The sequence below is a fragment of the Olea europaea genome, chromosome 5 (assembly GCF_002742605.1).
Source record: "Olea europaea var. sylvestris chromosome 5, O_europaea_v1, whole genome shotgun sequence".
In the NCBI taxonomy this organism is placed as follows: Eukaryota; Viridiplantae; Streptophyta; class Magnoliopsida; order Lamiales; family Oleaceae; genus Olea; species Olea europaea.
This window is the reverse complement of record NC_036241.1, coordinates 6,814,223-6,886,311: the sequence shown is the minus strand read 5'-3', so window position 1 is coordinate 6,886,311 and position 72,089 is coordinate 6,814,223. Positions and strand designations below refer to the sequence as shown.

The window sequence follows — 72,089 nt, the reverse complement described above, 5'->3', positions numbered from 1 at the left end:
GTTTTAAGTTTTTTGTAGGCAATTGCTCCCATTTTGCCATCAAAAAATCGTAAAAAAATACTCATACTTAACCTCAAGCAAGTTTATATTTTTAATAGGTTACAAATCACCCAAAAGAACTAAAGAAAAACTTCAAAATCGTAATTTAAACTCACCTCCTCAAATTGCAATTGCAACTTCTTTTTTTTCTTATTCCTTTTTGCTTCCTTTACTTTCACGTCCACTTGGGATCACTTGGGATTATCTTTCAGAGTTAAATCTCTTATTTAGGAGCTATTTAAGGAGTCTAAAGGATTGGGGTAGTGAGTGATACTTAAAAGTGATGGAATTTGTGCTTACAATACAAGTATTTCCCAAGCATGAGGTGTCCAAGCAGGATGTGGCTTCTTGAAGCCAACTTTGACTTCTCCCTTGCACTATATGGAGCCTTATGTGACTTATAAGAGTTGTATCTATCTTTTGTAAAGTGCTAAGGACTTATAAGACGTGTTGGAGGCTTAAGGTTGAAGGAATTAGAGGTTAAAGTAACAAGTCGTCACATGTTAAGTAGGTATTGTCTCCTTTTGATCAAATTTTGATTTCCTACTTATCCTTGGAGGGTTTTTATGAAATTTAGGGATAATATACCACATATAAGAAGTCCTAAAGGAGTGGTAGACGTGAATAATGCTTAGGAGTGAAGGAATTGACCATTACAAAGATAAATGAATAGGCATGACGTGTACTACGCATCAAGAGGTTCCTTATAGCAAAATTCGATTTTACATCTATCATTGCAGGTATAAATCAAGTGTCCTTGGCTTTTTTTAATGTCTTAAAAAATCCATCTTACTTACCCTTATATCTCAAAATATATCATAGGGTCAATTCCTTAACTGTTCATTTGATTACTTACCCGATTGACACTTGATTCTCGATTGATTTCAACAATTCCCACCTCCATATTTATAACATCATATAAGACATATATTATTACGTCGTGACCATGTCACTTCATACCTCATGTCCCAAATATGGCAGTTATCTATCTAGGGTTTAAAGTGACCTCGATCAGCCGAATGGAAAGCTTGAACTTTAGTCGATGCTAATTTTCGGCCTTTTCGATATTACATTACTTACAAAGCAAATCTCCAACATTTAGTTAACCTAATTTTCTATTATATCTCAATACAAAATTCACCGCCTAGGTCGAGGAGTCGAAGGTTATTACCATGTAAAAATTATAAAGCCTTAATGATCGAATGTATCGTTTTAAGAGAAAGCAATTAGGAAATTGATGCAAATGACAATGTAATTAGCATGAAATACATGAATCATATTGGTCAAATATATAACATAAAGTTCGGGGTTTTATAGGCATGATGCTATTTGGGTGATTGTGGATGGATTGACAAAATCAGCTTACTTCCTTCTAGTACGAATGAACTATCGTATGGATCAATTTACCCACTTATATGTCAAGAAAATTATTAGGCTGCATGGAGTCCCAACTTCTATCATCTCAGACTGAGATCCAAGGTTCACTTCCAAATTTTGGAAAAGCATGCAAGGGGCTATGGAAATAAAGTTAAATTTCAGTACTGCCTATCATTCCCGTCAGATGGATAATCAGAAAGGAATATTCAGACTAGAAGATATGCTTCGAGCATATGTCTTGAATTTTGGAGGTAGTTGGGAGTTATTTCTACCATTAGTAGAGTTTGCATACAATAATGGCTTTCAGGCTACTACTGGCATGGCTCCTTACGAAGCTCTCTTTAATAGAAGATGTAGGTCATCGATTCATTGGGATGAAGTCAGAGAAAATAGAATTTTGTGTCTAGAAATTATTGCAAAAACAGTGCAAGCAATTGATAAAATTAGAGATAGAATAAAGTCAGTCAAGTTAGACAGAAAAGCTATGTAGACCTGAAAAGAAAGTCGGTTGAGTTTGAAGTCAGAGAGAAAATATTTCTGAAAATAGCGCTAATAAAAGGAGTTCTGAAATTTGGAAAGAAGGGAAAGTTGAAACCTCAATTTATGAGTTCTTTTGAAATTCTAGAAAGAATTGGAAATATGGCGTACCGTTTAGCATTTCCACTTAGATTATCGGCAGTACATAACGTATTCCACTTGTTAATGTTTAGAAAGTATGTGCATAATCCTAAGTATGTGATAAGCTATGACTCACAAGAAGTGTAGAAAGATTGACTTATGAAGAGGTTCTCGTGGAAATTATTGAGAGGAACGTGCATGCTTTGAGGAACAAGTAAGTTGCCTTGGTTAAAATTCGATGGAGAAATCATGGAGTCAAAGAAGTTACTTGGGAGAATGAAGAAGAGATAAAAGCCAAATATCCAGAGTTTTACATCTAGAAAAGGTAATGTCGAGGACGAAATTATTTTAAGGGGGAAGGGATGTAACATTCCAAAATTTATTTAGGTCTTAAAATTTTTTAATTCAACTTTGATCATTAGCAAATTAATTGGTCCATGCCTAACCTTATCATTATAATAAAGTTCATTAATTAAAATGATAATACAATATATATGAAAAAAAAAAAGAGAAATATTTCCTAATTATGCATTTTTCTTTTTTCTTCTAAATATTATGTGTGCCCAATAATTGGGTATAGTAGATGTTGACAAAAATATATGAATATGGGTCTCGTTTTGTAGATCGTGTTAAATTACGCAAATCAGGTTCAAGAGAAACTTATTTTGAATGCATTTTGTCAAGTTATTGTGGTCGAAACGAAATTTATGGAAACATTTAATATAATATTACTTATTATGTTCCTTTGCATTGATTTGTTGGCGAATGTGTGAGAATTCACGTGTGATAAAGAAATAACCAATCTTATCCTTTTGTTTGCTTTGATATCTTTTAGTGATATACGTGTGTGTGTGTGTGTGAAAGTTATGAGATCATGTGGTGGTTTTTCTCAAATACTTGGTCATTTTATTTTACCTACCCACCAATCACATTTATTTAATACTTACACACATGGGTAGTTCATACATACAAAGTTTTAAACTCCATATACTTGGTTGTTCTTCAAGTTAAGGCAAACAGGGGAATCCATTTTCAAGTTCTTAGCAAATTCAGATTTTTAAGGTAAGATACATAAGTGCAATAGTTAAATTTTTATTCTCCGTGATATCCGTATTATGATTTCATTCAATGCCTTAAGACTTCAAGGAATGATCTTTTTATGTTAAATCCTTCGAGATAAACCGTTAGGTCCAATTATTTTAGTATCCTACAGGATGTGGGAATTCTAAAGAAATTTCTTGAACCATCCGTTATCGTGATCTGTGGTTCTAAATCTATGAATGTCAGGTATGAATGTTTCATTTATATTTATGTTATGTTGAATAAAAATTTGCATGTATCTTACTGAGTGTTTCGTTTATAACACTCACTCTTACAAAAATTTCAGATTAATACGAGTCATACTGGATGCGTGGAAGATTGGGCGAGTTAATGCTTCTGGGTTGCCAAGTAAAAAATAAATAAAATGATTTTAAGTATATCCATAACTAGACTTTTATTTTACATGTTCACGTTTAGTATATGCACATTTATTTCATAGTTCCGACATTTATGTTTGTGCATTTCGTTTGAATTTTGCTGAATGATTTTAATTAAATTTAAATGTTGGTTGGCTTCTCTTTTGTACTCATAGGGTTGATTTATCAAATTTTCTTTAAAGTTCCAAAAGTATATTTTATTTTCTCAAAATTAAGAATTTTGGTAATATATATATATATATGCAAATGTATGCTACAACTTTAAGATTGCAAACCCAAATGCAGGTTGTCTCAAGTAGTAAACTCGGAAGAGTGAGGTCGAACCACGGGGAATTGGAAGGAAATAAACTATTCTGTGAGTGGTAAATGATTGGTGGAAATACAGAACGCTAGAGCGTTAGGAATTCACTTCGGATAAATGAGTAGAAATTATTCTTGATATTTTATTTAACTCACATGAAAATCAACTAGGGAGTGATCTCATATGGAAGATAAAACATTGATCGCAACTAAAAGATAGTTCTTGATAATTGTTTGAGAGAATATATCAAAATAAGTTGTTGAAATGTAGATATTATCTAAAAATTTACTGTCTCAAAATTTGTCAATAATAAATCAAAGTTTTCAACAAATCAAAATCATTTGTAGAACATATAATTCAACCAAGTAAGAAGATGAACTTTGAAGAATAAAGTGAAAGATCAAAGACAATACTACACATTTACAAAAGTTTCACCCATAACTCTAGCTAATGGTTTAAAAATACAAAATGAAATGTTACAAAAAAAAAATGAAGGAAACTAGAATATGATGAAAAGGAATTGATGCTCTCAAAAACTTGGTCAAGGTTACCTTTTATAGGCAAAGAAACATTCAAAATGTAAGGGGACAATAGAACTTGTTTCTGTCCAGTTTCAAGACAGTTGGAATATAATGCCAATTTTCAGATACTTTGTACAGTAAATTTGGACTTATGATCAACGGATAAATTGTTGCTACTTGAGTTGACTTTCCATTGGTGCAAATATCAGGTCTATTGAATCTTTATAACTCCAGATATGACCAAAAAAATGAGTGCTGCTTTACAGGTAGAACAGATGTATCCGATAAGTAACAAGCTGGACATTGCACGGTAATTCTGCCTATCTTATGATGCGAATCTGACTTATTGATAAACATGAAATTGTAGACACATACCTTATCTTTCCAGCCCAACTTGAATCACCTTGTTTAGATATCCACAACTGGAGTTATGGCAATTTTACCAAGATAGCTGCATCTTTACTGGAGACAACTAATCATTCTTGACTTTTAAACATTTTTCTCCATTTGCTCCACTTGTTCTACCTTGGAAATACATGTGAAATACATCAAATAAATATTCTTTCCAAAGTATAACACTCATGATGACATGTATTTAAATACGTATATCGATTAATTGTATTTTTAACCATGTATTTATGGTATTGAATTTACGGCAAGAGAATTGAAATTAGAAACTAACATTAATGAATTTAAACAAAGTGAATGTAAAATGCCTTGTAAATGTTATATCTTTGAAATACCTTTAGACACTAATCAATACACAGACTTTACAACCTCAAAAAGAAAATGGCTAAAAACAGGGACAAAATGGATATATAGTCTTTAGAATTTAGGTCACCATATTGAGCCAAGAAATATAGTAATTGGGCCACCAACAAAGACTACAACCAACCAAGGCCAAAATAACAACCACAACTCGGCCCAACACAAAGTCTCATACTCAAGTGAATTAGGCAATGAGCAACAATGTTTTAATATCATTGTTCGAATTTATTGGGTGTCGATATAATTATCCCAACAACATTTTAATATCATTGTCTAAATTTATTGAGTATCAAAATCCAACAACCATACTTCCTTTGATTTAAAAATATGCCTTTTGGTGAACAAGCCACTACGATGCCAAAAAATAAAGTACCCAAATCTTTCATGCAAAATTGATGCTGCGAGTTTTTTTTTTTTTTTTTTTTCAAAATAACTTGTAGACTCAGAATGGTTGCTTGTGACGATTATATCATTGATATAAAGAAAAACCATCATAAAGTGTGAGCCATGTATATGAGTGAACAAAACAAGTATCAAAATATAAGTCTCTATTTGTCTCCATTTTTGAAGAGCTTTGGGGAGAAAAAGATTTTTTGAATAGTGATTTTTTGGAGAATGTATGGTTAAAAAGTAAGAAAAATTTTGAATTTACGTACAAAAAAAAAAAAAAATATATATATATATATATATATATATATTTGTATGAATTTATAATTGAAAATAAATATGAGAAAAAAATTTAAAAAAGGGAGACGGACAAGGATTAAGTGAGAATCTTTAATTTGTTTAAGAACTGAGGAGAACTTCTCAAACAAATTATGAGAAGCTTATTTGAGATCATAAACTGACTCATTTAATCCCAAAAATCAAGATAACCCCGTCTTGTAATGATCACGATGTTTTATGTGTGTGCATGTTTGTTTCTAATTCGCATTTCCTTTTTCTTTTTATCGTCATATTTATGTGTGAATTCTTTTATTGCACTTGTATTTTTTTTTTGGTAATAATCGGGTGGCTCGACTAAAACATTATATGAAGTTGGGTAGTTATGGTGAATCAAAAAGCAATTTGGATTTATACGATGACACTAAATATAAAGTATAGTGATCACGATAAATCAAAATCAATTTGGGTGACCAAGATAATACTAAATATAAAGTACAGTGATTATGGGTGGATTAATCCAAACTCTAGGTTGTAAATTCATATAGATTTCTTCATGCAAGTCGATATGAAGAAATGCATCGTGCATATTTAACTAGAGCAAATCCCATTCATGCATCTAAGCTATGGCTAAAACACATCTCACAGTCACAAGCTTGACAGCTGGTTTCATTATAGTCTAACCCTTGTGTTATTTTTATCCTTTGACAAGTAGACATGCCTTGTAAATTGTACCTCTCAAACGGTTTCAACTTTTTTTTTTTTTTTTTTTTTTTTTGTGTAAATAAATTTGTATTGATCAAAATTGAGTACATCTACACTAGTGATGGCAATGGGCCGAGCCGGCTTAACCGCTTGCGAGTTCGTTTTTTTTTTTTTTTAAATTTTTGGCACATTTTTGGCACCTTTTTTTTTTTTAAATTTTCATATTTTTGGATGAGCCCACGAGCCTCGTCAAAACGGCTCGTGGGCTCGACGAGTCGAGCAGGCTCGGTTCATGCGATTGAGCCCCCTGCTCGGCTCGAGCTCGTCAGCCGTCCAGCCGCTCGACCCGTTTGACATCCCTAATCTACACTGGGCATTCAAAGTAAAACATTACAAAAATCCAATGATCTAATAATCTAAAGCTAGTTAAGAAATATAATCAAAACATTTCAAACTTGATTAATCTGACGAGTCCGAGCCGTCCAGTCGCTCAGCCCGTTTGACATCCCTAATCTACACTGGGCATTCAAAGTAAAACATTACAAAAATCCAATGATCTAATAATCTAAAGCTAGTTAAGAAATATAATCAAAACATTTCAAACTTGATCAATCTAGAACACAAAGTGTCAAACTATTTACGGTATCAAATCCTCTTGGATGAAAACCTGAAGTTGCCACTTGACTTTCAAAAAGAAGGCAGCTGGATATAATGCATTCAGCTTGACGAAACAGGCTGCCTTGAAGACCTTTGTCTGGAATTCAAACCTTGATCGCAAAATGGATAAGCAGGCTGCCTTCAAAACCTTGACAGCTGGACAAGACAGGCCTCATATGCTACTAGCATAATTCAAGCAGTTGGACAGGTAGGCTGCTTGAAACATTAATAAAACTGTAATGGCCGACAGATTGAGCCATTAAACCAATAACCAAGGCAGCTAGATGACAAGCTGCCAACAAGATGAATTCAATAAGTTGGTTGCATGTGGGACTAAATCACTGCCAAATTTTTGCAAAAATAATGTAGGAAAATATTTTGAAAATTTGGCCAGCCAAGTACAAAATTTGAAAAAGAATTTCCAATTTGGGAAACCAAATACTACACAAAGCAGATAACATTGCTGAATTACTGTGTGGTCAATTTACTAATTCAAATTTTCAAAAGAAATTTGGGAAAAAATTGCACGTTCAGGTAATAAACAGCTTGGCCAAAACTTAGGAATTCAAAAGCGGATTAAAACTTGCAGGAAGGTGTCAATATGCCAAGAACACCTTGAATTATGAAAAACAATACCAACAATATGCTGGCCGGATTGTAATGTCTCAAGTCCATTACTCTTTTATTTTATATAAAATAAAATAAAATCAAACCAAAAAAAAAAAAAACATAGACTTGAAATATTACCAAACATCTCCTCCATCTTATTGAGGAAACTTGCCTTTTTGTTTCTTACTTGATTTGATCGATAATTTGATAAAGATAATCTAACAATTTAAATAAAATTTTGCATATAAATCAACATATTAAACTACTACAAATTTTAAAAACAAAAACTCAAATTTAAAATAAGTTGTCCAAAGTTTGAATACAAAAGTACTAAAAATAACGTGCACATAATTAAAATAGGATGTCTTGACAATAAAATTTGATAGTAGTTATTTTTAAAATCTTTACTTGTCGACCCCGTAAACACCACTCGGTCAGTCTGCCACACGTCCATCCGACCCATTTTAATCTAAAAATTTTAGTAAGAGTGAGTATTTAAAAAAAACACCCAGTAAGAAATACGTGCATATTCTTATAATATGATATAAATATAAAATGACAAGGCATACTGACATTTCTTAGATTTACAGCAAATTGGTCGCGATATCCAATAACTCAAGGAATTTCATAAGAATTCTCACATCCTGCAGGAATTACATGTTTGACTTAACGGTCCACCTCGAAGGATTTAACATATTCGACTTAACGGTCCATCCCGAAAGATTTAACACAGAAATCGACCAAAAGGACTTAACATATTTCATTCTAAAATCTATAAAATATCATGAAAATAAGAATCTAACACTTGCACAAAGTATTCTTAACTCAAATGATATCAAAAATTCTGAGATATTCATTTGAGACAATAATTAAAAATGGACAGAATGTTTGTAAGGGAATAAGAACCCAACTTGTGAAATTTTGAATGTGGCTGGTAGATAAAATAACACTCTTTTCCAACAAATATATGTGTTAATGTGTGAAAATCATATGCATGGTAAAGGAATGAAATTCTCGAATATATATCAACATGTTTGGGAGGGATTTTTTAATCAAAAAATTGATTTTTTTATCGTTATTTCACTATTTCAGCCGTAATTTTTGACTTTTTCTATTACAGGTGAACTCCACTTTTTTCCTATCGATCAAAAAATTAATTCTCAAAATTCCTCCCAAACAGGGCCTATAGTATCTACTTGTATAATTACAATTCACATAAAATGTCTATAACTTTTAGAATGTATAAAAAGTTCAGTATGAAAATCAATTGGTCAATTAATATCTTTTTTATTTCCAATCAATCACGTCGGTTTGGTGGTGGAATTCAAAATAATAATAATAATAATAATAATAATAATAATAATAATAATAATAATTTATTATATAATTTAATGAACAAAGCATCATTTCAAATTCCTAGAAAATTGTTCCAGCAGTGAAGTTTTCTTATATATATAACTTTAATATGATTAGTCTAAAATTATTTTTTTTGAGCCAATTTATGTTATTCAACACGAGTTACATAATGAGTATAATATCGATATATTATTATTAACTTTTAAAATATTTAACTATTCGACCCAACTAACTTACGATAAAATTTTAAAAGTATATGTAAGCAAATAAATCATTTATACAAATAAGTAGGTCAAGTTTGTCACTTCAACTTTTGAACTTTAGTGTGATAACAATAATAGACATGGACTATTTCATGTGCTAGATGATCATTATTAAATTTAGTTCATATAATTGATATTCGGGGTGTTACTGTAACGCCCCAAATTTTTTTTTATAAAATAGGTATAGGCCGTTACCAAAAACTTACTTTTATTTATTTTAAATACCAAACGGTAAGAATAAAATTCTTAAATAAACAAGATACTAGAACATTCATAAATTAAATTTAAATCATGGAAATATACGCAATCAACAAACAAATCAAATAACATGTTTTTATACACAACCAACTAGTAAATTTAAAGGCTGTTGAAGAGAAACACAAAATAGCCTAACGAAATTGTTTTTGAATGATTTCTTGAAAAACAATTTCTTTACTTGGCAACCCACGCATCGCTCAGCCACCTCCACGTTGACCCTACTGATCTGAAATGTTGAAATTAAAGGAGTAAGTAATTACACTCAGTAGGATACGTGCGTCCGAACAATATGATAACTTTTAAAACATGAATTCATGACATTCCATACCATCATTTCATCAAAAGCAATCATTAATAAATCGAAAGCTCTATCACATTTGAGAAGACCCAAAGGCGATCTCACATTTCATTCCATAGGGAGCCGCAGGTCAATTAGCATTTCATGAAATAAATCACGTAAGAAAAATTACAATATTGAATAGACGGGACAACTTGCACATAGTATCCTACCTCTTTTGACAATAAAATTATTGGAAGTAGGAAATTCACATTCCCAAAAACTTTCGCCGTTGCCGAGTCTACATGCCGAGAAAATTGTCGAAAATATATTTTATGATAAATCATGAGTTGATTGATGATTGCAAAGCAAAAATCAAGATTTTGCATACTGTGAGGGTGTGAACGTGTAGCTGATCAAAGTGGGTGTAATCCAACGCAAAATTAAATATGCATAGGAAAACATTATTTTAAACAGATACGTATCATAAGTATAATTGGTGCTAATCACTTAGCAAGGCCCCTTTTTATACTATTAAATCATTTAAAAGGCAGTGGTCAATCTAGGTAAACAGTCTTCATTTTCGACCTAATGATGATAGATAATTAGGCACAATTTATGCTAATTAATTTTTAACATACAAATTTACCTCATTTACTTAATTAACACTTTAAATTAGTATTTACCAATTACAAGATTATAATGTTCTCCACATGCTATTTTTACATTAAATGACACAAAATACAGGTATTGAGAAGCGACAATATTTTAACATGATTTTTAAGTTGAATCCTAAAGCGAGACGAATTGTGAGCACGTAATAACTTAATTACTATAATAAAGTTATAAACATATTGTAATTAAATTAATAGGCACGTCGATCATTCTTCCAAGATACGTTTAACTGTAAAAATATAATTAGTCACGAGAAAATAATTATATCAAATAAATAACGGATGCAACCTAGCCAACAGAATCACGTCAATTAGTTCCATTAATCAGTCCAATTACAAAACTACTTGTTTGGATATCAATCAAATTAAATTAATTAGAATCTATTTAATATAAGAATAATCAAGTTTGCCTCAATTTACGTAAAATGACAGGTTATCATAATAACATAACATTATATAAAATGAAATAAATAATTATATAATGTATTATAAGTTTAATTGGACTATATACCCCAAATAATTAACTTTGATGGGGATGTAGAATAATTTGTCAGAGGCCCAAATTGTGTCTTACCATTAGTCTAGCAATTTGTGAGAAATTTACTTAATATGAAAGAAGATATTTAAGGGCATTGTTAATTACAAACTACCCAGTTGTAAATGTAAAAATATTACAAGTCACATGTATATGCAAATTAAATTGATATTTCCAGGTAATGATCCCCAAAGTTTTTATAATTATTGATTAACTGTAATATTTATTATAGGAGGGTTGAATGAAATTCTTGCACTAAGGCAAGTTTTGCTCCCTTAAAATACATGTGCATGATTTATCAAATGAGGTGGACGTCAAGATAATTAAATCCCTCAAACCTTATACTTGAACTAAGACACGTAATCCCCTCCCCAAAGCCAAGACAATAATGATTAATCATAAATAAAATAAAATTTTCGGAGCATTACAGTTACAGCCCTTCCTTTAAAATAATTTTGTCCCCAATATTACCTTATTTAGCCAAAAAGCTCTAGATACTTAGCTTTTATTTTTTCTTCTTTCTTCCAAGTAACTTCTTTGACTCCATGATTTTTCCATCGAACTTTAATCAAGGCAATTTTTTTATTCCTTAATGCATGTATTTTCCTTTTGATAATTTTTAAAAGAGTCTCTTCATACGTTAGATCCTTCTGTACTTTCAATGATTCATAGCTTATCACATGTCCAGGATCATGTACGTACTTTCTAAGCATGGACACATGGAATACATTATGTAATGTCGATAGTCTAGGTGGGAATGTTAGACAGTACGCTACAATTTTAATTCTATCTAGAATTTCAAAAGAGCCTATAAATTGATGTCTCAACTTTTCCTTCTTGCCAAAGTAAGAACCCCTTTTATTGGTGCCACTTTTAGAAACACTTTCTCATCGACTTCAAATCTATCGATTTTCTCCATTGATCTGCATAACTTTTCTGTCTATTTTGTCTCTAATTTTATCAATTACTTGCACTGTCCTTGCAATATTCTTTGGACCCGAAATTCATTTTTCTCTGATTTCATACCAATGAACTAAAAATCTACATTTTCTACCATAGAGAGCTTCATAAGGAGTCATACCAATAGTAGCCTGAAAGCTATTATTGAATGAAAACTCTTCTAATGGTAGGTGTGATTCCCAACTACCTCCCAAATCCAAGACATATGCTCGGAGCATGTCTTTTAAGATCTGTATTGTTCATTTAGATCGTCCATCAGATTGAGGATGATAAGCAGTGTTGAAATTTAACTTTGTCCTCATAACTCCTTGCATGCTTTATCAAAATTTAGAAGTAAACCTTGGATCTCGATCTAAGACAATGGATGCTTGAACTCTATGTAGCTTAACAATTTCCTTAACATATAATTGAGCAAATTGATCCATACTATAGTTCATTCTTACTGAAAGAAAATGACCTGTCTTTGTCAACCTTTCTACAATTACCCAGATGGCATCGTGTCCTTTCGTTGACCTCGGAAAACCCACCACAAAATCCATAGCTATTTGCTCTAATTTTCACTCTAGAATTTCCAATGGATTTAATGGTCATGCTAGCCTTTGATGTTCTATTTTAACTTGTTGACATACAACACACTTCTCAACAAAGAGACCAATCTCCCTTTTCATATTCCTCCACCAAAAGGTGTCGCGAAGATCTCGATACATTTTAGTACCAATGGGATGTACAGCATACGAGGCATAGTGAGCTTCCTCTAAGATTTCCTTTCTTATCCCTTCATCTTTTGATACACATAATCTTCCCTCGAACATCAAAGCATTATCATCTGTTATTGCAAAACATTTTCTTTTACTTGTACCAACTTTCGCCTTGATTTTCCTCAAAAATAAATTGCTGTCTTGAACATCCTTGATTCGATCCCTAAGAGTAAGTCGAATCTTTAATGTTGCAATCTTTTCAGTAACTTGAGTTGGTGGAATGACAACTTCCACTTTCAATTTATCAAACTCCTTTATCAACTGTATTTGAGTTGTGGGTAAGACCGCTAGTCGTCCCACTGTCTTCCTGCTAAGAGCATCTGAGACTACATTATCTTTACCCAGATGGTAATAGATAGTGTAGTCATAATCTTTAACTAACTTCAACCACCTTCTCTACCTCATATTCAAATCCTTTTGAGTCAAGAAGTATTTCAAACTCTTATGATCCATATAAACATCACACTTCCCTCCGTAAAGGTAGTGACACCATATCTTTAGAACGTGTACTACCCCTGCCAACTTTAGATCATGTGTAGGGTAGTTTTGCTTATATTGTTTTAATTGTCTTGAGGTGTATGCAATCACCTTCCCAAACTGCATCAGTACACATCCTAAACCCTATTTTGATGTATCACTGTATATATCGAATCCATCTGAACCCTTTGGTAACCAATTTCTGTTTCTGTTCTTGAAAACTTTCATCACACTTCTCAGTCCATTGAAATTTTACGCCTTTCCTAGTTAGTTGGGTCATTGGACCAGCTATTTTGAAGAATCTCTCAATGAATCTGCGATAATGATCGGCTAGTCCCAAGAAACTACTAACTTCGCTTACATTCGTTGGTCTGGACCAGTTGGTTACCGTTTCAACTTTATTAGGATCTACTTCAATTCCTTGTGACGTAACCACATGACCAAGAAAAACTATACGATCAAGCCAAAATTCTCATTTCTTGAATTTGGCGTCGTAGTGTCTTCGACACTATCTTGAGTTGTTCTTCACATTGATCCTTAATCCTTGAATACACCAAAACGTCATTAATGAAGACAATGACAGATTGATCTAAATACTGATGAAATACTCTATTCATCAATTCTATAAATATTGCAAAAGCATTTGTTAATTTAAAGGGCATTATCTTGAACTCATAATGACCATAGCTGGTTCTAAATGCTGTCTTTAGAATGTCATCTGCCTTCACCTTCAATTGATGATAGCCTGACCTCAAATTAATTTTGGAAAATACTATTGCACTCTTTAACTAATTAAAGAGATCTTCAATCCGAGGAAGGAGATATTTGTTTTTGACAGTCAACTGTTTCAGTTCCTTATAATCAATTCACAACATCATTGATCCATTTTTTTCACAAACAAAATCGGTGCACCCAAAGGAAATGTACTTGGTTGAATGAAACCTTTATCCAACAATTCCTGCTACTGTATCTTTAATTCTTGTGGTTCTTTTGGCGCCATCCTATATGGAGCTTTACATACTGGAGTTGCCCCATGTACAAGGCCAATTGTAAACTCTAATTGCCTATCAGGTGGTGTGTTAGGCAAGTTATCAGCGTACAATCAACACATTATCAATAGTAAGCTCTAATTGCTGAGTTCCATGTATACGTACTAGAAATCCATGGCAAGATCTTTTCTTTAACATTTTTTCTACCTTAATGGCCGATACGAGTCATGGTAAAAACTTAACTCGTACAACGAAAAATCGAAACTTTTCCTCTCTAGGCTTCTAAAAAATTAATTCCTTTTTAAAACATTGAATGGTTACGTGATTGCTCCCCAACCAGTCAATTCCTAGAATAACTTCAAAGTCTTTCATATCTAGGAGATTTAGATCAGCTACAAATTCTTTTCCTTCCAATTCTAATTGTGTTGCCCTAGCAATCTAAATGGTATTCAAAATTCTATCGGATGGGATGGAAATTTATAGAACACCATCTGATTTTTCACACACAATACATGATTTAGCAATGAATGCGACGGAAATAAATTGGCAACATGAAACTATAATTATTTTGTCAAATATAAATTTCAAATGGGACAAAACCAGACTTATTTGTTTACCATGAAACTATAATTATTTCGTCAAAGATAAATTTCAAATGGGACAAAATCAAACTTATTCGTTATCATGAAACTATAATTATTTCGTCAACATGATCCGATAAATTACGAGATATGGATGTGCTTCAATCTCGACTATTGATTATATTTTCATCACACTCTTAAGTCAATATTAGTTGAAATTTCTTTTCGACTTATAAACACACGTTGGCCAAAAATTTCGTTATCAACTTAATTAAATGACACATAGAGAATAATTTCTTACTATCTAAGAGTGACAAATCTTTTATCTATCATTCATAATTTTCACATAATTTCTTGATGTACCTGAAAAATGTCGTATTAGCAACCCTCGGTAGAGTAACATCTAACATCACGAAAGTATAATTGTCCTCATATAAGGTACTATGATAACCTCAAGCTGAAGGACCGATTCTAATACCGAACATTAGAGATTAATCGCTGACGCTCAGATATTTATCCATGTGGAACTCTCCAAAGGATTTTCAATGTTTTGTTTTCTTAACAAAAAATTCGCGCACCCACTTAAATGTTATTAAACTTTAGCTTGTGAAATTAGCTACTCACTTCATAAATGAGAAATGCCACATGTGTTGGTTTATCAGTAATAATAATATCCAAATTTCTTTATTACTTAGGACCACGGATAATTTAGAATTCAATCACACGTAATTAGTTTCACCATGACTTGAATCTATGAACTCTATTAATCTAATTTGTCAGAATAATTATTCATTAAATAATAAATCTGCCATAAATAAAATACATTAATCATATTAAAAATGTTTACGTCTAAAATCGATTAGACTAGGGAAATAACATTTATACAAACTTTATCCAATTTTGTTAATATTTTTGTGTTGTGAAATGGCATTTCTATTGAATTCAACAGATTGTCTTCAGCACTACCTTAATTCTTTGTCTTCAGCACTACCTTAATTCTTCCAACTCTGCTTCAGATGGCACCTTCTCCACCATTGAGTGACAGTGAGAACTCGCCTCGTGTGACCTCATTATTGATTCTTGGTCGCATGACTTGGCTGTATCATGGTCTCACCTGAAAGAAGAAGAGTGGTTTTGGTTCAAGATCTAGCCTTTTTTTCTTGGTTTGTGCTGGGATGGAGTTGATGGTGGCGATACCTAGCGGTGTTGGTGAATGGTGGCAGTGGTGATTGACGGTTTATGTTTATGGCAAACAATACCTTTGATGATTGCAGCACTGGTGTAACAATAAATGTTTCAAGTCCTGGACCGTTTTAATGAATTTATAAGTGGTAGTGCTTTCGACGACAAAATGTGTGTAACACATCGTATTACAAGTGGTCATATGGCTTCGACGATGGTGGGAGCGAGAGGTTAAAATGTTTGTAATGTAATTTTTTTCAAAATGTAAATTTATTGCAAGAATTTGAATAATTAAAACTGTATTTTGAGAATAAAGAAATTAAAAAATATATATATAGAATTAGTAAACTAGTTAAGGGTATTTCCGAGTTATTTCTTTATACTAGTAATATCCTTTGTTTCTGGAGCCCATTAATTATTCTCTTAATTTCTATAGGGCAGTCCCATTGGCTACAAAGCATGCATCTTGTTATTGATAGCTTCATATATTTGGTAGATAATCAAATTAAAGTTTGAGCTCCAAAGCATCATTTGCATAAATAATTACAACTTATCATCATATCTTTTGCCACTTTTGGATCTTAATCATGATCAAGTGATCAAAAACATCCCATAAAGTATACCAACTTGCTTACTGAAGTGGATTTTGATAAAATCAGAGGAAACAAATTCAAATTTCTGATGATTCCACGGTCACGAGCAATTATGCCTCAAAATAATTTTATTTTTCTAGGGCACATCGTGGTTTTTTGTTAATTTTTTTATACCAACAATAAATAATATCACCAATATTGAGAGTACTGATGATTGCATTTTTATAGCATCTCTCTGATCAACTACAAATAGTTTATTCACCAAGCACAAATCATCGAGAACAATATTCAACCTACATACATAAGCTTATAGAAAAATATACGGATTTTATCTATCTAATAGAGTCAACACAATGAAGTTCCTTATTTGTATCTCTACAGCATATATGATTTCATTTGATTATTTATAATACTTGTGTACCAAATATAACGTAACTAGATAAAATCACAAGAACCACAACCATTTTGTCATGTTTATGCTTTACATTTAATTTTTTTTTTCCCTTGTTGGTTAGTCACGTGTCCACATTGCAGAGATTTTATTGTTTGACTTGACGTGAAAGAATTATCTCAATGACTGTTACAACCTTTTTCTAACAAAGATATGCACGTGAAGAAGAAGAAATTACAGAGTACGTGTGAACAAAAAATTGATTTTTCTCAGTATCCTTGACCTTTAAAACTTCTTCAACAAACTAGAGTCAATAGAATACCTCCAACCTTTCCTCTTGCAAATTTCCAAGTGAAAAGTAAGAGCGTGTTTGATTGACTATTTTTTATGAAATATGTATTTTTTTTTTATATTCAAGTTCCTACTTTTAAAGTGTTTAACTATTTTGTTTTTTTATGAAAAATATTTTTCAAATATCGGTCATGTGAATATATTTTCCTAAAAAATAAGGAAAAACATTTTATTTTTACAGGGGCTGGTTTTCATTTTCTAAACAATTCTAACTTCCCAAAAACTCAACTTTATGGAAAATTACATTATTTTTTAAGTTGAAAATTAAGTCAATATAATTTTCTTACAAATAATTTCAAATTCACTGTGAGAATCCCATCGACTGAGTTCAAATTTCTGAACATCAACTAAATCATTGACCTTCCCCAAAGAGTTCTTTGTAAGGCTGGGCAAAGCTCTCGAACCGAACTCGACAGATCTTCTCAAGTTAAATACTTGAACGAGTATCTGAATTGACAACCGACGGGTACGGTTCGATTCTCGATTTTAGACCAAGAACCGAATCTTCTTAATTTTTTTTTTATTGAATAAATCAAAATATTTTAATTTTTTCTAAATAAATTAGCTAATTAGGTGATTGATTGATTTAGTCAGCAGTTAGTACGGGAGGGAGCATTCTTGATCCATTTAGGAGTTCTTTAACTCCTAAAACATTTGATGCCTTGATTTGCATGCAAAACTGACTAATGGAAGAATCTAGACTTTTGAGAGTTTCCCAAGATAGAGTTTGCATTGTAGAGATAGAGATCTATGAGAGTATTGAGACAAGTAATAAAATGTATGTTTTATTTTTCTTATTAAATCTTATTAGTTGAACTATTTTTAATTTATTTATGTTTGTTAATTGTGATTTTTCAATTTTTTCTGCAAAGTTTCTTCGTATGGCAAGTCAAACAATTGATGATTAAATGAAATAACTGGTAAGTATTAGTAATACTTAAAAATATTTTATTTATATGACTTCTAATTCAAGATTTTTTTTTTTACTTTTTTTTTTATGTAGACTTGAAGGCTAAAACAAATGAATTATTGATATGGATCATCAATATTTTAGTATTAGTATCTACTTTTTTGGTATTTGTATATGTTGGTAAATTAATATTATTTGACAACTTGTTATTTATATGTTTTTGAATTGGACTTCGTTAATTTGTAAAAGCTATGATTGAATATGTTATTAGTTGTATTTATGTAGTGTTGTTGTAAATGTTAAAAAATGTAATTATGGTATGGAATCGAATAATACCGAACGTAACTGAACCCAAACAGTTCCATAATTATATTTGGACCCGACGATTCCACTTACTAAATACCTGAAATTTTTGAACCAAACCAAACCATGCCCAACTCTAGTTCTCTGCGTCCCTTTACAAGTATAGAGCATGTTCGGTAGTGATTATAATAATTGATTTTTTGATCGTTAGAGAAAAAATTGGATCCCACCTGTGAGTAAAGAAGTTAAAAATGACGACTGAAATAGTGAAATAACGATAAAAAAAATTAATTTTTTGTGGTAAAAAATTACTATCAAACGGGTCTATAGATGGACGAGCACATCACAAATCTGAAGATTCAACCGCTTCGAAGTATAATTCTTTTAGCATCAACGGTAAATTTAAAAAAAAAAAAAGTAAAAACCCAAAAAAAAGAGAGAATTGAATTATATATATATAATTATATATTACTTAGAAAATTTATCTTCCATCTATATAAATATATACAGAAAACTGGTTATCTCCAGGCCAAATATAAACATAAAAAAAAAAAAAATCATGAAATAAAGATTTTGATAATCAAATCTGTCTATGGGAATTCAATTTATCTTCCATCAGTACGGACTTTTTGCAATGAGCAATTGCAGCTTGAATTGCTGTCTGCAACTCTTCCATGGTGCTGTCACTATTACTAGTCAGAGTAAGAGTGCCAGTAGCCACTAAAAGGGATAATGCTCCTCTACTAGGCCTGGTAGTGGAGCTCTCTCACAAGAATGGGTTCCGATGTGGGACCCATTGTTAAAAAAATACAAAAAAAAGACCCCCTCCCCCCTTAAATGTCAGTGAAGGTGCTCTACCAGGCTTCTTACAGGCTATATCTTGGAGATGTCCTTATTGAACCTAGAGCCGAAAATTCACCTCTCTTTCCTCTCAATTCTTTCTTGTTTTTAAACATTAAATTCCCTGAAAGTGAATAAGGTTGTCTCCCAAAGTCAGCATTTCCTCTTCTGTTTCCGAATGAAAATAATGGCTTAACCATTCTCATGTACATTTTCACCACATGACTTAACTCGAACATCAATTTTGTCGTCATCTTCTCTTCTTGTTCTTTATTTTCACACCCTTTTCGCCACTTTGATAATCCGAATAAAGAGAAAGATTTTGACTTTTCCCTCCCTTTGGCTTCGAATACATTGCTTCGATCAAAGTTGTGATGATCAGTATTGTTACCTTCATTACTTAGTTTTTTTATGGGTAGCATCAAACTATCCAAGGAATTGGTGGAAGAGCGTGGCAAGACCGGAAAGTGGGAACGGAGATGGAGAAGAAGTAAATGGCCATGAAAAAATATATCATCTGCCAGAGATAAATCTAAAGCAAATGAAGGAAGGGAAGATTTATTTTTATCGGCTGGGATTTGTGTGGCCGACGGATGGAGAGCCACGGAGAAGGAAAATTCAGGAGATGATGAAGGTGAAGGTGGTGAGGTTGCTGCTGCACATTGCTCTAGTTGCTGTTTCTCTTCATGTTTTTCTCTTATCTTCTGATATATTCTTTCCATGATTTAACATTAAAATTTTAGAATAATTCTAAATATGAGCTTCACATTCGATTGTAAAATTTTACTAGTTAGATGTATGGCTCACAATGACATTATGATTAGACCAATTATGTTAAGTGATCAATTTTGGCCATTTTACACCTTACGGGCTTTATTTGATATAGCTCTTGTTTGATGCTCATTTTAATGAGTTTTTTTGGATCAAAACTCGTTTTTCTATAGTGATGAGAAGACAGCACAACCCTGTCACCAATTTGCTCTGTCCAAATGTAAATTCAAGACAATGCCGTTGATAAGTGTTCTTCCACTTTTGCCCTCGATTATCAAGTGTTGTCCTCACATATCCCTTACAATTCCCAGCCCTACCGTCTGATTTCCCAATCAACCCAAACGAATTCCTTTGCTACTCCTGCGTCCGGATCTGCCTGCCAGTGAGAGATTCAAGCCATATCGTTCCATCTACCTAAGCATCGTCGTTCATTATTCATCGGCTGAAGGTGCGGTAGCCCAGTACGAGACCGTGCCGTTTGTGTTCGTTGCACCGGGATCTCTGCATCTATTTTGTTCCGCTCAACATCCATCGGCGTCCCATTGCAACGTCAACTCTGGGCACCTACTGGTGGCAACTAGGCTCTTCAACAACCACTGGGTAATTCGTCTTCCTTCTGAAGACCGAAATCGTCGCCAATGGACAACTTCGGCCAGCACTGGAACAGCTTCGCCGATGACCTGGAAACCATTGTCCACTCCTCCTTGAAAAATTTCATCTACTGCTTAGTGACAACATTACTGGGCGTTGATTGTAGAAGTAAATTTATTAAGCAGAAATATTCACCAATTTTTTTATACCTTTCTCCTCACATTTTGTGTCCATTTCATGAGTTCCCTACTATTATTCAGATTGTAGTGTTTCCTGCGGGCAACGTCGCATGTGAATGAAATTGTAATTGGCTTCTTTCGTTTTCCCCGAAACTGCAGTTAATTTGGAAACTTTGTAATCCTAGTGATTGTTAATTATTACAAATCCGTAGCCTTGGTGTTTACACGACATTGATGAGTGAGTTTATGTTACTTAGCAAGTGTGTATGTCGTCTACAATTTTTAGTTATTCACATTATTCAGTTTCCATTGTTTGCTGCCTGCCCCAAATTCTGCATCTATGTAACATAGGAAAAGGCAGTCGGACCAATGATCATACTGCTCTGATTTAGTTGACAATAGGCTTCTTTCTCCCTGTCTGTTTAATACAGCCTGTGAATTTACTTTTGTTACTCCTTCGCTGCTTTTTAAATTACAAATATTCCCCTATAGCTAGGCATAAGTGGCAGCGCCCCCCGATGCGCTATGCTGCTTTAGACCACCAAGAATCGCAACCCACGGTGCGAAAGTCAGCCAAATGGAACTCCCCGAGCGCAGGGTCTTCATTTCAACATGCGAAACTGTGATCGCGAAAGGCCGCCGATGAGGCAAATGCTTTTCCACAAAAGGATGGCAGTGTATTGCAGAAATGTTCAACAGGAAAGTTGGAAAGAACTGGACTGTATCCCAGATGAAGAACTATTGGAGTAAATTGCAGGAGTAGCACAAACACCTGTTCGAGATGCTGCGAAGCACAGGAATTGAGTACCGCTCCGACACTGGATTAATAGTCGCTCCGGAGCATTGGTGGGATGCCAAAATCAAGGTGCATAATGCCCATTATAATAGCCATGTACTACCATGTTGTGTCTGTCTTATGGAAGATGCGTGTGAGCACGAATGATTTACAAACCAAATTACTGAATAATGCAAGTTGTGGTCCGTGATGCTTAGTATGTGACATTACTATACTTTGTCCACAATGATATAGATCAACACTTGGTGCAATTTCTCCTGTTAAGGCATTTGTTAATTGTCTTCAGCTGCATGCATCTGAGTGTCTCCTTCTAGTTTCTGCTTTCGTTTTATTCATATATGTTTTCCATTCTAGCACCGTGTTTCATCTATTGCTATGTTTTCATTTTCATTTGAAAACAGGAGAACCCAAAGTATGCGAAGTACAAGCACATTGATTGCAGCGTGATTTATGACACTTATGGAAAGCTGTTTGGGGACACCGGAGATGCCACTAAGTAAGCGTTGTCCCCAACGAAGCTGTCACAATGCGGCTTCGACCTGAGTACAGATAGTGATCGAGAAGATGCCAATGACAGGTTGCCAATCAACGCTGAGGGCACCGATTCCAGTGGTAGTCGGAACCTAAACAGAGGGAACTCTTCGATGAACATATCCGAGAGGCGAAGTGGTGAAAAAGGGAAAGGCAAGCAACATAACAATAGAGGAAGTAAGAAACGGTATAGTGCCCGAGACGTGTCGGCATCACTTGAGCAGATGGTGAGCGTAGGAATAGATTTGGCCTCTATTGCGAGATCACATCGTAATGGAGGTATCTCGGTCGTGGAGTGTGTGGACGAATTGCTCTCATCAGGTTATGTGAAGGAGGGCGATGTGCTCCACCTATTCACGTTGTGGTTCTTCCGCGACAAAGATAATCGAAATTCGTACTGCGCAGTGAAGACACCGTTTCTGCGCTTCAAGTTTGTGGAGTATTGCTTCGAGCGGGACAATATGTTGCGTGAACGAAAGACATGATTGCTTGGGTTTGGCTTATGTTGTATTGCAGTTTTCTATGCACGTTTTTTATTTCTTGCACATTTTTTTTGGCATTTTTCGGGTTGTATTGAGCTGTAACTAGTGAAGACAATGAAAATTTTCTGTTTCGCATGTGACCCTGCTACATTGGTGTGATTTGTACTTTTAATTTTATATGTACCATATTGTAATATTATATATTATATTTTGCACGTGTCACAAATGGCTAGACAACTTTAAAGTTGGCAGGGAATATATTCCCTGCAACCTACACTAATATTCTCCTGTTAGTAATGAACATAGATTTGAAAAATTGAACACCTTAATTTCAGGAATGCTATCCCACGCACGTTGAGCCTTCTATAAGTATCGAATGCACTTACAATTGTTAAGAGGCTCCAATCTGCTTGCAATATACAAACACCTCCCACGTCTCCAATAGGTTGTAGACATTACCGCTTGCTACTGCTATTCCACATCCATATACTACTAGTTAATTAACATTGGCATTGGCTGAAGAGATGTCGGACGACTCAGTGGTCTTCTCCAGTTTGGAAACAAATTGTGACATTAAGTCATTGTCCGACGACAAGTGGAATTCTGAAGAAGACGTGATGCAACAGCTGGAGGAGGATATTACAGTGTGGCTCAATTATTGTCGAGTTGCGAAGCGTGTGGTTCACAAGTACTTGGCACCAAATAGAGTGCGTCGATATCTATTCCCAACAACGCGATGCGGCCACATTTTCATGCTACAGAATATGCATGTGTACCCCCAAACATGCTTTCAAGAATTTAGGATGTATCCGTCCATGTTTATGCACTTTACGCACATTCTACGTGACCAGTACGGTGTATCCAGCAGTACAAATATCGACGTATATGAACAGGTAGGAATGTTCTTGTGCATACTTGCACACGGTAAAGGATACAGACAAGTGCAAACTCTGTTCGATCACTCGTTGCAAACCATAGCGCACTATTTTAAGACAGTGCTGTGAGCGTCTTAGCTTTCGCTGCTACCATGATAGAACCCGATCCATCGTATAATGAAGGTGCGACCCACCATAGGCCGAACCCGGAGCGTTATGGTACGCATGTTAGAGCAGTGTTGCTGAGGCAACAATGAGAACATTTCATTGGGAAAAAGAGTATTCCGACACAGAACATCCTGGTGGCATGCAATTTCAACCTCTGTTTTACATTTGTCCTCCCAGGAACAACGGGGAACATGCACGACAATCGCATATTGGCCAAAGCCGTATATAGTCCGAAAGTAAATTTTTCACAACCTGCGAACGAGAAATATTACCTCGTTGACTCGGGGTTCGTGCACGGCCTGGTTATATGGCACCATATAAGGGCTCAGACATTCGATATCATTTTCAAGCGTTCGGGAACTCCGCAAGCGGACAACGTCGTCATTTTCGCAATGCACGGGAGCGGTTCAATTTCCACCACTCCTCATGTCGAAACGTTATTGAGCGGTCATTCGATGTTTGGAAACAACGGTGGAAGATTCTAGATCGGATGCCAGCTTACAGTATGAGAGCTCAAACTGCTGTGGTCGTGGCCTCAATGGGAATTCATCGTGGCCTCAATGGGAATTCATAACTTTCTTCGGAGAAACGGTCAACTAGATGAGGGTTTTCGAAGACCCGAAGAAGTGGATGACGATGAGGTTGAGATCAACCTTCCCGATGAATATGATGAAATTGTAGCCGAGATGGATGCCATAGGCGAGGAGGACATGTTGTGACAACAAATTGGCACAAGCATTACGTTAGTAGTCGAACACGGGGGCAACATTGTTCTTTTGTTTCCCGTCCTGTTGTTATATGTGTGACTTGTGTTGTGTTATGTTCTCAATTCAGAGTGTCGATAATCGTCGTTCGTAACCGTTTATTTTCTACTTATGTTGTCGAGTAGTGTATGTTTTCGTCCATAACCCGTTAATTTCCTACGTATGTCGGCAGTCAGTGTATTTTTCCTTTTACAAAAATTTGTCGTGTTCTGTTTAGTTTGACTTGTCAAACGTTAAAGTCATGCAAGTGCATGTATGTGTTAATTTTCGAGAACCGCGTGCCCATCACCACATTTTCACTCCTCTTGAAAGGTAGTAATGGAAATCTGCCATTTAGGTCAATTGAAAATAAATGCTCACCTGAAACTTGTAGGCATTATTTGTCAGGACGCATTAATTGCACACAAATGGGCCCCACAGATTGCACTACTGTTAAAAATGGGGTGAGAATAGGGCTCAAACAAACGGATAATGTGGTAATTTTGAGTATGTGGGCTGGGATTATGTGTAAACCCTAATTAGGGTATAAGTCGATAATGGGATGACTAAATAAATTCATATACAAAGACTAAGTCCCCTCTCCTCTCCATATGATTTTATTAGCTTGCCCCATTAAAGGCTAATATTTTATGAGGAGCAAGGAGGTGAAGATCTGGCTGGTATTACAATTACAACTATTATTCATATCAACAATGGCTTCCGCATGTATAAATTTATTTTTATTAATTTATTATTTGGTGATTCTTGATTCTTAGCATGATTAAAATTAAATTCAACAATTGGTATCAGAACCTTCATGTTAAAATCAGAATCTTTCATAGAAATATTTGCAATTTAACTTTGACATCGACAATGAAGATCCAAAATACATATTTTTTATGCACCGAATTATTTTTTTTGTTTCCTCGTTTATTGAGCCAAAAATAATAATAATAATAATTCCACTTCTTTAAGATTTCTGTGCGTGTATGCGTGTCTATACAATTCCTTTTGTATGTGTATGCTATTCCACTCACCCATGTCTGTTTGAATTTGTAATTGATGTTGGATTTGCTTGCTTTTCCAAAAATCTAGCATATGTATAAGATAAAATAAAATAATAAAAATTAATAACCCAATTTGCAGAACACCATATTCCCTCCGCCTTATGACCCTACTACCACAGCAAGTCCCTTAAAATGCCACCATTAATGCGACCTGTAATTTCTCATTTTGTAATCTTGAAAAACTTTGCCTATTGAAATCTGTAAGTAAGCGTTGTTGTACCCAAGGAACTTAATTGTTGGTTGAAATTAAAAAAATAAAAATAAAAAACCTAGGTCAAATCCATCTATATATATATATATAGATGGATTTGACCTAGGTTTTAGTCTTGACCCGATTAAAACTATAACAACAACAATAATAATAGTGATAGTTTAATTGACGACTATTATTAAAATGTTTGTATATTTAAATGTTTCCATTATTTGTGTGCTTAAATTTCAATTTTTATTTACTGAAATATTGAAATTTGTTGCCCATTTTGTCTCCAAATCACATATAAATTTTACCATTTATCGATTAATAATTATGATTTGTTACATAATTATTATTTTGTGATTGAATTTTTCTTTGGCATTGAGACGATTCTTGTTTTCCCACAGAGAGATATTTTGAAATAAAAATGGGTGGTAACTGCCATAGTGGCACACTCATTATTATTTATTTGGTTTTCTCTATAATAAAAATATATATATTTTTGTGCAATAACTTTAATTTATTGCATATAATATCTTACCCAAATGTATTATTATATGTGATGTTTTTTGAAAATGGCATAAGGCAGTTAACAAGCTTACTTTGGTTTAGAAATTTCCTTCTGTCCAAAGGTGTTGATATTTTGAAAACCAATGTTATTTTGTTAACTAGCTACATAATGTATTTTAAGAGTACCTTATAGCAGGTTGTATCGTCGGTCCAAATGTGACTTTATAATGATGCATCTAGGCTCTTACCATAATGAAATTCATATGTTTTGATTTAAATTACAGATTATCTAATTAATAGCCCATATCAATTAGTTGGATATTTTATCATCCATTTGATTGCATACATTATGTTTGAATGAAATTGAGTGTGATATTTTATGTTTCCACAATTTATAATGTCTCATCTCTTTCGAATCAATTGTCTGCTATTGAAACCTTGACTGTGAATAATTATGTGAGATGGAAACGTGACGCAGAAATAGCAATTGATTTTTTGGGTTTGAACTTTGCAATGGAGAAAAAGCTTTTTCTCACAGATAAGAACGCTGTTTAATCTGTAGCCGAGTATGAATTGAAAAGTGGGAAAGGGCCAACAAATTCTGTTTGAAAATCATTAAGCGATCAATATCTGATTCTATTCTAGGTGCCATCCTCGATAGTGAAAATGTTAAAAGCTTTATAGATTCCAAAGGAAAAAAATTTATTGAGTCTGATAAAGCTAAAACTAGAGATCTAATGGATAAGTTGATGAGCATGAAATATGATGGTACAAGTGGTGTTAGGGAGCATGTCATGAAAATGATAAATATAGCATCTAAGCTAAAAGGCTCTCAACATTCCCATTGCGGAACCTTTCCTGATCTATCATGTTTTAAATAGCCTTCCTAACTAGTTTAATTAGCTTAAGGTTGCTTACAATGCTCAGCATGGTAAATGAAATTTGAATGACCTCATAGCAGTGTGCCAAAGAAGGGTATATGATGCGTCGTGAAACTGTTAAAACTATGCAATTAGCCTTTCAGCCATCACAGAATAAGGGGCCTTCTCATAACCATAAACATAAGTTTTGTAAAGGTAATAAGTCCCATGGAAGTCAGCAGAATAAAAATTTTAGTGTTCCTAAAGGAGTTATAAAAAAAATGATCAATGCAAGTTCTGTAAAAAGAAGGATTATTGGCAAAAAGACTGTTTTAAGTTTAAGACTTGATTGGAAAAAAAGAAGAGTTCTCCAGGTATTCCCTTCTCCTTAGTTTGTTTTGAGTTTTCTTTAGTAGATGTACCTTTAAATTCTTGGTGGTTAGACTCGGGAGCTAGTATTCATATTGCGAATTCCTTGCAGGGATTCACAAACAAACGGAGGCCAAGTGAGAATGAAGTGGGCTTGAGCGTTACAAATGAAGTTCAAGTGAAGGTTAGATTCATAGGAGTAGTGAAGTTGACTTTAGAGTCTAGTTTCTCTCTTGTTTTAGAAAATACACTTTATGTACTGCAAATGAGACGGAATTTAATTTCTATATCGAAACTTGATGCTTGTGGTTTTACATTTGATTTTGGTAATGAAATGTTTGAGTTATTTAATGATTCTCGTTTGATTGGGAATGACATTTTATATGATGGTTTATATAAATTGTATTTGGCTCCTTTTGGTTATGTCTCATGTATTACCAATGTATAAAAAAAAAGACTTTAATTCTTGAATTATCCTCTATATTGTGGCATAAGCATTTGAGCCATATTTATAAGGATAGAATGGAAAGTTTAGTAAAAGATGAGATACTTCCCTCTTTAGACTTCTCTGATTTTGAAACCTGTGTGGATTGTATAAGAGAAAAGCTAACTAAATCTACAAGGAAGGGTTCAACTAGGAGTAATGGAATTTTGAACTTGATACACACTAATATCAGTGGACCTTTGTCTTACACTATATGTGGGAACAAATACTTTATAACTTTTATTGATGATTTCTTACGATATGAATATGTTTACTTGATTAACGATAAATAACATACACTTGAGAAATTCAAAATTTTCAAACAAGAAATAGAGAAACAATGTGAAAAAAGTATCAAAGTTGTAAGATCTGACCGTGGTGGTGAGTATTATGAGAAATATGACGAGTCTGGTCAAAATATGGGTGATTTTGCAAAGTTTTTACAAGAGTGTGGAATAGTGCCCCCAATATACTATGCCAGGGACACCCGAACAAAATGGTGTTCCTGAAAGACGTAATCGACCTCTAAAAGATATAGTTAGAAGTATGATGAGTAGAACAAATTTGTCTGAATATTTGTGGGATAAAGTTTTGAAAACTACTATGTATATTTTGAATAGAGTTCCAAGTAAAGTTCTTGCAAAAACACCATTTGAATTATGGACAAGATGTAAGCCAAGTTTGGCTCACTTTAAAGTTTGGGGATGTCCAGCTGAGGTTAGAATCTATAATCCATTTGAAAAGAAATTAGACCCAAAATCCACTCCTTGCTACTTTATTGGGTATTCGGACATATCAAAAGGATACAAAATTTTACTGTCCAAATCGTGGTACTAGAATTGTGGAGTCTATTACTGCTAAGTTTTTAGAGAATGATTTTGGAGATGGTGGGAGTTCCATGTTGATAGAAATTCTTGATAAACCTAATCAAGTTGTTGTCTCAATTCCTGTTATATAGGAAAGCGTTGGTTCTCAACCAATTGAAGTTGTTAATGAAGACCGAGGAACAAGAGGAACCTCCAATTCCTCAAACAACGATTGAATTGGTTTTTGAGCCACAAGTTAGGAGATCGCTAAGGGAAAGAAGATTTGAATGCCCAGTAATTATATTACATATTTATTGAAGAGCGATTTTAATATTGGGCATATTGTTAATTTTGTAACTTATAATCAAGCATTAACAAGTCCTAAGGCAGATACATGGATAGCTGCCATTGAAGATGAAATGAATTCTATGAAAAAGAATAAAATTTGGGATCTTATTGAACTTCCTCTAGATACTAAGGCTGTGGATAACAAGTGGATTTTCAAAAGTAAATTAGATTCAAAAGGAAATGTTCAATGAAAAAAAGCAAGATTGGTTTACAAAAAGTTTCACTCAGCGAGAGAGCATTGATTATATTGAAACCTTCTCCCCTGTTTCGTCAAAAGATTCTTTTCAAATTATCATGGCTCTTGTGGCACACTACGATTTGGAGTTTCATCAAATGGATATTAAGACAACATTTTTGAATGGAGATATTTCTAAAATGGTTTATATGAAACAACTTGAAGGCTTGTTGTGAAATAAAAATAAAACTTGGTATGTAAGTTAAACAAATCCTTATATGGTCTCAAGCAAGCATCTCGACAGTGGTATTTGAAGTTTGATGAGATTGTAACCTCTCTTGGATTTGTTGAAAACACTATTGATCAATGCATTTGTCTCAAAACTAGTAGGAGAAACTTTATTTTTCTTGTACTGTATGTTGATGACATTCTGCTTGCTAGCAGTAACTTAGGATTGCTTCATGAGACAAAGAAAATGTTGTCTGCTAATTTTGAGATGAAAGATCTTGGAGACGCTTCCTATATACTTGGCATTGAAATACATCATGATAGAAGTCGTGGCTTATTGAAACTTTCTCAGAAAGATTATATACGACGTGTTATAGAAAGGTTTAATATGTAAAACTGTGCACCTGGTGATGTACCTATCATAAAAAGAGATAAGTTTAACAAAACTCAATGTCCAATAAATGAGCTAGAAAGGGAGTCTATGAAGTTGATTCCATATCCTAGTGTTGTGGGAAGCTTAATGTATGCTCAAGTTTGCACTAGGTCAGATATAGCCTATGCAGTCAATGTCCTTAGCAGATTTCAGTCTAATTCAGGACAAAAGCATTGGAAAGCAGCTAAGAAAGTTATGAGATATTTGAAGAAAACTGAAAGTTATATGCTTACATTCCAGCGTTCAAATCATCTTGAGGTGGTAGGATATTCAGATTCTGATTTTGTTGAATGTCAAGATGATTTGAAATCAACCTCAGGTTATATTTTTACATTAGCTGGTAGTGCCATCTCTTGGAAAAGTGCTAAACGGAATCTAGTGGCATCTTCTACCATACAAGCTAAATTTCTGGCATGTTACGAGGCTACAATCCAAGTCGTTTGGTTAAGAAATTTCATCTTTGGCTTGAAAGTTGTTGATTCCATCTCAAGATCGATCACTATCTACTGTGATAACAGTGCAGTAGTATTCTTTTCAAAAAATAATAAAAGTTCTGGTGGGTCAACATATATTGACATCAAGTATTTGATTGTTAGAGACAAAGTCAAAAAAAGACAGACGAAAATAGAGCATATTAATACAGAGACAATGATAGTAGATCCTTTGACTAAGGGACTCGCTCCAAAAGTCTTTAAGACACATGTTGCTAATATGGGTATTGTGGAAACATTTGATATTTTTGGTTAGTGAGAGTTTATATATATATATATATATATAAAGAACTATGTTTTTGGGCTTGATCCCTTTACAAGGTACGTAGGCAACCCTTATGTTTTTGGGTAGAGCCCCTTCTGATCATAAAATATTTTTCCTCTATCCATGAACTATTTTGAGCACGCATTTGACTTATATCTTTTTATTATGATATTATTGCGATTTTGAGATATGACAAATAAAGACATAAGATGAGTATTTTTAGAGACAAGTGGCTTCATTTTGATCCGAAACATTATGAGGACCGATATGAATTGGTACAATGATAAATTTATCACATTTGGTGCCAAGTTCATACCACATACTACCACATTGGTTGGAGGATAGAGATCCATGTCGATAAGAATGTTGACATTTATAGTTGTGGAATGGTCTTACATCGCTTAATTGGTGTAATGACTTTCATGTTCGATGTTAATATTCTTGTTGGACCGGATCATGTTACATAAGGTGTCGTCATTTGGCGCTATACTTTTGTGGCCACCTATGTTGTCTAACCCAGGTGCTAAAAGTTTTGTTAATAACAATCAAATGTTTGCTAAAGTGGGAAAATGTTAGAGTAATTCCAAATATGGGCTTCACATTCGATTGTAAAATTTTACGAGTTAGATGTATAGTTCACAATGACATTATGATTAGGCCAATTATGTTAAGTGATCAATTTGGGTCGTTTTACACCTTACGGGCTTTATTTGATATAATGTGGTAATTTGGAGTATGTGGACCGGGATTATGCGTAAACCCTAATTAGGGTTTAAGTCGATAATGGAATGACTAAATAAATTCTTATATAAAGGTTAGGTCCCCTCTCCTCTTCATATGGTTTTATTAACTTGCCCCATTGAAGGCTAATATTTTGTAAGGAGTAAGAAGGGAAAGATTTGGCTGGTATTACAATTATAACTATTATTCATATCAACAATGACTTCCGCAGCTATGCATTCGTTTTTATTAATTTATTATTTGGTGATTCTTGATTCTTAGCATGATTACAATTAAATCCAACATAAGAGACTTATTATATAGACTCGATATGATGGTTTGTCTGCTCAGAAACGTAACATAACAAGTTCAGGAGTCGAAGAGAGGATGAATCCTTTCGAGAAAGATAAAAATAATCAGAAGCTGTGCATTTTGCGTCTTTTGTGGGTAGGGAGTAGGCGAATAGGAGATAGGGTTAAGTAGTAAAGGTCTAGGTTGTGTTTAGCATAAACTCATTTTTTGTACACTATAAAAAAAGAACCGAGCTCTATGTAAACAAGCTCGGTTCACAGGGGCTGCATAGGTCCCTTCACTGTAGGAGGTCGGGTCCCACAACAATTTTAAAAAAAAAAGGTGGGGCTCGCCCCCCACCTCCTCTCTCATCTGGCAGGGGCCTAGTTTAACTCCCATCTTTTTCCATAAAAAATTGGGCTGTGCTACAGTGACAGAGAACCTTTGACATACAAAGTGTTTAACATTCACAACACAGGGGCACCTTTCTTCTTCTTCTTCTGTTTTTTTTTTAAAATTTAGGTAGGGCTTGTGGCATGTGAGAGACTGTCTCTGTCAAATGTTTTCTATCACAAGAGCTTAAACTTAAAAAATTCAACAATGCTATGGTGATAGAATTTTTTTAAACATAATGAATAACCGACACTCACATTGACGGGGTGCCCACATCTTTTTGGATTTTTTTATTCACGCGGGGCTCATGTGCTGAAGAAGATATTAGCCATTAGTCAAAAAATTCTAACAAAGTAGTTTAATTGTAAAAAATTATGGACTAAAGTGGGGAAGGAATAGTGTGGCCTTCTTTATACGGTGTATATATGCACACACACACTCAATAATGATTACAAACTTTGTGTTTGGTAAGTTAAATAGTAAAAGAAAAGTTAAAATCAAGTCTTGAATAATAGTAAAAAAAAAAAAAAAACAATTAGTAATGTGCAATACTATTTTCAAGAAATTTAATTTTAATTCCTACCAAACACCCTTTATATTGTGATAGCACGTAATTTTTTTAGGTGGTATATAATGATACTATTGTTTATTCAACGAGAAAATACATTTTATTATAACTAAGCACTTATTCATACATGTGCATATATTTCAAGACCAAAACATTTGAACATATAAATATATCCTCTATTTGGGAAGAATTTATAGGCCGCTTAATTTATAAATGGATAGAAATGAATAGTGAGTAAGGGAATAATATTTACTTATTTATCGAAATACGTGATTGAAATTAATTTTGACCATTTTATAAATCATTTATAAAACAGTCAAATGGAGGCATAGTCTTTAATAATAGATAATTAGATAAACCATCCCAAAATATATGAAAATTATATAGACACCTCTTCTAATTTAAATATTAAAAAGACTCCCATGAAACTTGTTTTGTATAATAGATTCTTCATACAATTTTTTTCCCTTCTTTTAAAGAAATTGTTGAGTGTGATTCAACACTTATCCAAATAAGGATAGCAATTCGAACTGTCAAAATCAAAACTCGCGATTAATCGAACCTAACGAGGCGAAAAAATTGAACTGATATGGTATTTCATTTTAGTGACCCGGTTCGGGGTGGGGCGGGTATGGTATTTGTGCCGTCACCCCCCGAACCGATTACTTGTTAAAAAAATAAAAATTGTGCAATTGAGCTTTTCATTATTCTTTCTATTATAATTTGTCTAGTCCAGAATTTATGGCCCATTATCGACCCATTAAGTAACCTAACCCAGTTACTACTTACCCACTAAGTACTAATCCTATCATAAAGAAAATTGGAATCAAATTCAATAAGACATTAGCCGACAATCGTCTTCACTCGAATCTCTGCAGTGCGTCCCCAAATTTTTTTCTTCTCCACACCATATTCTTTCTTGCTTGCCATTGCTATCCCCGAACATGAGGGTATTTTTCTTCCTCTTCCCATTTGCTAATTGTTGTTGCTTTAATCTATATCTATTTTTGTTTTTGTTGAGTTTGAGTATTTGATGAAATGTGAATTTTTCTTCTCTACATAAAAGATGAATTTAATGAACTTAGTCTGTCGAAAGATATTAAATTTTATTGCCATAGGAACTCAATGATATGCACTTTGAGTTTGAGAATAATCAATGAAAATGCAAGGATGTTAAGTTTTAGAATTGTTGAATTTAAATAAAAATATGGAAATTTTGCTCAAATGTCATTAGTGGATATCACTCAGAGAGGAACAAGTAATGCAAGATCTTTGGCTACCAAAATTCTTTTTTGGTTGAATGTATTTCATGAACAGTCTTCATTTTTTTTTAATATTGAAATAAAGGTACATATTTTATGTGGATATTGAATTGGGGTATTGTTTGCATTTTTATTTAGGATGTTGTTCGCTAAATTAGCTCAGTATTATGTTTTTATTTTCATTGATCTTTTTTTTCTAAATTGTTTTTTCTTTTTAATTTGACGGCTAGACCTATAAAAAATAATTTATTTTTATGGTTACTAACGATTCGAACTGAGATATGAACCAAACCGACTTATGTAGTTATGGTATGGCCAAAGAATTGGTGATTCGGTGATGATTTTGGCCTAACTGAACTGTTGCCAACCTTATATCCAAACCATCAAAAGTGAACATTTGAGAGTCAAATTGATGTAACTACTATTGAATTTTGGTTTTATATCGTTTGTTTTATAATGAATTCGGCGTTGAAAGGATGTCGATAAAAAAAAGAAAAAAAAAGTGAAAACAGCCAAAAAGGGCTAAAAGAAGAATAATTGTAAAAGTTTGGGAACTAAAACATAAATATTTAAAACTCGATTAGGACCAGGGATTGATAATTGAAGAGAAGAAGGATCAAAGATCAAATCGGATAAAAGTGAAAGTTGTAGGACTCAAGCTAAAAAGAGAAAAAATCAAGGATCAAAGTGAAAATTAGCAAAAGTTAAAACTTTGCAATCGCAATGTGTAAAACCACATGATCACATGGGTCCCACTGCAAGTTTATGCACGCAACATGTAATCGCGTGGTTCATCTTGACAAAATAAGCTCCCGTTTGATCGTCATTTTTGGGTAAAATATATTATGGAATAGTGATTTTTTTGAAGAATGTGTGATTAAAAAGTAAGAATTTTTTTTAAAATACGTGTATAATTATTTTATGGAAAAATGTGTGATTGAAAATAAAATTTTTAAAAAATGTATTATTGAAAAAATGGGTCTCAAACTGTGCATAAATTTTGTTGCATTTTCCGACCTAATCTCTTTATGGAAATCAACTGGGGCTTTTTTAACCTACTTTGGAGACCTAATTTTGAAATGGTAAGCTCTAGAGAGAGAGAACAAGCTACAAAAATACATACTTTTTACTTGCTAATTGATACAAATCTTCACCTAATCTCTACTCTCAATCTATTTTCCTTCCGTCTACACGTTTGTGAATGAAATGTAGTCACAGGGGTACATATCATAGGTCACTAGTGGCTAATGTCAACCCTGATTATTGGCAGGGCAGGCAATTGTTTAATGCCACAATTTGATGAGGACCCCAAAAAAAATATTGTAAATAGTATATTTATAAACAATAAAGAAAATTTCTCAAAATGTAACTTTATATTCTTGCAGATTAAATATTTTCAGGATAATGTTAAAGGTCGAAAACTTAAGTAACTATTACAAACACACGCTGAGAAAATTAAATTGAAAGTACTAAAGCAATAAGATTTAAAGCACCAAAAACAAAAACTCGTTTCTAAACATCTGGTGGAAAACATGTGATGACGCTAAGGGATTTGTTTGTGCTATTGGATACAATATATTGTCTTCTATTAATAGACTAAGAAAAATTTCACGAAATGAGAAAATACCCATTAACACTATTAGTATTTGAAAGCACTTATTTCACAAGATCCACGAGTGGGTGGCTCTTTTGTTTCTTGAAGAGTCTTGTTCTACTTATGGTGAATTTGGTAATTTCAAGTTTTGATGAATTTGCACATGACTCATAATGCAAAGAGTCATGCTACACTTACAAAGCTAGGTTACAAAGTTGGGTTACAAAATAATATTTACACCAATCATTTCAAAAACAAATTTTTAAATCATTTCAAATCAGTGGCCTACGGTTTGCCAACACACTTGGTATCTTCACTTTTGTAAAGCTGCTTTGTGAGAGTAGCTTTATTCTAATGTAAAAGGGATCGTTGTCCTGTAATGGTAAGAAAAAGAAAAATCACATACCATGTAAATTTAGTAACTAGTAAATTAAAAATGCGAGGATGTAAATGATTATTACACAATTTTAATATGAATTGCACACAAACAACCAGGAATGTAAGTTACAATTTAAAACAGCTATAAATTATGTAATAGAATAAATGGTGTAAGTTATATTCTACATAATTTCTTTTCTTTTTATAAAAATAATAAGAGAGGAGATGGACGAAAGGAAGGGCAAAACCGAAAGATATAAGTAATTAATAATTTAGATTGACCTAGTGGCAAGTGTGATTGCGATCGCCAAAGTGAATAGTAAATTAGTAATAAGTAAGAAAGTACGACTTTTTAACTGAAAATTAACAAATTGTGACGTTTTAATTAAAAAAGTAATAGAAATCTTCGTGTATTTCTTGTCATTTAGGTCTATTCGATGAATTTCGAAGATAAATGAAAAATTACTAAAATGTATCTTTTTAACGGAAACATGACAAGCAATGCGACATTTTAAAGGAAAAGTAACAGAGTGGCACTTAACAAATTGTACATTTAATAAAAAAGTAAGAGATTTTGGTGTTTCTTTTTTGGAATTTTGGTTCTGTTTGATCAATTTTGGAGAGACAACATTTGTTAATGAAGAAATGACAAAAAAATGTGACAGTTTGATTGGAAAAATAATAAATTGTGGCTTTCTAATTAAAAAGTATCAATATGTGGCATTTTAAATTTTTTTTTTTTTTTTTTTTTTTTAAAGGGAAAAGTAAAAGAAACCGGCTTTCTTCTTTGGAATTTAGGTCCGTTTGCTGAATTTTAGAGATGAATGAAAAAGTAACGAAGTGTGCTTTTTGTGACTTTTTGATTAGAAAAATAAAACGTAAGATATAAAAAAGAAACAAATAGAGTAGGATTTCTTATACCGTAAAGTACTCTAAAAAGAATCTGGAAAAATATTCTACCAAAAATTAATTAAGAAATGAACTATTTTCTCCCTCATTCGAAGAATTACTAGACATAGCTGCTCAAGTTTCACCTGCGAAAATATGATGTGTTCCAGCCGCATATTAATCAAGTTTCTTCCAGCCGAAATTGTTGAATTTCATTTCTTAATGTAGAAGAATCCACATGCATGGATGAAGAAGAAAATTTGAATTAAAACTCTCCACCTTTTGACGGCCACAACTTCAATTGCTTAATGGAAGCCCCCAAGCCTCTTCCACAACCCCACCCCTGTTAATGGAAGGCAACTCCGCCCAGCTTTAATCGCCTTAGCAAGGTCGGAAGTATTGATGATTTGAACCCTTGTTTCATAAACTAGTTCGCTAAGATCTATCCTCTCTCTAGATGGAAAAGAAGCCATTTGAACTATAAAAGTTAGAAAATTTTAGATATTTACGAGATCAACGAAAACAACTGGAGATTTCAAAAACCATAACGTGTCTAAACAGCAAGCTTAAAAGTTAGAAGGAAAAGTAGAGAACAATGCTAAAAGATCAAGAACACAAAGTCAGGCAAACAATGAAGGCAAAAGTGATTTATGCCCCAAAGTGTTACCTTTTATAGGCAAGGGTGTTCGATCCTAGCCGTCGGATCCTAGATCAAATCATCCAGCCGTTGATTGTGTGATTAAATCTGAACCGCTCACCACGTCTACCGTTTCATATTTTAAGGCCCAGATTGTAGCGTCACCCTCACACGTGTTAATGCACCAAAGCAACGATAGGCACGCCTAGGACAACCATCATTGCTCATTAAAAATGGTGATGGTTGCATGTGTGGGAACTCGAACCGTTGTCAACTGTCTTTTCTGGAAATTGCAGAGCACGGCTAATCATTTCAGCATGGTTCTCGATGACGCCTCGTGCTCACCAATGCCAAACCTGTACAGCCTCTTCAATTTCTCTAACAACCTCATCCACATCGACGAAGCACACTTCAACTTTTGCCTCGCTACTTCAGCATAATTATATACATATAGCCTCAACCTCGGAACAAGTGAGCGTCGATTCTGACAAGTTTCCTCAATATGCAGCCTCGACGGCACTTTGGTTACTCGTCGTGTATAATTCAAAAACTCTAATTTTCACATAAATGTTCGTAAATTAGACTTGTGGAACTATATTGTTATGTAATTAATACCCTCAATCAAAAAAAAAAAAATTTATGTCATGTAAATTCTATGTATCACATGAATAATCATCCATAGACTTGGGGAACTATATTTACTGACTGCATGTAAAGCTTCCAATGGGGCCACATGGAAGCACCATGTGCACAAACGTGGCATTCAATTAGGAATAAAGAAAGGAATGTTGGCCAAGGCACTATTTTCGTCTCAGGTGTCCACTACTGAAGTGCTCTCACCATTTGGCCAAAGCGCTTTTCTGCCTTCTATCGAACTCCTTCACGCCCGAGGTCCAGTGTCCTCAAGAGTAGGTCTGATAAGTGTATCTTTAGGAATAATTAATGTGACTTCCTAATTGAGTAGATGTCAAGTATGTCAATGTAATTAATGTGAGATATGATGATAGTTCCAGCAGATGAGGCCACATGGATCCGATCTAATGGTTGTTTCGACATGTAACCGATGAAATGCTCGAAGGTCGCGGATAATTCTGAATGGTTATACTCATATGGTGGTATGGGACCGTTAAAGTGTGTTAAAAGCTTTCCTATTTTTCCAAGTATTGTGATTAAAAGTTGAAGAAGAGATGATAAGATTTTGACTTGTTTTCGACAAGGTAGAGATTGTTAGGTAACTGCTTCAAAAGTCAAAAGTTAAAGAACTTCTATTGAAAATAATGAAAGATAGTTATTGTATGGAAGACTTCTAATTAAAGTTGAGAGTAAACCCCTTGCAGAATTTGGTCTCCAATTTACAGTCGGTTTTGGAGTCTTGTACATGAAGGAATTCTTGTTGAGTTAAAAGAGTTTTGTTTGAATTTAAATTAAACTCTTCTACTTGGTTATTAATTCTATAAATAGTGGATATATTTCATTATTTTGAATGGGGCCAGAGAGTTGATCTAAGAGAAAATATTGTGAGCCTAGCATCTTGAGATTTTTCGTACATGGGCAAAAAAGTAGATGTGGAGTTTACTTTTTCCTTTGTAATACTTGGGGATTAGGTTGGTGAGTAAATTCTATATGATTATAATAATTTTTTGTATAGTGAAAAATTTTAACGGTCCGTTTAGGCCCCGTTTGATAGCCATTTTCTTCAAAATGTATTTTTCTCTCTCTTATTTTCAACCACACATTCTTTATTAAAATAATATTACTCGTAAATCAAATTTTTTTTCTTATTTTTCAATCACACATTTCACATCAATTTATTATTCTAAAATACATCTTTACATAAAAATGTCTATCAAACACCCTTCAATTTTTACGTTATATTCTTTATTTTTTTTCTTGTTTGTTAATATTCTCTTGAACGACAAAAGATCCTATAGGTAAATAGAAATAAAAAAAATTAGCATAAAATTCCCAACAGTGATATCAGAGCATCAGGTAGTTAGGAGTATTGGAGCAATAGAAAAATATGTCGTCGTTGAAATATAACGTGGACAAATTTGACAGGAGAAGCAATTTTGGCTTGTGGTAAGTACAAGTTAGAGATTTATTGATTCAAGCTGGACTGCACAGAACTTTGAAAAGAAAACCAACCAGGAGTTCTGGCAAAGAAGCTGAATCCATTATGAGCGATGAGGATCAGGAAGAATTGGATTCGAAGGCTACAAGGACGATACATTTCTATCTAGCTAAAATGTTCTTGCAAATATTCATGGGAATATCTACTGCAAAGGAATTATGGAAGAAGCTAGAAGAACTATATCAAATAAAGAGCCTCTCAAATCGGTTGTACCTAAATGAGCAATTTCATTCATTGCGCATGGAGACGGGTACAAAAATCTCAAACCATCTAAGTGCTCTCAACGGGATTATTTTAGAACTGGAGGCTATTGGAGTGAATATAGATGACGAGGATAAGGCACTACGGCTCATTTGGTCTCTTCCGTCAACCTATGAACATATCAAGTCAATCTTGATGTATGGGAAGAAAATTGTAAGTTTGGCAGAAGTGACATGTGACTTGATCTCAGAAGAAAGAAGATTAGGGAGGACAAAATACTCCAACTGACAATGTGATTCTTGTAATTGAAAAGGGGAAGAAAGCAACTTGTTGGAAGTGCGGTCAAACTGGCCACGTGAAGAAAAATTGTCCAAAAGGTGGAGCAGAGTCGGCAACTGCTTGGGGTCAGATAATGTGTCTCTCCTAGCGGAGGAGGACGCATATGAGATGCTGTAAAGTAAGATGAAAACATCCTTATGGCATGTTGTCAGTTGTCATGATAGAGGATGTGTTCTTCTTACTGGCGTGGGTCAGCATATTTGCATATAGCATTGATTGACATTTGATGCAAGGTGTGTAGGTATGTGGTGATATTGTGATGTCGATGGCTAATGAACTCTCTGGGAAAGTCAGTGGGAAAGTTGTACCCTAACTATCAACAGGGTTGTTTCGACATGTAGCCGATGAAATGCTCGAAGTTAGCGAATAATTCTGAGTGGTTATACTCATATGGTAGAGTATGAGACCGTTAAAGTATGTCAAAGGCTTTCCAGTTTTTTCAAGTATTGTGATTAAAAGCTGTAGAAGAAATGAGAGATTTTGACTCGTTTTGGAAAGGTGGAGATTGTTAGGTAATTGCCTCAAAAGTTAAAGGTTGGAGGACTTCAAATGCAAATAATAAAAGGTAGTTATTGTATGGAAGACTCTAATTAAAGGTAAGAGTAGAATCGTTGCAGAATTTGACCTCCAATTTACAGCTGATTTTGGAGTCTTGCACATAAAGGAATATTTGTTGAGTTAAAGGAGTTTTGTTTAAGTTTAAATTAAACTTTTCAACTTGGTTATTGATCATATAAATAGTGAATGTATTTTATTATTTTGGATGTGGCCAAAAAGTTGATCCAAGAGAAAAATATTGTAAGCGTAGCATCTTGAGACTTTTCGTACATTAGGTAGAAAAGTATGTGTGGTAAAACTCGAATTTATTTTTTTCTTTATAATACTTAGAAATTGAGTTGGTAAGTAAAATTCTATATGATTGTAATAAATTTTCATATAGTTAAAAGTTTTGACGGTTCGTTTAATTTGTACATTATATTCTATATTTTTTCTTATTTATTAATATTCTCTTGAGTAATAAAAGATTCTGCACGTAAATAGAAATAAAGGGAATTTGCATAAAATTCCCAACAAATGTTTGATATTTATTAGAGTAAGGTGCTACGATGTTGAGAATTGAGGAACAGAGGATTGATTGGCCTTTTTTGGATGATTAAATTAAATGAAGAAATTGATTCAAGCTGTTAAAGTTGGGGTGAGAGGGAATGGAAGAAGATCCTTACCAGGATGAGTGGTTGTAGTGGGATATAATAATATGTTTTTAAATTAAAAAATAATTATAAACTGATTATTGAATAAAAACAATTGATACTTGATTTCTGAAATTCAAAAATAAAGTATAGGGTTTTAGGTAATTTTTCTAGGTTATTTGGTCATTGGTTGGATCAATTGTAGGACAGATGTGTCGTTCGAAATATTTGTAAAAAAAAATCCTATTTGAAACAAAATTAAAATTTTAAATTGTTTGTCCCTAATTATTTTTTATTCTATCCATTTGAATTTCATTTGGCTATAAAATATTCATTGTATAGAGAAAGATGGAAACACGTCGTGAGATTGAGAATTTGACTCGTAATTGTACAGTCTGATGGAATATAAAGCAAGAAAAATGCTCTGCGTACGGAGCATTTTTTATAGAAGTCTTACCGACCCCTCACTGTAGGGGTCGGTCCCACATGAAAAAAAAAAATACACCTAAGCCCGCACATGTATATGTTCTGGCAAGGGTCTGTAAAACAGACCCCTGTACCTATAGCAGAGCTTATAAAGCAAATATTCTTCCAAACTATTCTGGTGTTCTACTTCTACATTTCTTTGTTCCTTAGTTTGGTTGATGTTTATTTATTAACCTCCGAAGGATTAAAGGAGATTGAATGAGTTCTTACAAGAGGCAAGAACTTGATAACGTTAAGGCTATGGATTAAAGGAGACTGACTGAATGAGTTCTTACAAGAGGCAGGAACCTAACAACGTTGAGACCACTCGGTGCTTAAAGTTGGTAAAAACTATAAGCACGTGACAATCTATAGAGATTATTTATATAGTAAATTATATATTTGTTACTACAATATTTAAAATTCATTATATAATATTCTAAAACTTATGATAAAATTTACTTTCCATTTTTAACTACATTTTATCTATTATCGACTAAAAACTTTCCTAAGTATCAAAAAAAATTTATATTAACTAAAAGTTGTTTCTCCATGCACAGTAATAATTTTTTAAAAAAGATTACTTCTTTGATAACTAAAACGATAGTTACATGTATTTTTTAAATTTATTTTTTGATTATTTAATTTATACTCCCTCCGTCCTAATTATGTAGGCTGAATTTCCTTCTTCTATTGTCTTAAATATATAAGCCCATTTCCTAATTTAGAATATTTCCTTTATTCAATTTTCTCTACTTAATATGTCAACTTCTTGAGATCATCCAAATACGCACATTTCCCACTTCTTAAAAATATGGAACAACCCTCATTTCTTCTTCAAATTAAATCATTCAAATTCTTTACTAATTCTAACAATAACTTATTATTACATATTGAAAATTAAATAGGGATAAATTAGGAAAGATCTTAACAAAAATTATTGCAATAACATTAAAGAATTCTTAATCCGTTTAGGACGGATGGAGTATCTAACACGCACATTACTACCATCAGTTTTTTCTGAAGGGAAAAAAATTGAAGTCTAATTTACTCCTTTTCGTAAGTTGAGGTGAAACAGTTGGACTCAACAGTGCAATGTTCATCATTAGAAAGTAACAAAAAGAAATAATAATAATAATAATAATAATAATAATAATAATAACTCTAAATATTAGAGTTGTGGGCGTCCCGTACATCTGAAGGAAGACTTGAGAGTTTGCCCCATAAATAACCACCAATTGGTGTATATAACTAATTATCTCGACCGGGATAAAGAACAAGAAAATTTTGGCTACGGTTGGTTTGACATCTTTGGGCCATTTTCTATTTTCCGTTTTCGAAAACGCAAAAAACGCGTTTGGTTCATTTATAACTGAAAACGCAAAACGACTTTTTATCGTTTTGAGCGTTTTCAGTTGTATATTTCCAAAACGCGAAAAATGCCCAAAACGCGCCGTTTTCGAGGAAAACTAAAAATCGTTTTAAAATCGAAAATGAAAAATGGAAAACTCAACCAATGGCACCCTTAATTCTTACAACTAAGGAATAAATGCTAATGGATAACACAATTGACCCACAACAATCCAAGCAATGCAGTCATAACAATGCGATTAAAGTACTGATCTTAGTAATGAATTGCATAGGAACACAATCGATGCTACAGAAATACTTGAGGAAGACGAGAGAAATTAGAAACAGAATAATATATGAGATAGCTGCACTCTCACAGTACTTGAAAAGTGTTGATCGGATCCAAGAAAAAGCAAACCATACATCAAATTTAGTTTAACCAACCTCGAGAAGTTGAGTTTATCGACTCTAGAAGACGACTGTGTCTAGCATCGTTCCCAGTGTCTGAATAATGTTAGAAGACATCAAGTTTGAGACATGCTCCTCGAGGTGCTTCTTCGCGTCTTGCCTTCCCACGTTAGCAATAGCTAACTTCTCTGGGGGCAATTCATCCTCCTCCTGAACTGCTTTATTGTATTTGATAGCTAGATTTAACATCTCCTGTGACCAACAGAAATTGCTTGAATGAGTACAATAGAGTGGAGAAGAGAAAATATGAGGACGAGTACAGTGAATCTCTTAGAGAGAAGTCGTTCATAGACAAAGAAACAAGTCATACAAATTCAGGTTTCTATCACAAGGAAAAACCATTAGTTTCTATTTCTTGTATATATTATAGGTATTCTATATTGTCAAATAATCTAAGGTGTCGGAAATAGAGCTGAAGCTACAAATATATCAGAATTACTAATCACTCAGCGCATCACCCCACCAAAACAAATTCCACTTACAGAAACAAGCATGCATGTGAATTAAGACCATAGGATAAACTTAGAAAAAGACCAAATAGAAAAGAAATGGTTTTTCAGCCACAAAATCACCAAGTCCAGCCGCAAAAATGTCAGTTTTGGAATAACCTCAAACAAGGCATTATCACTCTTATCTTTCAACTAACTGTAATGAAACTAGATTCATTCTAAAATCATATTCTTATGAATTTAAGACCAACATGGCACTTATTCTCGCCCTAGAGAAGTTGACTCTTGAACTCGAAAATATCAAGTATGCTGACTTTACTGACAGAAACATCTCCACTTCAGCATCGTTTGCCAAGACATAAAGCAACAAAACATAAAAGCTGAAAAAGACAAGATTTAAGGAATTTTCTTCATAAGCAATGAGCCTTTCCCAGCTGACCCTTTACTAAATGATTGATGGGAGAATTCATTCATTCTTTTAAAAATTTCCTTCGCCAACGCAGTATATCTAAAAATTTCCTGTTTCTTCCATTTTTCTGATCCCCTATACTCAATGGCTATATTTTTTTTTAATTCTTGCTCACTCACACTAGCATCCTGCACTTGACCGATGACTTTATTGTTAAATTTCAAATGCTAGGCCTCAAAACAAAATAACGATCAGCGTATTTTTTACATGATTTTTCCAACCGCTCAAATCATAATAGTTCAGTCCATCCTGTTGCAATTATGCGCTGATTGTGCAGCATAATATAGCTCAATATCTGCCACAGAACACTGTTAATTTGTTTAGGCATAAAATATCTGGTGGTTCAAGGAAGCTCGCATCATTAAGCATAAACAGAGACATTAGCCAACAACAACAACCAGCAGACAAACCCAATAGCAACCAAAAAAAAGTCAGCAGCCCTCAAAGGTACCTGAACTGTCTGCTCATTTGTTTTTGAATGGTCATCAAACCGCTGCAGGGTCAATCCATCCGTCCATTTCTTTTTGTGAAGATTTAGAAGCATCTTCTCTTCAAGCTCATTCTTCCTATAATTTATGGCTATGGAGTAATAATGCCTGTTCAAACCATGAATTAATGCCTGCAATATAGATAACCCAATGAAATTAAAGTCTTGAGAGTAAATAAAATTGAAATGAACATCATCAAGTTGCTACATTGCAGCAATTACTTGGATAGATGGCTTATTGAGGTGCCCCAGGTTGGATGTTGTCTGGCGTGGTTCTTGGCCAAGCATCATGGTTTGGGGATTAATCAGACGAAAGGCATCAATTACCACCTTCCCTTTAACACTCTGAATCGGATCCACCACCACTGCAACTGCTCTTTGATTCAAAGCTTCAAAACTCTGCATAATTCAACAGATGAAGCAGCAGAAGAGGTGCATATTTAAATGAAAAAACATCGACTCAATGAAACACCACAAATAATACAAAAATAACTCATTATTCCGAATCAAAGAAGAGTTTCCATACCTAATGGGTGTCATAATAAAGTGAACTTTAGTGGTCATATGACCTACCCTACCATGCAGTAAATCTGAAAAAAAGGTAAAATTCATTGTGAAAGAGAGTCATTTTTGGCCTAGTGTGGTCATAGTACCAAAAGCCTTAGTTTTCAGTGTTAATGCTAGTCGATTTTGAGAAGGTTTTGCCTATTATATTTACTTAAGGTTTCATGGATTTTACAAAGCTGCATACAACGAAAATGGTCGTACGAGAATTCCCTATTTATAGTGCTATGGATTCAGCGAAAGAATATCACCCTAAATACTAATTTCCTCATTGCTAAAAGATTATATTTAAAATTGCTATCCCCTTTTGGCATTCAGAAAATAATTCTTATGCTGTGGAAACCGTCTCTGTCTCTCATGTACAGAATCTAGACGGTAATACAACGGGTTTTTATTTCCATCAACTTCCTCCTGACTACTTTTCATAGGCACTAGCATTGTCAATCAAACTTGAAGAACTCTTCTCCAATTTCTTCAACAAATGCGAGTAATTTGAACACTTTAAATGTAACCTATAATTACAAAAGAAACGTCAACAGATTTCAAAAATACAGTGCCACGTGGGTTATTAATAAGAAAGTTGATCAAACTTCGGTTGCTAAGATCATACCAACCACCACATAACATAAAAAAACCCCGAATTCGTTACACTTCTTTTATCTCATCACCCATGCTCTCAACAATCATAAGATTCAAGTCCAAATATCACACTTTATAGCAGTTTAAGACCTCTACCACATGAACCAATCAACTGACACTCCATTTTAATCAGTTACTTGACGAACCCATAAATTACTGAATTACTTAACTGTTGTACGCTTGCAGATTTCTTGGATGGACCTTTTGGAACAGAACTACGTCAATTAACTTATTTGTTAGATCTGTGTTATTTAAAAATCTTTTACTAATTAAGTTATTGTGGAGTGCAAGGAGAATTACATCGTTAACCATTCTCGATGATATCAATAGTAGAACAGAAATAATTGGTCATATCAATTATGGAACCTAAATGACTGGATCAAATTTGTTTTTTCAATATTTGTTGGTCTGACTCTTCCATGTCCTCTCCCTCTTCTTGTAGAAGAATAATATACAGATACAACCAACATTTAATAAAAGACAAAATTTGATCCGATCATTTTTCTTTAAAACTGAGATAAGAACAAAAATGACCTTGCTGATCTAGTTCTCCCAGTAATTAAAAAAACTAAATTAGTACAAGTTTTCAAATGCCAAGCTTAGACATAGCAAATAAGTTTATTATCCTGATTCAAACCGAGCTATCAAAGAAATCTCGAGCATCCATACAATAGTTAATTAACTCAATAATTTTTAGATATATTTGCTTAGCATTTAGATTATGCAGAAGATATAATCAAGGATATCATATGTTAAAATGCATTTAAACAGAGAGGAGACATAACACAACAAACATCAAACTAAACTTATTCCCAATAAATTTGGAGTAGGCTACATAAATCATTATGCACCATTCTTCTTTGTTGTAAATAAACACTAGTATTACAAAACTAGTCTAATACCAAATACAGAATTTGTCTCTCTTTCCAACAAGTGTACATCGAATGTAGTATCCCATAAACAATATCAATAGGGGTAATTGTTCATCTCAAGAGGTCATTATTCCATTGAACAGGTCCAGAACTTGTAGTAGAACTAGCATCTTCAATCACTTCAAAAATCAATGTTGAAAACAATGAAATTGCATAAGTAAGCAAAATTAAGCGATAGATACTGAATTATTTACACATCCAGCTAAGATCGCCAAGCCGCCACCTCGTTCTCATTCTCGTTATTTTTATTGTGTCTAGATAGATCTCTATGCATGATGCTTTTTCTGATGGCTATGGTTTAAAAGACTCGCTATGCTGTTTCTTCATTTTTGAGCGACTACTACACTCTCCACCATCATGACGATTAATGAAAAATTGAGAATCTGGTACTGAAATGTGTGAATTTATATTTAAAATTACATTCTATTTCAATTTATTTTCCTTTATTCAATTTCCTAGTTTTTTATACGCAGGAGCATATTAATTTTATTACATATAAGAAAAAGAACGGGAAAGAAAGGGAGTCCAAGAAGAGAAGACTTCAGGGCAAAGAAGATATTCAATTTATCATATATTCAAGCATATTGAATTACAATGATGAAGCCCTCTATATAGAGCAAATAAACTAAAAAGAACATAAAATCAAATGAACTTCATTAAGCTAGAACTTTATCAAAATATTGAACTAAACCAATCTAATTAAAATAACAAATTCGGAATCAAACTCTACTTTCAAAATCATATCGAAATTATATTTATATTCTCATAACCATCACCATCACCATTTTTTAGAAGAGACAAAAGATGTTAGACTCCCTTATTTTTAGTTCTGAATCATTTGGAACTACAATATATCTAAGGACCTTGCTTGATGTACATAATTTTTTGTACATCAAAGTGTCCTCCACTCACATGGGGTGGGGTCCACTTGAATATTTTATTATGGTGGACCCCACCCCATGTGAGTGGAGGACACTTTTATGTACAAAAAATTATGTACACGTAGATTTATCCTATATCTAAACCCTGAAGATCAACAATTTCCCGACATTGATTAATCAAAAAGTAGATATGATCATAGGGCTGGATACTTATGAGATGCTACATTCGATTTAACAGCAATCCTTTATATTATTTCTTCTTCAAGGAACCTACAATAATGTCTAAATATATAAAATAAGTACTTCATTATCACTCATATTCATAATAAAATCATAAATAGATTATCACAAATCTTCCTGCAAACACTTGTTTTCTATAACCATGATAACAATTCACGTCTTTCATAGCTAACTCTCATAATCAAACTTTTGCCAGCAACATTTATCATGTCATGGTTCCTTTTTCAAATAATGGACCATCTCTTTTAAAAACACTTCAGACACCTTAGGACATGGGTCTACATATTTATAGGTAATTGCTAGATGATCCCTTGTCCTCTTAACACCTCCTTTATATTGTCAAAAAGCACACATTGGATGTAAATAGAAGATTTCTTCTCACTTCCTGATTACATGACTTCCCATATTTCCAAACCAAATTTTTTAATTTGGTATTTCTCATCCTGCTCGTAAGGAGAATTGCAATCCTGGACCACAAGAAGTTACATTATGAAATAATGAGAAAACACAACAACTACCAACATTGGAGGCATAGGTTAGTGGCAGACAAATTTGGTAGTCCTCGTGCTGTTTATGAACACAATTTTATGTTTACATAAGATATAAATAATTACCATCTCCAACCAAAATGCAGAGAATCATAGATCCTAATCTCACAGAAAATCTCAGTCATTAGGTGATTATAAAAAATAATTGGTGTTTCTTTCTACCTCACATTGTCATAGATGTTCAACTCTTAGGACCCACAGCTATAATAGGAGTAACAGGATTTTCATTAGTTTCTAGATTTCCAATTATTTATTTCCTTGTGCAATAAAATCATACAATCCAATGTGGTGAACACAAAAATAACACATGATATCATGCAATGCCAAGAAATAATCAACACGAGTAATAACCTGCTGAGTATTGATGTCAACACCAGAAAGCCAACATCCAAAACCAGGATGGGAATGATACCAACCAACCACCATCTCAGGTCTGCAAAATTGAGCAGAAAAACATGCAGAGTTTAAAAAAGGAGAAAACATATCATGCAGTGTCAGTCATAATAAAAAGAAAGTAATAAGAAAATCCTCAATGAGCACTCCAGGAGAATATATCCAAATTCAAATAAGAGTCGGATACTATAGCACTTCCAGGAACCTCAATAAAAGAAACAAAACGAAAACAATTTCAAATCAAAGTGAAACTCAGGAAAACAGAACCAAATCGAAGAAATTAACCAGCAAAACTTTAGAGCATCCTGATATAAATGAATCATCAAAATTAAAGCAAGTGGCACTAGAAAAAATGGGCACGGAGCTTCATATGATTTTAAGATATGCAGGACAAAAAATCGACATTCTAAATACCAAGAGAACTTCTCACTTTTCATGTAAACAAGGGAAAGACCCTTTTAAAGATGTATGGAACTATTCATAAGGTAATTTGCCAAATGATTAGATGAAGATAAGACTACGTATTACAAAATAATCGCAGCTTCTCATAAGAGCTAGAGAAAGGCATTATGCAAACGATAGAAAGAAATCATTCATATTAAGGAAATATGTTTCTGATGTCTGATTAAATGAAAAGTGAGTCAAATGGTTCCAAAAAATGGATTTCAAAAACGATAAATGCCATATTTATTTAAACTGAATAAAGATTTTCAATTTTATGATAACATTAACAAATTGGAAGCAAGCTGAAAGACTAGGTAGCACAATACAGCATCTATAAGTCTTTTAGTTTGCATTACATGTTCACATGTCTATAAGAATTGACTTTTACATGGATGTTTGGTTGGGGGAAACAGAGGACTGGGATCAGAATTGAAAGGGCTGGTGTCTATTCCGGGCATTCGTTTGAGCCTACAGTGGGAATCAACAATTTCATGATTCCTAGAATTTAACTATCTGGAATGAGCAGAAATCAGAACAGAATGCACATGACCTCCTTATGTCCAATCAAGCAACCAAATTGGTGTGCATGACAGGCTTCCCTGTCGTCGAGATCACTACAATGTAAAGTAGCCTCCCAACCATTTTCTTCTCTTTCACAGCAGCCTCAAGAACAAAGCAACTCATTTACCTCACATACAAAGCAACTTGTACAAGACAACGCAGCAAAAGCCTCCTCCGCTTCCCACATAAATGATTACATGCGCACACATCAAATTCAAATTTCTAGTTCACTATGAGCTAGAACCAGATGGCTAAACATCTAACAAACAAAACTACGATACAAAACCATTCTGAAGGAACAAAACAAACAGCTTCTTTCAACATCTGAAGCTCATCTAGATTTCCATTAGGCATCTGAACCTTGTCTAAACAACTCAACTGAACTCAATCAGTCTCAAATTGGTTCAAGCTGGGTTGAAGAATTAGGGTTGACTTTGGCAGGAAAATGAACTCAAAATGAGTTTTTTTGGTAGAAATCACATATTGACAAGCTTGAATGGTTGATCTTAGTAAAGTTAACTGTCTCAATTCCTTTTATTGCAACCCATCATTGTCAAAGAGCTTGAAAATTGAAAGAATTTGAGTTAGGCATATTTCAAACATCTGAAATCATTTTTTTTTATCATTTCGATCAGTTTTCCATTTTCTATGGCCATTAGGGTTTTTCAAAATTATTTATATTCAAAAAAATAGATCGAACAAAATTTTCTACACTTTTTAATCCATAGTTATAATAGTAAAATGTTGATAATTCCAATTTTGACTACGATTTGAGCCAGACGACATTTTCTATTGATTATTTCAATCCATTTCATGGTTGAACAAAATAAGATTAGATATTTTTTTATTCTTATTCCAAATCAAGGAATATGTCATTTTGATCTCAATGTCCAATGGTAAAAAGTATGTCATCTAATTTTGTTATATTGGGATCTCTGCTGCTTTTCAATTTACTCCCTCAGCTTTTAAATTAGTTATAACGTGGAAACTTCCTTGAACTTGCACATACAAAAATTTGGTGATAATACAGTATGAGATGGATACAAGTTAGTCATCTGAAGTGAAGAAGAGCATTTTCTTTTAAAGAGAGTTCCTACAATTTATGTTCAACATTCTTTCTCTGTTTTCTTTTAGTGGGCACTGGGCAGGGAGTCATACTTCAGGATTCGAGAAAAGAAACTTCGAAAAAGTGTCTAAATTTGACGGTTCAGCCATTAATTATATGCATTTTCTTCTTTAGAAAGAAGAGCAATCACCACGTGAGCATAAAATAAATCTGACTCCACATCTAGTTTTGTTTCCACCACCTTTGCAAATTATACAGTTTTTCACATTATTTGAAACGAAATTCCCAACAAGTGAAACAACTAGATTCAATTCAATGAAACTACCTACACTGCTATCATGAAACCTAAAAATACACAAAGATAGAAGAAAATGAATCTTCTCCTTACCTGCCAGTTTGCTTAAGCATGTCGAGCATATTGGTCTGGAAAACATGATCCACAGCTTCCACACTAACCCCTGTCCCACTCTGCGGCATCGCAAAAACGTCCACCACGCGCACAGTGTACTCGTCCACGAATTCCCCCAGCATCAGCCCCATCACTTCCATCGGCACTCCCGCCCTCCCTATAATACCATACACACAACAAAATGTTAAAACCCTAGTTCCATCAACACACTAAAAACCCTACGCTACAGACACAAAATCAAAGAATAATTCAAGTAAAATTTCAACTATATATGAATCCCTAGATTTACCGTGTTTGAGCATTTTTAATAGAGCGAGTGACGAGATGTAGACTTGTTCGGAGGTATCTAGGGTTGGAGAGTCCGGCGGCGGGTGGCCAAGAGCGCCGCCGGCGCTGGCGAACATTCGTTGTAGTCTTTCCATGCCGGACATCCAGAATTCCTTCACAGTCAAAGTCCTGTTTCGGGTATTCTGCTGTTTTCCTGGGCAGATGATAAGAGTTTCGAGATCGGATTTCTTTGGAAACAAGCAGAAAGCGGACTGATGTTTTGAAATTTATGCTCTTATCCTTTCGGCTAACGCGAATGGACTGCCTTCATTTTACGCAAAAAATTGGTACAAACAAAAATTTGGTCGTGAAAAGGAGTTGGAATAGTGATTTTTTATTTTTTATTTTTATTTTTTTTGGTGGTTGAAAAGTTCAAAAAAAAAAAATGAACGTGTAAACTATTTTACTATGTAAATGTGTGATTAAAAAAAAGAGTATGAGAATTCGGCCCTGCTTGTATCTATTTTTATAAGAATGAGAATGAAAAATATAATCATAATAGGATCCACACCAAAAATGAGAAGTCAAATATGATGACTTGATATGATGGATAACAATTATATTTTTCACTTTTATGACAAAAGAATGAATACCAAACGGGTTAAAGAGTTTTAAAATAATGGTTATAAAACAAGGGTTAAGACCATATTTAGTCCTCATTTTCTTAAAATTTATTATTAAAAATACATTTTCAATCATATAAGAGACTTATGCCCTTGTTTGAGTCCCATTTTTGTGAAGAAAATGAATTTTTGAATAGTGTATTGATGGAAAATGTGTGGTTAAAAAATAAAAAAAAGTTTTTAATTTACGTATAATATTATTTTATTGAAAAATGTGTGGTTGAAATGACGTTAAATTACTGTTGAAAAATGTATTTTGGTTAAAAAAAGGGACTCAAACAAGGGCTATATTTTTATCACCTCTTCAATCACACATTTTGTTGATTTTTATCAAAATCAAAGGGGGCTAATTGAATTTATAGGAATTTATAGTATCTACAAAGTGTGTGTACCCACACCAGGAAGGCTGAGGTGATTAAAAAAAAAAAAAAAAAAAAAAGACCCACCTATGATCGAGGTTTGAAAAATTTTAGATTTTGCAATAATTGGGACAAAATCAACTCCTTTTTACTTATTATTAGAAGAAGTTGAAAACCTTCCACTTTGAAAAAGATTTCTCACATCTGTATTCAAATATAAAGGAATACGACCTTTAGAGATTATTTGATGTAGAGGCTTTATCGAAAATCACTTTATCATGTCCGTCAAAAAATGAAATAATTTGGTAAAAAATAATTTTAATAGGAGCAGGAATCGACTTCTAATTATTTTCAAAATCCACAAGTCCCTTGGATTGAAGATTCCATGATATCTTTTTAGAAATCAGTATTTGAATGAAGAGAGTTCTACCAGAAAGCTTTCCTCCTTAGGAGATGAGCGAAAAGCTCGAATATTAAGCTCCTGTTTGGTGGGGATTAAAATCAAATTTTTAGTATAATTTTATGGAAGTTGATGAAATGAGTGGTTACAAAGTAATGGGACCCATAAAATATATTATTAAAATTAATTGTTGATTTTGAGTTAGATGAAAATCACAACTTTTCTTTAATTTGTACAAAATGGGGCTGAATTGAATATTCATGAGATTGTAATTATTCGATATATTATAGCAAATGCTTTTGAATGATTATCAAAATCGATATTTATTTTTTTAATTTGAAGAGTAAGAGCATTAAGAATAACTCCATCATTAAGATTGATAGTAAAAGTTGGGTAACAGTTTGAAAAAATTGGATCACTTTTAAGATTTGACTCTAAAACAAATAATAATGAATTTTCTGAAAACCAAAGAATAGCTAAACAAGAGGGGATGAATTGGTTATTTAAAATTTTTTCAAAATAATCGCAACTCAAACAAATAACAAATAAATTAAATGCACAAGAAAAAAGTAATAAGTAAAAGGAAAGAGAATGCGCAAACAATGTAGTTATGGAGGTTCGATCCAGTCAACGAATAATGTCCCCATTTACCATGCTTTTCGTCACAATCAAGGTCTCTTTCACTATGTTTGATTGACTTATAACGTAATTCAACCCTTACACGATTTTGGTGCCTTGCAAACAATGAGCACCGATCTTTTTGCAACGTTGAGCTTTACGAGACCTGAACACGACCCACAATTCAATCAAAAGTAAATTTTACAAGTGATATCTTTTCTCTTAATAAATGATGTAATTAAAATTAAGTACCAAGAAAGAAGTAAGCTAACATTTCAATAGATAGCAATATATATAGCTCAAATGTTAGAGTAGAAACACTTTTATGAGAAAAATGATTTTCAATAATTTTATTTACTCAAAAAGTTTTTCAAGAAATAAATGAATTGATCTTTTAAAGAATGAAAAATAAAATAACTAAGATCAATAATTCAAAAAGTTATATTGAGTGAAAAAGTGAAATGGAATTTGTAGCAGTCAAAATGCCAAAAAATCTGTTGATTCGGACAATTCATCCGAACGTCCAGATCTGAATCGGACAGTGCAAAAATAATCGTTACGCATCATATGCAGAACAGTCAAAAAACTGATCGTTGGAGCATCCAGACGTTCGGATGGACAGAAAGTCCCTGGAAGCTTCCTTCGTGATAATTTTGTTCGATGTAACTTTTGAATGATCCCTTTACTCAACTATACAAGACAAGTGATTTTTATTACAAAAATTAGATCATCGGGTTAAAATCCTTTTCTTTTGAAACCAATTTTTATGCATTTATTTGAGTGATAAAAATTCTTTTCGAGCTATGTTCGATTCAATGCTAAGAATTGAAGTGTTTTAACTTTACATATAAATTCAAAACATATGTACAATGTCTTGAAATGCTAGGTTCTTTCACTTAAACTTTCGTCGACTTGCCAACTTGTTTCCTCGTCGATCATCAATTTGCACGTCTCTTGTTCTCAATCTTCGTGTCTTCGTTTATATTAATTTTTCAATAATATCTATAAAGTCATTCAAATGCAATTTGTTAGAAATAAATGCAAAGTGATGGACAAGTATTAGGCATGCATGAAGGACAAACTTAGACATTGAGGAAGCGTGACAGGAAGCTTACACTCTGATATAGACCACTGAGGCTCTTTCTATATTGTCAACACTATGCTCGGCGATCGCGCTAGCCTTATCAGGCATAACTTAAGACTGAAGTATCCCCATCTCATGGTAACCTTGAGTGGAGAGAATCCAAAGTTCGAAAGAGAGTCCTCACGCTCACAACTGATGTGGCTTAAGCTGCTCCTCTTAGGCACAGGCGGCAGGGCAACTTCGTTAAGGTCATCTGAAGGTAGAGGAATCTTTTCTATAGCCTGACGCTTTGCCTTTCAGTCACTGATTTTCTTTCTCTTTGACGAAGCAGGAGCTAAGTCCATATCTCTCTCATGCTCTGTTCCATCATAAAGTCCATGGTTTCTTCCAGGTCGAACTCCATACCTACACACAAGGTGAAATCAATTAGGTTCAAAGAACAACGAATGAAGATGCTCACAAATATAAAATCAAAAGCAATGTATCAAAGAACATACCATCAGTAGGAACGAAAACATCATCACTCCTTGGTGCGGGCAAGGTCTTCAACACCTCGTCCAAGTTAAAGGCCATATTTGCATACGTGCAACAAAATTCACCAAGCCTGAAAAATAATAGTAAACATATACGAGTGCAAAAATTTAGGCATGGAAAGAGAACCTCCCAGTAGGACGACTGATCCCCGCTATCATCATCTTTCACATAGTCAAAACTAATCCTAAGTCGGGTGCAAAAGGTGGGTATCGGTTACTTGTTGGATTTAAGCTCTTAGAATGGAAGTGATTTCTACCTGACTATTCAAAAGATGAATTTGAGGGTGTTTCCAATTCGTGTTGAATGAGAATTGACCCACCAAAGGTCAAACAAAGAAGAATCGAAACTTTCACCCACTATTAGAATTCATGAAAGTACAATGGTGAAGTAGACAAACGCATTATACCGAGCTAACTCATGCATTTCAAAGACACACTTAAAAAGTGTATGAAAAGTGGGATTTTCTTGCTAAGGTAGATATACAAGAAGTACTATGCTTTCCTCTATGCGTTACGATTTATGTGACTGGGAGTAAGGTGGAATTCATTGAAAATTGAGACGGAGAAGGGATTAATGGAGAATCAAAAGCCACCATCCATGATATCTTTATACACAGGGAATCTCGCTATGGTCAAACCCGGAGAGTTTTTCTTTTAGCTTAAGGGCTCTATAACTGTAATAATCAACACGATCAAATCTGTAAATAGATTTTTCCAACTTAAGGAGCGAATTGTAGAGGCTATATAGCATTTTGGGATCTCAAAAGCAACAACCTCATCCGAAGGATCCCGACCAATTTCTAAGTTTCGATTCAAAGACTTGATTGACTCAAGGTGTCTTTTGGGAGAACTTGGTTGAAATATTTGAGTTTTGGCTGTATGGATTGGGTTATTAAAATCATAGAACAAATGACAGACCTCCCAAAGGGGGCGCTCAACGGGGTTAGCCAACAGTCGACCAGCCATGCGTTTGACCGTGCATCGACCGGCCTTGCTGGCTGACTGTCCAACGTTTGTCGACTATCGATCGATAGCGTCCGGACGGGCATCGACAAGCTCATCTAATGATAGATTGATCGATACGCTCACTCCCTCATTCTCACTCTCACCAGAGGAAGAAGTAATGATGATTTTATATATAATAGGAGGAAAAGCATGATTAAAAACCTAGATTAAAGGAAGATAGAGAAGAGTTTTATCTTGACTATTAAAGAAGCAAGAGGATTGGGCGAAGAATGAATGAATGGCAATGAAGATCTCACCCCTTTATATTAGCAGACTTAGAATTTTTTTGGGAGAAATTCCCTCCCTCCACCCAAACTAAACCCACTTATAGGGTGTCATGTGTGCAGCGTTGTCACCACCTTGCGCCACTTGGATTGCTCGACCTATTTATATTATACCAACTATCGATGAGAGATGAGTAGACAAAAAAAAAAGATGCATGGAGAGATGAAGATGCTACCCCTTATTTATAAATATCGACAAGAGATAGAGGGGTAGTGATATTGCATGACACAAATAATTGTCTATGATGAACAACAAGGTGAATGTTACTTAATAGGCCATCTACATTCATGCTGGGTCGTTGACCACTATGAGGTATTTTGTGTCCATGCCGGATCATGGACCACTATGAGGCCCTCCACGCCCTTGTCTGGCCGTTGACTACTATGAGACCCTCTACATCCTTATTGGGCCGTCGACCACTATGAGGCCATCAACCCCTACTTGGTTGATACAACGCTTAACCATGAAATCATCATGGAGTTGGATTGGGATCACTTAATGGTTGTCACGAACACAACCAACCGCTGGATAGGTTAATGTCCTCCACTCGGAACATGGGGGTTGTGGAAGGGTCTACGTAGGGCATGTAGCACTATAACCGTCCAACAGTTACATGACTCTTATCACTTATAAATGCCCCTAAAGCGAAATGGGTATGGAACTTGGAATTTTGGCTATATGAATATTCATTATATTTTTTCTCTAAGTTTTCATTCTCAAATCCCATGCTAATTCTCACATCAAAAGTACAATGGGGGAGGAAGCCCTGACCGCCTTTTGCTGGTAATATTTGTTCAACAGAGTAACAAAAGCATCTAAAGCCACCAGGGGGCACGGAGGCATGGTCTCATAACTATTTCAAACTATAATATTGTTCTCTCTCACTTTACTCTATAAATTAGTTCTACCCGAATCCTTAGTATTTGAACACCTCTATGGCTCACGTTTAATGGTTTTGGGTAGCTGCTATCAAAATTCAAATAAACTTATGCACTCTTTTGATAGATTTGAAAAGAGAAAGAACAGCTAGATTCTGTTCAGACTTTTGACTTCACTCTTTGATGGGGTCTTACCAATTGGCTCTCTTCCTAACCTATTCACATTTTGGAGATGAAAAATGAACCTGAGCGAAACCCTAATTAATTTTCTGCATGCTCCCAGAAATTCTTCTTTTGAAGCGAGACTTTTAAGTTTTGCCTGCAACTTGTTAAATATATTTTTTAACAAATCTCCATTTTTAGACAATTATGTAATCAGTCTCAGCAAAATAATCGAGGATATGGTTCTATATCAACTGGGCCAATTAATATATCAACTACATGAATCTAAAATTTAATATTTAATAGCTAACTACGACATCGTAGTTAGCTCGACTCCATGCTTAGGGATGTTTTGTTTGTTGATTGCATACACTTCGTGACTATGTGTCATGTATGCTGATTGAAATCGAACTTGCAAAATTGTAAGATTATAGTCGCATCCTAGGGTGAGTCACCCATATTCTTGTTTTATTTTTGTTGAAACTTCGTGGTAATGAAGGTGAATGGATTTCATGAAGTTGGAGGTTTCTTAGTTAAGAAAAGTAAAAGTAGAAACCGTAAAGAAATGTGACTTTATTTGATTAGGGCTTTAATTCTTGACAGCCTAAGAACCTATCAAAATTCGACAAGGTTATGGGAAGGGCTGAGAATGAACACTGCAATTATAATCTTAAGAGAACTAAGATACACCGAAATGGAGGAAACCAAAAGTTATATTTGGGCAATACGTAAATAGCAGACAAACAAATGAAAAATTATCAAGAAATATCGACTAATCATCTCATCAATGGAACTCGAATTTACAGGATACAGATACGTATTGACAAAATACCAAACGTTTATTTATGAAAGACGAAAATCTTATCAAAAGACTAATTCTAGAGGTAAAGAATCGGTAATGATAAGCCTAATGACCAAACGTTTATTTATGAAAGACGAAAATCTTATCAAAAGACTAATTCTAGAGGTAAAGAATCGGTAATGATAAGCCTAATGACCAGGACCTCTCTTGCTTGGTCCAGAAGCCAAAATGAATGCCAGTAGTCTTGGTGAAATGTGACTACTTGTGTTGGAAGCAGCTGAAAATGGTGTCATGTTCATTGAGCCAGCCTTGATTTCTGGCGCCATACGAATGGTTCGACACTGGACAGAACCCATCTGTGAAGTCATTATCGATACTATGGTCAGCAATACAAAACAAAGAGTCTTCATTGATTTTGTTGAGCTGCTCGTTCTATATTCCATATTCTGGTAGACTAGTCTATTTATTTTTCCTCAAGTTCACTATAAAAGAAGTGAAAGTTATGATAGATAATTTGCAAAACTTCTATATCTATAAGAAGAATTTTCTAAGTGGACGGTGAAGCCCTTTTGGGAATTTGTCTTGGCCATGTATGTACAGCTTTCCATTCGGCTGATTTGGTGAGGATTTTACCTGAAAATGAATAATTCCTCTTGCATTTGGAATGTTTTATTTCAGGTTTTAATTTGACTTTACAGTCAATAAACACAACCATAACATCTTCAAAGACCTAATGCTTTCATACTATGTCTATTGACATGCATTGTGAACGTTGACCTTTTAATTCTTGTTGCTGATTTTTATGAAAATTATGATCATGTCAAACCTCAAATAAAAAAAAATTAAAAAAATTGAATTTCATCAATATGGAAGAGAGTTTGTCGAAATAAAATATAATAAATATATATAATCTCATCTTAAATATTTAGATAAAATGGTTTATGTATTTACATAAAAAAAATAAAATTATAACTTAATATTAGACGAGCAGAAAAAGGCCAATAAGAAGATGACAAGAAAAGTAGGGAGAGCTGTTGGGTAATAAGTTGTCTTATATGTTTTCAAACATTAGCCAATGGACACAAAGTAAAGATTTTGGGGCTCCTACTTAACATTTATCTCGTTGATCAGAGGGATTACTACGGCAAGGATTTTCGTTCCTCTTTCCAAAATAAAATTTTAAATAGTGATTTTTAGTGGAATGTATAATTAAAAAGTAAGGAAAAAATTTGTACGTATAAAATATTTTAGTATTTGATTGTATCGTAAAAAATAAGCATATAAAAAAGGTTTGAAAAGTGTTCAAACATGGACGAAATTAGTTTTCTCTGTTTTTCGTATCTAAATTCTAACATATGCTCTCTCTCTCTCTCTCTCTCTAATTGATGCTGTTTCTCTTTTGATATGCAGTGATATATGACGCATACTTCAAGTTCATGAGGATGTTTGGTAGAGATTTTTAGAATTGATTTTTTGACCGTTAGAAATAAAGTAGGTTCTACTTGTGAGAGAAGAATTTAAAAATGACGGCTGGAATAATGAAATAAAGGTTGAAAATTTGATTTTAATTGGCTTAAAATCATTACCAAACAAGCTCCATGTTTTAATGAATAGCCTACTTGCATGTTTCGCTTATCAAAAAAATCACTAATAATTAGATTTAATTATAAGTAAATTAGTTCTAGATAATTTGTTCTTTTGGAGTTAAGTTTTAAAATAAGTAGTTTATTTATTTCAAAAGTCAATAACATAAAAAATAATTTTTAATTTGATGTAAATCTATCGTATTTTTTGTCTTTCATTATAATCTCTTTATTATTTAAATATTAAATTTAATTAATTCTTATCAAATATCAAACATTTTATTGGAACCACAATTCCTACTCGCTTAATTTTCACTCTTTTATCACATTATAATTTTATAATTGTTACAAACTAAAGAGAAAAGTGAAGAAAAATAGAAAAGTCCATAGATTTGCGTATATTTCATTGACAACCAAGGTCTTATATTTATAAAGAATAATTAAGGCTACAAGAGAGACAATAATTAAAATATCTAGGATTGTAAAGATACACTAGTCATTCTCTAATTAATACATAATTTATATTACTTCCCTTGAATGACTCATTACATAATATCTGTCTCGTTAAAATATTGTTTGATAAAAATTCAGTGGAATAAAAAAATCAAATGAAAGAAAAGAGTACAATTATTTTTTGAGTATTCAAATGAATGTTGCTTTATTAAAACTTGAAAAAAGAGTACAATTACTCATTTTAATGTTGATTACTGAAAATGTTTAAGTCAACGCATTTCTATTTTGTGTAACACTTTCTTGAATTTGTGAATAAGTCAACGATATTATCACTTGCTGCAAATTTGTATCACTAATCTTCAGAAGCTCATGCAATCTGGCCCCTACTTCCTTTGCGTCTTTAACCATTTTACGCTTTAGTTGATTTTTCAAAAATTTCTTAGTTGTGTTAATTACTATTTTTATAGGCCATTTTAGGGACTTTTTAATCATTTTTTACTACTCGCGCTAGAGTTCTTTGTGTAAAAATTACTATTACTAACTCTACTATTAGTGAGAAAAAGAGAAAACAAAAGAGAGAAGCCAATGAACTTGTGTTTTATTAAGAACAAAAGCACCACATTTATAAAATGAATTAGGGTTACAAGGAATGCAACAATCATAATCACTAGAGTTGCAGGGGCATAAAAGTTATTTATAAACACTATTATATTTACAAAACTCCTCTTTGAATAATTATTTACACAATAACTATCTTATTGAAATTTTATTTGGCAAAAAAATCGATGGGATATAAAAATGCCAACAATTGAAAAATAGTACAAATAATTTAGAGTAATAAAATGTTGCCTCGTCAAAACCTTCTCATGAAGTCTTAATGAGAGAAAACTTGATCGAAGGAAAAAAAAAAGTACAGCTAATTCCCCTAATCACAATTCTTGTATTAATTCTTCATTGTTTTATACATCAATATATTCAAATAACATTGTTATCATGCGAGATATTTATCAACCTTTGATAACCCCAGTAACATGTTGATTTCGAAAATAGCTTTCATCGATCTCTTTGGGAGTTCTATACATATCAGAATATTATTTAGAGAATAAAAATCTTAAATGTTATGGGTGCTCGTTAGAAAAAGAACATACCTCATTAAAACCTTATTAGGAAAACTCTGTAAAAAAAACCCCGAAGAAGGAAGAAGAGTATATTATTCTTTTGAATAAGTTACAAAAGTTGTCTTATCAAAAGCTGACAACGGAACAAAACCTCGGTCAATGGAAAAAGAATAGAACACGTATTTATTCCCCCTCATGATAATATCACTTAAATTATATTTCATGCATATTAAATCCTTCTAGAACAATATTAATAATCATGTTAGATGAGTGGACTGTAGTCGAATTTATTATATGCCTATTAAATTACATGCATTGTTAGACTTATGTAATAGAGGCTTGTGATTATATCCGATGATAATTTATCTATTTACATAAGTTTTTGCAAAATTCATTATGTAAAAAGTCGTACATTTTAAATTACTACTTGACTCTTTCTATATCCATTTGACATAAATATATACATTTAGAATTTCAGACCACAAGTCTAGAAATTTCAGATTTCTCTAGTCAATTTAATTTTAGAATTGCGTCCCTTATATTTGCCCAATCATCACTCTAATCAAATATTTTAACATATTTATTTTGATTCATTGCTATACGATGCAGTACATCATATGTAAAATTGATAATCTTTCTTTTTGATTCTTTTTCCTTTTCCATCACAACATAACTTATTGAGATATTTCAATTTTCAACATATTAGATACTTGAACTTCTTCTGAAAATTTATAATTTGTTATGCCTAAATACTCACCAATAGTATATGCTTCTTTAATGAGACTATCTTTGCTAATTGATCCATTTTTATTTGGAAATTTTTGTATTAGAATCGAATATCATCATCCAAGCATGCCATAGATATATTAAATATAATGTTAATAAATTATCTTCCTATGAGATCAATTCGCATTGGAGCATTTAAAGTTGGTACATGAGACATTGATTTCTTTAGTCTGTAAATGCATTTGGAAAAAATTACCTTTCAACTTTTGCTTCGAATTATTTTTTGTGAGGATAATGATGCATTTTACATTATTTCCAACTTCATCACTCGTCCCCTAATTTTGAGAGAATGTCCAATCAAATTAACAATAATTTTTACTACGTTACAAAATATCAAACCTTTGGGATAAATTCAAACTACTCATTTATTCTTAACATTATTTACTTTTCATCCCAGTACGTTAAGGTGGATTAATTTTATATATATTACATTATCAAATAATTAGATAAAAAACTAGAATAACATTCTCTAAATAAAAATGGGAAGTACTTTATTCTCAATTAATTTAGTTGGAGGCATTTAACCAACTATAGTGTTGAACTATTTATCGATATTTCAACTAACACTTATTAAAATGTTGAAATTTGTGATCACTAGTATTAACAAGACACACGGTCTTGATTATATAATCTGAAAATTGTACTTGTAATTCAAAATTTGAACAGTAATTTCGCAAACATTAAGTTATGAATATCGTGCAATTATATAATATATGTATCAAATCTATTGGATACAATAATATTTAGATGGTCAATGTAAAGTCTAACGGAATCCCATTTATTATTCTGATTAATTTTCAGAAATATAGGAAATTCAGTGACTATTTTAGCTACTATTTTTATGGTCAATTTTTTTTAAAGAGAAAAAAATAATATATAGGAATTCATGGCATTGAAGAATCTTCTAAATCTTTGTTGAATGACCATTTGAATTTTTAATTGTGCATCATTATTGATCCAGTGATGGTCCAACTTATCATGCAAAATAATAAAGTCAAATTGAACTTCTGATTCAATATAATATTTATTTCAATTATATCACACATTTTAGAAACTTAGCATTTTTTTTAATTAGTAGAGAATAAATTATTATTAATACCAAGATTTTTCCCTTGTTTGAGCCTCATTTTAAGTGAAAATATGCATTTTTAAATAGTGATTGATGGAGAATGTGTGGTTAAAATTAAGAAAAAGTTTTGGACTTGCATGTAATATTATTTTATTGAAAAATATGTAGTTGAAAATGAGTTTTGAAAAAAATAAATTTTTGGAAGAATGTGGCTCAAACAAGGGCAAATAACGCAGTATTGACTCTTCTGTACTAACAAAACAATATTTTTTTTTGAAATATTGATATATACTTAATTATGATTATTCATAGGTAATCGAACAATATTTTTATACTTAGTTATGATTATTCATAGGTAATCGAACAACATTTTTCAGGAATATTGATACATTTAAATTAATCATAATATTCTTCTAAAATATTAACATGTATACATTTGTGCTTCTTAAAAACAAAATATGTTATTTTTCAAAAATACTAATATGAATTATTTTTGCTTCTTTTGGAGTATTGTATCAATATTCTAGAAGAATATTGAAATTTCAATGGCAAGCTTTTCAGGAGCAGATAATGCGTTTAGGAACATTTTATATAAGATGGATTGTGTTTCTTCTAAAATTTCAACATCATACTCATTTAGTATAAATAATTTTTGTTGTGCTTTTTAGAAGAACAAGTTAGATCAAAATATTTAACTAATATACAAATAAAATATATAGTAGAAATATAAAGATTTTTAAAAAGTATACTTGAATTTGAAAGTTTTGAAAACTCTTGAATAACTAAAAACTATCATTTTATTCAAAGATAAAAAAAAAATTTCAAAACATTATAGTACTTAAAAATTTCCTATTGTTAACATAGCTATTTTTCATAAATGAACTGCTGAATTTTGATAGGCATTTTTGAATTTGAAGTAAAATGAGTTGTGAAAACCTTGTCCAAATTTCATGATGATTAAACCACGAACGTAGAGATATCAACATTTTATTAATTAGAGAGGTGCAGGCTGTCCAAATTTTGCGAATTTCTACACTATTGATTCCCAGATAATAATAAAATTCTTCCATAGTATAGAGAGTCAATATAGAATCAACGAATTTCGGATTCATATATGAGAATTTTATGTATATGTAGTACATGCTAAAAGGGAGTGTCAATAATTTTCTTTTTATTTACTTTTGGCTAGATACAAAAGAAATATAAAAATATTCTATATTATTATTTTTATGCATCATCTCAATGTGATATCGATTGCAGCTAATATCTTAAAATTATGCAAATTTTCTTATGAATTTGCAAAAATATAGTATTTCGTCAATATATAATTTCATATTATTTGATAAAGTAATAGAAGTTCTTTCGTAGCTTTCAATGACATTTTGTGCACCTAATTTTTAGTTAATGTTAAGTCCAAAAATACTTTTTATCTTGAAAAATAGTATGCATATTTGCACTATCAATTAAACAGATATCTTGACAATTTGATGAGTGCAATTTGTATGCTTATTAAGACCATTTTATTAAACCTTTATGTCGTCAAATTATTGCATTTTATTTAATTTAGGTTAATTTTTGTTCATTTCAGTGTTCGACCCGTTTTAAAGCAATTGGAAAAGAAAAGGATAAATTGACAATTAAATAGACGTTGTGGACCAAATCTCACTTGAATAAAAGTTGGAGGATCAAAAGTAGGGGAATAATGAAGAAAAGGACTAAGTTGCATTAATTATAATGAATGAGCTCTTGAAAGATAGATTCCAACTAATTGGGCTTAAAAGTGGACTTTTAGTTGTCACCAAACTGAATAATGAATGAATGTTTCGTTGGGCTGCATGTGGAATTGATAAAAAGATATATAAATACAAAATGGCTGCCGGCAGAAAGAAAATTAGAGAAGAAGTGGGCTTTGATATATATAGACACACACACGCATCAATAGGCGGCCGGTGGGGGAGAGACACAAAAATACGGATGGTCGGCTGGAATTGATTGGTGCATATACACTAAAAAAAAAGGGCAGCCTACGAGTTAAATTGGGCTGGTATTATATATACAACACACGGCTTTTGGATACAAAAACACTTGAGACATTGAGCAGCTAGGAAAATTGAGGAAGCAGAATTATTTTATACACTTTGGTGGCTGATTACAGAAGAGAGAGGCTGGTCGATATATACATATATTCATACCAACAGAGACATGAAATTCGGTGGCTGCAAAGTGGGAAATTAGACAAAAACAAAAAGGCGGTTGCTTATTAGAATAAAAAGAGAGAGACGGAATCACGTAACTGCAAAGATACACGTAGAAAACGACTTGAGCATAATTGGAATTAATCATGTTCCGTCAATTTATTGTTGACGCCCTTCTTCTTTTATGTATTTGATTCCAATATTTTGTTAGATTAATTTTTCTCATGTATTGGATGAAGATGAAACCTTTTGTTATTTATTTTTAATTTGAGACACATAGTTTAATTAAGTTCTTGTAATTCTTGGTTAATTTTGCATACTTAATTTTATTATTTGATTGCTTGATCACCAATTAAATATATAATTGCTTGTTGTAGTGTTGAGATATTCACAATAGGTTTAGAACACTATTTGATTAACGTACGTGTAATAAATTTTAGAAATAATATTTATCGTGTGTGCAATCTTTGAGATAATTGTGAAATTAAATGTGTTCTATTAATTCAAATTCGGACTAGAAATAGATTTGGGTTGTGAATAGGATAAATTTAACTTGTCTTGGAAAAGAAAATTAATTACAATAGAATTATGGATTGTCAAAAATGTATGAATTAAAGTAGCGACGCAGTTAAGAATTGGAATAGATAATAATAGGTGAATTCGTAATCTAATACATTTAGCCCATATACTTATTAAATTTGCATTTTACTCGTTTTCATAGATTAAGTTTGATTAATTAAAAATCACAAAACATTTTTATTTTGTTTACTTTGAATCTAATCAAGAATTAGTACACTCAATTAAATTTTATTTCTCGTGGGACAATATTCTCAACTTACTAAATTTATTACTTGTCAACGATCCCGTACGCTTACGAATTTTGCACGAACACAACTCATCTCGAATTTTATGATGTTTAGTAACTTCACAATAAAATAAAATAGAATACAATTAATTTCGAAAAATATAATTAAATAATCAATTAAATGTTCAAACTAATCAATGCTGACATGACATTAATTATATGTTTTCCTTCAAGAATAAATCTAATTCAAAATATTTTTTTTCGAAATATGTGCCACTTCGAGAGCACGTTATATTTTTATTATTGTTTCTTAGAAAGCACTATGTCAATATTTTTTTTAAATATTGAAAATTACAATTCATTCTATCCAAGATCAATTACATATTATTATAATAAATTAAAGAAGATTTACTCTATAAGAGTAATAATATAATTTATGCTAAATCGTATTTATTATGCTCTTCTGGAGTAAGTAAAATTAATCAGAACATCAATATATAAATACATATGAAAAAAATTGACATGTAAAGAAATTAAATAATTTAATTCATGATTTTAGATAGAAATTGATCAATATTATTTTAGAATATTAAAAATTGTAATTCATGCTCTTCATGAGCAAAAAATATTGAGAAATGCTATGTGTACACAATAGTATACACATAACATTACACCCCTCTCACATAAAGGGAGGCCCACATATAATAAAATATTCGTGAACCCCCTCCATATTAGGAGTGTAAGCCATTTTACATAACGTGCACACATAGCATTTTCCAATAATATTTTTCTAAAATATTAATTATAATATTGTGCTACTTTATGAGCAATGAAATATTTGTAATAGATAATGAGTAATATTCTTGTAGAATATCGGATTCGGCGTGTCATACTCTTCATGAACAATAACATATTATTATTTAAATAATAAATTGTATAAGAATTTATTTTTCAAGAGTCAAAACACAATTTATGTTAGACTTTACTAAATTAGGCTTCTCGGGAGCAAGTGAAATCTAAATAAAATATTTATAATTAATAGTGTGCTATTTCAGAACCAACAATATTTTGTAATATGAACATAAAGATTAATTGATTAATGAACAATAAAATCAAGGAAAATAATAAAACAGAATCATTACTTTACGTAACATGCATGTCTTAATTTTAATAAAGTGTGTATGTCATAGTAAATAATTATTGGAAGGAAATTTAGCATAAATAATTACATGCACAAAAATATGAAATCATTACACATAATTACAATTTTTTTTCTTAACTTAGGATCTTCTAGACATCATTGTTCAAAATTAGGATCTTGAAAAAACAAAAGTGAGGATTGCTGACATGCAAATACCAACATAAGTCAATAAATCATGACCCACGTAACTTAACTGAATTTCGAAATTACAACATGAATTTTTTACTCAATTAAAGAAATCGATTTCATACATATATTGAATATGTGAATTTTTTTTTTTTTTTTTTGGTCGCCACATTAACTTTGGTACGCATGACAAAAAAAAAAAAATTTTTTTTTACATTCTAACTAATTCACTTTGATTTTGAGAGAATCGTACTGATAATGTGTTATAAATTAAAAAGAATAAGAGGAAAAAAAGGGAGAAAAGTTAATCAATTTGTGTCTAAATAAGAATAAAAGTCACATATTTATAATGAAAAATTAGAGTTACAAGAGATGTAACAGTCATAATGATTATGATTGCATGTATATAAAAGCCATTTATAAATATTACTATATACAATAGTTTCAACAATAATAAACACGAATTATTCACAAAAAAATGACGCCTTCTTAATTTTGTCAAGTTTTAAGGGTAATATTTTCAATCTATTATAATGATTCATCATCATCATTATTATTATTTATACAGTTTCATGGGCTCAACTCTTTCCACACCAGTGAATTTTAGAACATGTCATGCGCTGTATTTCAAGTACAGAATTACATACCTAATCAAATTTTAAGAATTTCAGTACACATACAATTTCTCAAGTAAAAATAACAAGCATGTATCATGACTTACAAACATGGATATAGCCATGGACACATACGCTTACCCCACGAGAAACACACTAACTATTTTTATTTATTTATTTTAAATACACTAATAATCTCCGCTTGTTAAAATTAGAAAGAATATACAAAAAAATATATGACATGTAACGTGGCATTTCGAATATCTAACCGAGGAATTTTAAGCAATTCCTCAAGTGTCATTAATTCAACGCGTGCCAGAGTATAAGGATACTGACAACAAAGAACTTCATAAAATTAACCAAATTATATACTTTAATAATTGTGTCCGTACTTCATAAGTCAACGCATAGGAAAGCGAGATGAATCAAATGCAGCTTTTACTACATAATTGAATGACTATTTTTTTTTTTTTTTTACAAGGTGTCCAATTCTTGACTAATCCTTTGGTCTGTGATCCGACCCCTCTTCACACAGTCCGGTTAATCGCAGGATGTGCCTCCAACTGGCCAGGGTCCGAGCGCTCCCCACCTGGTCTGACAAAGTGCCAAGCAAGTCAATCCAAGTTGCACCTTGCCTTCCAAGAATAATCCTTGCCGTCCAAGTTCCCACTTGCCTTCCAAGAATAAATCCTTGCCTTCCAAGAATAAATCCTTGCCTTCCAAAAACCCCATGTTTCGAACTCACGACCTCTGCTCTGCCAGGTTTGACAGCGTCCGTCCTTTGTCAGTGGAGAAGTGCCCTGGGAGGCGACTATTTGTTATCATAAAAAGAGGAGCCAATGGAAGATGAGAGGGAAAGCAGTGGATTATCTTTAACTAGTTCTTATAATTACCTTTTTTTTTTTTTCATAAAAGTTGATAGAATGCGGAACTAAAAATTGTGGATTCCATAAAATCAATCATTAAAATATAATCATGAACTTTAATTTAAATTTTTAGCTTAACCAAACATATCTTAATTATTAGCAAAAGTTTGTGCAAATAAGTCAAAGAATTAGTTCGAGCTTTCCCTTCCACACGCCTCAAGATTTTGGGGCTCCAATATGATGCACCAATACATTTTTCTGGCATAATCTTATTGATTAATTCTAAATCTAATTTAACCCTTGTTTGGTGGGGATTAAAGGTAGATTTTTAGTAAATTTTGATAGAAATCAATGAAATGTATGGTTAAAAAGTTATGGGACTTGTAAAATATGTAGTTGAAATAAATTGATGATTTTGACTTAAATTAAAATTTATATTTTGATCGGTTCCAACCAAGGGCTTAATCTGTACAATAGATTGCTATTAATTTTCTATTGACAAAATTCATTGTTAACTCAATTTTTTGAAAATAACACAGATAAAGTTAATGCAAGAATTCATTTCTAATCTAACTAAATATATAAGAGGGAGTTTTGAGTTACCGTTCACAAGCCAAATGGCCAAATAAATCAAGCCGTGTTCGAGTCAACCCGTTAGCCGAGCCATGTGACTGGGTGGCTGTAAAAAGATCTTTCCCTATGGATTGTCTAGAACATTTGGAATTTTCCGTGTTCTGTCTTGTGTTTCTCCTTTGGCTTCTTCTTCCTTCGTACATATTTATGGTTTACTAAATGGTGATGATAATTGTGATTTGTGACCACAACTTCTCCTTTCTTCTTCTCTATTTTCTATTTGTTGTAGTAGGTGTTACAGAGAAGGACATGGCCAAGCATGAGGTATATTTTTCCTTCTATTTCCTGTTCGGTTCTTCTCCTCATTTTAGGCAAGAACTCGAAAAAGCTGAACTTTTATTTTGTTCTTGTTATTCTTGGTAGACTTATTTGCTATGGTGAATTGGGAGTTTGATTGAAGATTCTTCTTCTGTCTTGGGTTTTTAAGTTCTTCTTGTTAGATTTAAAGTTTACTTTTATGGGTTGAGAGTTTTGATTGAAGTTCCTATATCTCTCAAGGTTTTTAAGTTTCTTCTTAGTAGATTTACTATTTATTCTTGTGGATTGGGAGTTTCACTAAAGTCCTGTATCTCTTGAGATTTTTAAGTTTCTTGTTGGTAGATTTATTTAGTTATTTTCTGGAGGAGATTTCACAAATTGTTAATGAGTATTTCGACCATTCTGGGAAGCTGGCTGCAATTTTTGACTGCATATTTGCCAAGTTACCATAAATGCCCATCATTCAAATGGAATGGATTAAATATACATGAGTACCTGGGTCATTTTGTAAATAATGGTCAATAATTGCGGCCCAAATTTTGCTATAACGGTCAAAATTTTAATTAAAATTTACTGAGAATCGCCTCCACACAGCCCCTTAGTTTTGTAGGTGGGAGTTTAACTGAAAATATGAAGATTTGCGACTCGTTAGAAGGGTGAAGCCAACATTATTGATGGTGATGGTGCAAACAATATTTGTTAGAATCAATATTGTTTATAAAATGACCGCAAACAATGGAATGAAGTTGTCAATTTTGGTGGGTTAGGATTCATGTTTGGCCTGGTTTTATGGTTTCAATTGCCCTCTTGGTTAAAAGCTTCTAATGAGCAGAAGTAAATTTCACCTTGTCAAAAAAGGGACAGAGCTTGCAACCAACCATTCTCATTATGACCCGTGAGAAGTCCAAGGACTACTCCATAAACATGATTGTAAAAGAGATGTAGTTCCTCTAATAACAGTGCCTCTTCGAATGAACTACATGTAAGTATTATACCCTAGGTCCAATCGACTTTGGACATAAATACTTTTATATATAATTAATACAATTAAATGGCAGATCTATTATTTAATTAATAGACAATTAAATAAATAATAGAGTCCGTAGACTCAAATATTTGTAATTTATTAATTACAAGGAGTTGCGATTGTGAGATACAAATTACATCAGATTGAATCTTAAATCATCCGTGGTCGTAAGTAATAACGAGATACGGATATCGTTATTACGGATAGACCATCACGTGTGGCATTTCTTACTTGTGAAGTAAGTAGCTGATCTCACAAGTTAAAGTGTGGTGACACTTAAATGAACACGTGGATGTTTGTTATAGAACAAAACATTGGAGACCCGTCGAGAGATTCCACATGGATAACTATCTGAGTGTCGGTGGTTAATCTCTAACGTTCGGTAGTGAAATTGGTCCTTTGACTTGAGGTCGTCATGGTACCTTATATGAGGACAGTCGTACTTTGGCGGTGTTGGATGTTGCTCTGAAAAGGGCCGCTAATACGACATCGTTCGGGTACGTCAAGAATCGTATGAAGGTTG

The 72,089-nt window shown here is 32.9% G+C and overlaps 2 protein-coding genes and 1 long non-coding RNA gene across 3 annotated transcripts; 1 reads left to right on the top strand and 2 right to left on the bottom strand.

The window, feature by feature from the left end:
* Positions 1-17,967: 17,967 nt before the first annotated feature.
* Positions 17,968-20,156, bottom strand: LOC111394188 (BRI1 kinase inhibitor 1-like). The gene is made up of 4 exons (XM_023019954.1): positions 19,465-20,156; positions 19,217-19,343; positions 18,720-18,824; positions 17,968-18,129 (listed from the first exon to the last, which is right to left on the bottom strand). The coding sequence occupies exons 1-4, from the start codon at positions 20,154-20,156 to the stop codon at positions 17,968-17,970; spliced, it is 1,086 nt and encodes a 361-aa protein (XP_022875722.1).
* A 23,243-nt stretch (positions 20,157-43,399) lies between these two features.
* Positions 43,400-52,379, bottom strand: LOC111394506 (26S proteasome non-ATPase regulatory subunit 14 homolog). Its single transcript, XM_023020362.1, has 6 exons — positions 52,046-52,379; positions 51,736-51,913; positions 49,235-49,316; positions 45,302-45,478; positions 45,044-45,211; positions 43,400-43,866 (listed from the first exon to the last, which is right to left on the bottom strand). The coding sequence occupies exons 1-6, from the start codon at positions 52,185-52,187 to the stop codon at positions 43,675-43,677; spliced, it is 939 nt and encodes a 312-aa protein (XP_022876130.1). The 5' UTR covers positions 52,188-52,379; the 3' UTR covers positions 43,400-43,674.
* An 18,004-nt stretch (positions 52,380-70,383) lies between these two features.
* LOC111394942 lies at positions 70,384-70,917 on the top strand. The gene is made up of 2 exons (XR_002702768.1): positions 70,384-70,545; positions 70,645-70,917. It is a non-coding gene; the product is annotated as an uncharacterized LOC111394942 (long non-coding RNA).
* The last annotated feature ends 1,172 nt before the right edge of the window (positions 70,918-72,089 follow it).

Bases quoted from the DNA above. Each gene is read 5' to 3' on its own strand.
- LOC111394188 (XM_023019954.1), bottom strand. From the start codon at position 20,156: ATGGAAAGAATATATCAGAAGATAAGAGAAAAACATGAAGAGAAACAG. The intron at 19,344-19,464 runs GTAAGAAGCCTG...CTCCACTACCAG, and splicing joins ACATCTCCAAGATATAGCCT to GCCTAGTAGAGGAGCATTAT. The intron at 18,825-19,216 runs GTACTGATGGAA...CTTTACTCACAG, and splicing joins TTGCTCATTGCAAAAAGTCC to GTGGGATCCAATTTTTTCTC.
- LOC111394506 (XM_023020362.1), bottom strand. From the start codon at position 52,187: ATGTCCGGCATGGAAAGACTACAACGAATGTTCGCCAGCGCCGGCGGC. The intron at 49,317-51,735 runs GTAAGGAGAAGA...TCAATTTTGCAG, and splicing joins ATGCTTAAGCAAACTGGCAG to ACCTGAGATGGTGGTTGGTT. The intron at 45,212-45,301 runs GTAATTGCTGCA...TCTATATTGCAG, and splicing joins TCAATAAGCCATCTATCCAA to GCATTAATTCATGGTTTGAA.